Source organism: Juglans microcarpa x Juglans regia, chromosome 1S, assembly GCF_004785595.1.
Source record: "Juglans microcarpa x Juglans regia isolate MS1-56 chromosome 1S, Jm3101_v1.0, whole genome shotgun sequence".
NCBI lineage: Eukaryota > Viridiplantae > Streptophyta > Magnoliopsida > Fagales > Juglandaceae > Juglans > Juglans microcarpa x Juglans regia.
In genome coordinates this window covers 5,240,241-5,312,329 of record NC_054595.1, presented here as the reverse complement: position 1 = coordinate 5,312,329, position 72,089 = coordinate 5,240,241, and the positions used below count along the sequence as shown (strand labels likewise).

Below are 72,089 nucleotides of genomic sequence, written 5' to 3'. Positions count from 1 at the left end.
AGACCCAAATATTGTGCTGAAGGAAGAGAAAACGATGTCGATATTAAATCTACATAGAAGAGAGTCGATGCATAGAGGTTTGGATAAATGGTGAACGCTTGATCTATTTTCTCCTTCCCCATGTCCATGCCACAACTAGTATTTATTTGTTTTAGTTTTTTATGCTTTTTTATCCCATGCTAGCTTGATCTACTACCTTCTAATGTCTAGAATACTACACGCGCCACCCCCATTTCACTCATCTGTTGTCGATCCTTCAAAAGATCAGAGAAGCGCAACCAAACAATCATAGTCACAAGTTGGACTACTAAAAAATAATAAATGATGGCTTGAATGGGCAGGGATCGTTTGAACGATCTTATATCCTGTTTTTATTTTATTTCTCTTTTGTGGTCAACTTTTGGCTAATGGCTATATGTAATTTGCATGAATTATGATGGGGTATTTGTTGGAGTTCCTCCGCTTATTTCCATATAATCTATGTTTAATACATGAGCAATGATATTTTTCATCTTACACGTATTTATTCTAACATCTACCCACATAACAAACGCTAAACATGTGTCAGATCTACCGCATGATAGTGATGCCGCAAGGAAAAAAACAAGTATCCTCTCTGTTTTCTCTCCCGAGAGAATAGAGGAGGTTTGAGTGTGTCTTATGAGGTTTTTCTAGAGAGTTTAGTGATTCATTCCAAGGAGGGAAGCAGGTAAAAGATTGGAAGGGAAATAAGAACTTTGGGGTCAACTGAGGTTAACAGAGGAAGAAAACATATCGATTGAGTTAGATGGAGGGACCATGGAGGAGGTATAGAGGAAAGGAGAACAATGTTTGGTTGGCAAGGTGGGTACAGAATGTCTGATTAGTAAAGTTGTTATATCATCCAGAATGGCGAAAGTGTGCAGGCTCAATAAACCAGCTACTTTCTAGGAGCTGGGACTAAATGCTTTTATCATTACATCTATAATTCATGCAGATAAACAAAGAGTGGAGAAAGGTAGGCCATGGTTTTTTTTTATCGTCAAGCCATTTGATCGGTTTACACAGCCAAGGAAGATGAGTTTTGATTGTGCCTCAATGTGGATACAACTTCATAATTTTCCACTCGTGTGCATGAATCGAGAGAGTGGGGATCAAATATCAATCGGCAAAGTGGAAGAGGTGGATGTGAAATAAGATGGTGTGGTGTTCCGAGTAAAAGTTGTGATTGATCTCACAAAGCCAATTACGAGAGGGTGAACAATCGATGTTAATGGACCAGAATCTGAGTACCGTTGAAATATAAAAAATTACCCAAATTATGTTTCAGATGTGGTTGAGTTTTACACGATGCATAGGCTTGTCCGCTAAGGGACAATCAGAGAGCAATGGTGGCAAAGCATGCAAATCAATTTGGCTCATGTTTTTGAGCAAAGCTTGTAGGGAGATGAAGTAATTCTGCTTACTTTACAAATCTAGCCACTAAAGAACTAAGAGGAGACGCAAATGACGATCATTGGAAGGCTTGGAAAAGTGGTGGCTGCTATAGTGCAAGGTTGAGTCCAACGACGGAGATGGGCAGTGAACCATAATTCTATTTTGGAAAGAACAAGGAACCAAGAGAAAATTTCAATAGTGAGGTGAATAGGAAGGAAACAACGATGATGGAGGAGGAACTGGAGGGAGGATTTCAAGATGAAAATTTGGCTGATTCAATGGAGGATTTGCTAAAGGATATAAGGGAGGGGATTAATGGCGAATTTGTAATAGGTGATGAAAGGTGTTTTGCAGTTAATCCAATTGGTAGAAGTGGGGTCTAGTACTATTAAGGTGACAGGAGATGAGGGTTGAGATTAATTAATTATTCTCAAATACATATTAACTCTTGGGTGTCTGTTTAGGATGAAGAATTAGCATGGTTGCTTACTAGGCTCTATGGATATCCAGAAGCCAGTAAAAGGAAGGAAGCATGGGATCTGCTGGTCTATCTTAGGCTAACTGAAAATAAAGGATGGTGTGTGACAGAAGACTTTAATGAGATCTTAACCCTAAAAGAGAAACAAGGAGGAGTTTGAGAAGTGAAGTATTGATGGAGAACTTTTGGGTGGCATTGGAAAGAGGCAATTTATTTTATCTGGGGTGGAGTGGAGACATGTTCACATGGTATAACAATCATAGTGATGAAACTTTCACTAAGGAAATGTTGGATAGGGTTGTGGCTAACACTATGTGAACTGAGATGTACAAAGAGTTTTGGGTGGAAGGACTAGCTGCCAGAAGTTCTGACCATACTCTACTCATTTTATATTTTAGTAAGGAGGAAACAAGAGGGGTATTTCAAAAGAAGCCATTCAAGTATGACATTAGTTGGGCTTTAGAGAGTGTGGAAAGGTCGTAGATGAACAATGGAAGAAGACTATTCTATGCAACGATTCATTGATAAGAGTACATGACATATTAAGGTACTGTAGTGATGCACTAAGCAAATGGAGCAAAATGGTGTTTAGAATGTGAGATAAGGAAATTCAAGAGAAAATTGAACTGTTGAAGCATCTGCAAACAATCGAGGGGATTGACAATATATAAGAAGTGGAGAGTGTTAAAAATGAATTATGCATAAAGTTAGAACAAGAAGGTATGAAGTGGAGGCAAAGAGACATTGGTATCATCATGGAGATAGAAATACAAAGTATTTTCATGCATGTGTCAATCAGATAAGGAAGAAAAACATTATCAAGCAAATCAGGGATTCTCAAAACAACTTACTAACGAAGAGGACAGAGATTGATAGGGCTTTCAAAAAATACTTTAAGGAGATTTTCGCTTCATCTAATCCTTCTATAGAAAATATGTCAACTTGCCTGAATGCAATAGAGGTCATAGTTACAAGTTAAATGAATGCAAATCATTTACAAGAGTTCACCAGAGAGAAAATAGAGGCAACTCTCCACAACAAATGTCTCCAATAAAATCTCCTAGACTTGATGGCTTTGGTGCAGGTTTTTATCAAAATCATTGGAGCATAGTGGGGGAAGAGGTTTGCATTGTTGTTCTTGATTTTTTCAATAACGAGAGTATGCCCCAACCTCTGAATTGAACATACATTGCTTTGATTCCTAAAGTTAAGAAAAACTCTGTCGGTTAATGACTTTATACCAATAAGTCTATGCAATGTACTGTATAAGATAATTTCAAAGTTACTGGCTAACATAATTAAGAAGGTGCTTCCAACAATCATATCCAGCACTAAGGATGTATAAAAACCGTTAAAATTGACCATAACCGCCTCCGACCGGCCGCCGGAGCACAGAATCGGCAGAAACCGGTGTAGGACCGGTCAACTGGCAGTAAAATTATGTCAAAACCGTCATTGGCAGATTGGGTCCCGATTTGAAGCTGACTGGACCATTGAAAATACCGATTATATAAATTATATTATATATATTTAGATAAAATGATGTCGTTTCACTTAAGTGAAACACGCCTTTTTACACATATTGGCTAGAAAAAAAAAATTAGAATGAAACGACGTCATTTGGTTTAATATACCAAACGTCGTCGTTTCAATTTAGGTTTAGTCCCCCCCCCCCTCTTCTCTTCTTCTTCTTCTTCTTCTTCTCTCTCTCTCTCTCTCTCTCATGCAGCGGCATATCTCTCTCTCTCCACCTTTTGTTGCGCATCGTTCTCTCTCTATCTCTCTCATCATACGGTCGCAATTCGCACAATGAGCCATCGCTCTCTCATTGCGATTTGCAACTCTGATTCTTCATTTCTGAGTTTCGTACCATTCACGACGCCGAAGGGACATCGATGATTAACTAGGATCACGTCGAAACCAACGTCGCCGGTTTCCTCCCCCTTGAAGACCGATTTTGACCCATTCTATCTATGTGTAGTGGTTATCGATTTAGTTTTGATTTTGGACCGAAACCATCAATTTTCACCCCTATGGACCAGCACTCAAAGTGCTTTTAATCTTACACGATGTACAATTGACAACATAATATTTGCTTATGAAGTTTTACACATCATCAAGATCAAACAAAGTATAAAGGGAGCTAGTATGGCTTTGAGATTTGACATATCAAAAGCATATGATAGAATCAAGTGACTTTATCTATAGACAATCATGAAGAAGATGGGATTTGAGAAGAGATGGATTTCTTTGACAATGAGGTGTGTTAGTACAATTAGCTGCTAAGTGTTGGTGAATAGGAAACCGAGAGAGACTTTCTATCCAACTAGAGTTTTAAGGCAAGGAGATCATCTTCCTTCATATTTGTTCACATTATGTGCAGAAGGATTTAGCTCTTTGATCAACCAATCAGAAAGGAAGAAGGAAAAAAATGGGTGGTTGGTTCTAGAGGGGGACCTAGAATAAATCATCTACTTTTGCAGACGATTGTTTGATCTTCAATAGAGCAAGAAAATTAGAGTGAAGCCAATTGAGCCCATCCTGTCTATGCATGAGAAAGCCTTTGGCCAAGTTCTTTATTATTTTATTTTTTTTTTAAAGAGGAAGGCACCTCCAACACTTGATTAAAGAAATTCCTCACTTATGGCGGAGGAATATCATGGCAAAACAAACAAACCAACCAAAAAACCCAGCAAAATAAAACTGCCAAAATAAACGGCGAAAAGAAAATAACATATCCTTCCCCACGTGATAATGAATAGCAAGCAAACCCAACATCTCCAAATGCAAAATACCCTTCAACTCTCTAGAGAGCAAATCAACAGAATCAAACAAAACACTACAACCATCCTCACCAAGTCATGACAAAAAATTGGCTACAATATTTCTTTCCCTAAATTGATGAGAAATAGAGAAAGAAATCTCATTAGCAACCTCAAGAAACTCCTCTCAAAAATCTCACAAATACCAGACTGTGTATCTTCTCGCTCTAACCCAATCAACCACAATTTTGGACTCGCTCTCAATCTCAACTTGCATAAAATCCAAAGCTTTACACAATTTAACCCCTTCCAACAAGGCCCTAAGCTCGGCTTCATTATTGGTACCATGACCATAGAATTTTGCAACAACAAACCGAAACCTGCCATGACTATCGCGGATGACTCCTCCTCCACCCATACTCCTCGGGTTACCCCTACAACTGCCGTCAATGTTAAGCTTAACCTTTTCGGCACAAGGTTTAGTCCAAGAAACTAATTGAGGCCTGCGAATAACTCTTACTAGAATGTGAACGTCCAGTGCCTGCATAATTTCCTCATCAAGCAAAGAGACAGAGCCACCCTTCTTCAATCTGTCCGAGCTCATTCTAAGCCACACCTTCACCGATGTCCAAACACATTCAACTGAATCCCTTCGGCCCTCCATTCACGCCTTACAACACTGGACCCATAAACTCCAGAATATCACAACTGGTAGTAGGCCAACTAGTATTCCTCGTCTGGAAGTCCTTTTTGCAAAAGTGAACTAGTGAACGACCTTGGTCCACCAAGAAATATGTTGGAAACTCATAATACCCAGTGCCAATTCTGCAAGACCCCAAACACGCTCTGCAATCTCACTAGAACTCAAAACATGATCTTTTGTTTCACTATGTCCTTCAGTACTACAATCACATTTTGATGCAAGGGGAATGCCAACTGATCTAATATTCTCATCCATCAGCAAGCAATTCAATTTTGTTGTCCAAACACAGACTGACATCTTTTTTTGGAAGTTGCCCATGCCAAAACCAGTCCATTCCCAGTACTCTAGGGAACCCTTATTAAATTCCAGGCACTCGCAAATAAAAAACTACCGCCTCTGCTCAGCATCCACACAAGAATATCATCACCCAATCGACCTGTAGCAATATTATGGCAAATCTCAACTACCTTCTCAGTCCCTACGAGCTCCATCAAACGGTCTGTATCCCAAGAATTGTCGACCCACAAATCCTTAATACACAGCTGGTGATCAATATCAGAGCATGCGTGCATACTCAGTGGACCACTAGACAGCCATTGGTCATGCCAAAAAGAACCACTTCCTGCTTTTACCCTCAATCTAACATCATCCAAAACCTCAAGCATAACACTCAAGATGGATTTCTAGAAATAGGAACTTGATGAGTTTGAAAAGCTCATCACCACATGCCTCTTCTTAAAATATTTTGCACAAAAGAAATTAGTCCATAGATTCTCAATGGACAATAACCTCCAAGAAAATTTCATGTGGAGTGCATGTTGTACCTCTAAGGAATCTCTCAAGCTCAAACCTCCTTCCTCCGTCGGTTTACACAGATTCCCCCAAGAACGCCACTTCCTCTTCTATTTCCCATTCACACCACCTCAAAAGAAAAAAACTATGAAAGAATTGATCTTGCGATGCACGATGTTAGGAATGTTGAGGATGGCAAACAGGTGCATGGACATACTAGACAAAACATGTCTAAGAAGAATAAGTCAAACACCTTGAGAGAGCAAAGTATTTTTCCATCCTGCCACCTTACTCCTGATTTTAGCCACTAACGGTTCCAAGTCTCGAAACATTAATCTTCCCACCACAATAGGAACACCAAGATAAATTACTGAAAAACTCCCCTCCTCAAAACCCGACAATCTTTTCAAACTAGCTCGATGACTCAAGGATATGTGATTGGAAAAGAAAAGCCCAAACTTTTCCTTACTAATCAGTTGTCCCGATCAACTCTCATAAATCCCCAAAACCTCAATAAGACACCTCAAAGACCTCTTCTCCCCATTAATAAAAACCAGGAGGTCATCAGCATAAAGAAGATGAGAAACCAAAGGAGCCCCTGATGGATGAGAAAAAAACTTAATCCAACCGTCCTAAAAACTTCTCCTTAGGAGTCGAGATAAAACTTCCTCCATAATAATAGATAAGTAAGAAGACAACGGGTCCCCTTGCCTAAGCCCTCAAGTGACTTGAAAAAACCCTTGGAAGAACCATTCATCATGATAGAGAACCATTGATCCCTCACACAATTTGCCACCAGTAAACGAAGGTGAGAAGAAAACCCAAAACACTCAAGAACTTGTAGAAGAAAATTCCAATCAACTCTGTTGTAGGCTTTGGACATATCAATCTTCATCAACATGTTTCCACCAGTAGATTTCTTATTCAATGAATGAACCATTTTCTGGGCCAACATAAAATTTTCAAAAATACTACGTCTAAGAATGAAAGCGCCCTGCTCCTGAGAAACCAGCAATGGCAGTAAAGAAGTCAACCTGCAAACCAAAATCTTAGAAAAGATTTTATAAGGAACCAAGCACAAGCTAATAGGCCGGAACTTGTCGAAACTTTTTGGCTCCTGCACTTACAGAATAAGCACAATGAAAGTGGATGTATAAAACAAAGGAAGAGGATTTCCCGAAAAAAAAATCCTTTGCCGCTTCAACCAAGTCATCCTTAACCATCTCCCAGCAACTCACGAAAAAAACTCGATCCAAAGCTATCAGGACCATGACTACTATACTTCAGAATAGATATTAAAGTTTCTTTCACTTCGAAAACTATCGGCCCCTTACAAAGATTAAAATTTTCCACATCTGAAATCCCAAAATATATCAAAGGTGATAAATCTTCATCCACGCAATCACGTTCACCTAAAAGAAAATCAAGAAAAAAATTCACAGCACCTTGGTGAACTTACTCCGGAGAGCTCAAAACCATGCCATCCGAAAGGGACATAGAAGAAATAAAATTATGTTTCCTTTTTTGATTGACAAAAGCATGGAAAATTTTGGAGTTTTGGTCTCCATCATCCAACCATGCTTTTTTTGCAACTTGGGCTAAATGTAAATTTTCCCCAAGCTTCCAACTCCAACTTAGCAGCCATATAATTAGCCACCTGCTGAAAAATTCTCCTGCAATTGCCTTTCAAGCCATCCACCCTACCTTCCAACTCCTTAATGTGTAAACCCACGCAACCTAACATGTTCTTGTTCCACGAGAGCAAAACAATCTTTAGTTTCCTCAGTTTAGCTGCAAGCTTCTGAAGACCCACCTCCTGCACTTGCTCACGCCAAACTACTTCCACAGAAGCACCAAAAGACTCATGGTCAGTCCACATATTTTGAAAATGAAAAGGAGATGGGCTATACCAAACAAACTCCTTACAATACCAAAAATCCATCAGGCAATGATCCAACATCTTTCTTGGCACGTATTCATACCAAGCTTCCGAAAAAAGACTCAAGAACAAAGAATTGCACAAAAATCTGTCCAGACAAGCCCAACTACGAGATGTGCCAGAATGATCATTGCACCATGAACACGACCTCCAGAAACTGGTATATCCAACAAACCACAACTATCCTAGCAAGCATTAAACTCATCCATGGCCGAAATGGCCCTTGGATGACCTCCAATTCTTTCCCCATCCTCCTTAATGATGTTGAAATCCCCCGCAACTAGCCATGGATAGTTACCCAATTTGATCCCCTCCAAAGAATGTTACAAATCACGACTCTCCACTTGACTACACTTAGCATAAATAAATGTAGCCAAGATCTTCGAACCAGCTAATGAAAACCATCCAATGATCATTTGCTTCGACATAGTAACAACCTCAAATGCTGAATCTTCCATCCAAAACAGCCACAATTTACTGCCCACCTCCATATTCGAACAAAACAAGGGTAGACGTAAATAACTAACTAAACACGGCATACCATCAAAATTCACAAAGGGCTCCAAAATAGCCAACAAACAAGAATTATAACGACGGACCAAACCTTTTAATCTCCTCCTAGACCATCCCAACCCCCTTACATTTCACACTAGTATAGTGTCAATCATAAATTCAATTTGGAGGTACGGGTAAAAACCCGTTGGGAGTACCTTGAACCAAGTTTCGATTTTTCCTTCATAGTAGAAGAGCCAGCAAGAACCTCATTATGCAAGTCATAAAGCTTGTTACGAGTAAGAGGCTACAAAGGTCCCTCACACGCCTTATCCAAGGAATAATCTAGAATTTTCCTGGGTAACAATTCAGCAAGCCTCACTTGCACCACGTACTCCATCGCTAGAGTTTCATCCACAACGTCTAAATTTTCCTACCATACCATACGCTGTATTTCATCAATCCTACTATGATTCATCAAATCAACACCCATGTCCACACAAACCACCTTTGACTGTTTTTCACATTCGTTACCAACACAAACCAATTCATATTTATCTAGTTTTTCATTCTGTAAATCACCATACATGTTCATATGCACACTAATCTCCCCTTCTTCCAACATTAAAGAACCTTGGGGATCGACCTCAACCACCACCTGTACATTTTCCTCCATCCATACCTCTTTTAATTTTCCTTGTGGCACTCTAGATTCCGCATTTTTATTTTCTTTTGCAAGTTGTAAACTCAGAATAGCCTTGTCTGATCTCTTTTCTTTCCAGACTTTATTCCCAGCAATTCTCTTCTGATCAAAATCATGAACCATCTTATTCTCCCCAACTTGACAAACAACCTCTGTATGCCCCTGATGATAGCACTTCCAATAGAAAAGACCCATTTTCTCATACCTTGCCTCCTACCAAATCATCGTGCTATTTGAAATTACTATAGGGAAACCTTGAACCAGTTCCTCCTTCAAATCCACCACAACACAAATCCGAGCACTCGAACCCTCGTACGATTTAATGTGGCATTATCAGTCCCAAAAAACCTACCAAATCTGGTGGCAAGAATTTGAAGACAATCCATACGGTACATATGCAGTGATAAACTGGGGAGAAAAATCCATTGAGAAGCGAGGGAAGACTCCTTATTCACATTAAAATCTTTGGTCCACAAAAAAATACAAAAAGCATAACCATCGATCGATCTACCCTCTCGAGCCTAGCCATGCACAAAGTCCCACTCAGTCTTCATATGAACCAATACATGTCGATCATCAATAAAACTAATCATTGGGATGTCCTGCAAATCCCAAGATTTTATCATAGTCATACGGATAACATCAATGGAAGGCCGCGAGCAAGAGAACCTCAGCACCAAAGCAAAACAGAAGTCATCCGTTGCCTTCGATAATTCAGACTCTGAAAACACAAAACCTTGTTCACCATCAATTTTCACAAGGTATCTCATCTTAAACCTAAACGACTAGGAGGCCACACGAGATACCACTTGAACGAAAGTCTTCTTACTCGCATCACCAGAATCGGACGAACCCGCCACTGCAAGAGGCACCAGAGGGTCGATGGGCACCGCCAATGGCAAACCCTAGCCCTTAAAAAAGCCAAAATTCTGAAAAAAGAAATCCTAGAATATACTGAGCCCAACTTGACTAATTGCTTCAAGCATTGTAATGGAGTGGCCAAGTTCTTAATAGACAGAAAACTTCTATATTTTTCAGTTCTAATACTAATGCTAGCACTAGAGTGTTGATTATTAAGGAGGCAGGGGTTGTTGCGTGTGGAAGTTATGAAAAGTATTTAGGTCTACCAGCTTGGGTGGGTAGATCAAAATACAACACCTTTAGGTGCATAAAGGATAGAGTATGGAACAAGATCAATAGCTAGAAGAACAACTTCCTTTCAAAGGCTAGGAAAGAGGTCCTTATTAAAATAGTACTTCAGGCTATCCCTACCTACACCATGTCCAAACTTTCAAAGAGATTGTGCAATGACATCTCTTCAATGCTAGCTAGATTTTGGTGGGGTGATAACCAGAAGGGGCATAGTATTCAGTGGAAGAGGTGGAGTAAGATGGGTGACTCCAAAGATAAGGGAGGATTATGTTTTCAAGGTATAGAAAGCTTCAACTTGGCAATGTTGACAAAAAAAAAAGCTGGAGGTTTTTACAAGAACCTCAATCTCTAGCAGCTAGAGTCTACAAAGGGAAGTATTTTAAAAGTAGGCATGTTCTGGCAGTTAAACTTGGGAATTCACCATTTTTTATTTGGAAGAGTGTGTGGTCTGCTATCAAATTGCTGAGAGTAGGGCTTCTATGGATAGTTGGTGATGGAAAAAGATAAATATTTGGATAAATAAATGACTACCTAATCCAACATCATATTGTGTCCAAGGAGTGTATGCTTGTGAATTACATTCATTTTTCTGGGAATTGCCTCTGTGTGGTTTCTTTACGTCTCTACATCTAAGGTTGCTGCATGGCAGCGGCTGCCTCCCCTCTGGTATCTCAAATGCTAGCGGGGAATCCAGAAAAGTCCCTTTCATATGCCCATGTTTCGAGAGCATCTCCTTCATCGTCGTTCAAGCTTCATATGCGTTATCCAGTTGATGTCAATGGCCAACCGAGTTTTGTTTTTTCAGAGGCAGAGATGTCCAAGGCTGCAGAAGATTTTAGATTTGCTTTGGTGTTGAAGTTTCTTCATTCCCGTCCTTCCATCGATGTAATTAGACTCTCAGTGGTCGATCGTGGGGTTTGCAAGATATCCCTACCATCAGTTTTATGGATGCTCATCATGTCTTCATTAATCTGCAAACTGAGAGGAATTTCGTGCATGTTTGGGCGAGAGAAGGGTGGGTCATTGATGGGTGCACATTTCATTTATTTAGGTGGACGAAAGATTTTGACCTTAAGAAAAAGCCATCAACAGCGGCTCAATGGATTTTTTTACCAGGTTTACTGATGCATATGTATAAAGTTGATTGTCTGCAGATATTGTCAACAAGGTTTGGCAGATTCCTGGGGATTGATAATGCAACTTTGAATAAGACTAAGGCGTCGGGTGCTTGAATTTGTGTGGAGATTGATCTCTTAAAGGAGCATGTTCAAAGTTTTCTCATTGTTGTCTCGGCTCATCAGAAAATTTGGTAAGAAGTGAGATATGAGAAACAAGGCTCTTATTGTAGAAATTGTTGTTGTTAGGGTCATACGGACGTTGTTTGTAGGGTTGGATTGAAGGAGTTTAAAGTGGAAAATCGAGTGTCACAAAAGTTTGACAAGAAAGGAAAAAAAACTGAAGTGTGGAAGGTTAGAGATTTGAGTGAAACTAAAGAGAAGGAAGTGCGCAATGATCTAGTTATTGGTGAGAAGGAAGATCTAGATGTGGATCAGAATATTATTGTTGAAGAGCCACAGAACATGCAACATGAAGGCCCAGAGGGCTGCGCCCAAGAAATGCCAGAGAGAAATGAATTGGTTGTTGGTGAGTCAAATATAGTCATTATATCAGAGGATGTAAATGGGGTTGATACAGGGAAGAAGGTGGTAGATATGGAGCCAACGGGTAGCAAAGAGGAGAAGGATGTATCTCATGAAGATGGCCTAGTGAGTCATAATGTTGTGGCAGAGGAGTCTGGGGATCAGGTTTTAAAGGTTCAGAGTGTTGAAAATGATATGGCAGTGCAAGAGTTTTTTGCTTATGAAAGGCTAACTGATGAAAGTAGGCAACAGGATGTTATGTTCAAAATTTTAGAAAATGAGAATAGGAGCAGTCTGGCCATAGAGGATGAGGTGTTTCATTCGGATCAGGAAGAACATGGTAATTCACATAAGATGGCAAGTGATAAGGGGTACGGATCAGACTCAGAATTGTTGTCTGATCAGACTTAGAATTGTTGTCTCCGGCATCATGTGTGTAGAAAGCTACAACTTATAATCTAAGACATAGGATTAAAGAGCTTGGTAAGGAAGTATAAACCTCTTGTTCTGGTAATTTTTGAACCTTTTACGGAAGAGGTGTGTATGGTTTATTGGGCTGATTATCTTGGGTTTTCTTCTTATTGAGATAAGGAAGCCATGGGCCGAAAACTTTGGATTTTTTGGAAGACAAAATTGAATTTTGATGCACGTGATATGTCTAATCAACTAATATCAAGTTGTTTCACAGTGAATAATTTTAAAATCTTTATGACTTTTGTTTATGCAAAGTGTACTCAAAGGGAAAGAAGAGAATTATGGCATGACATAATGGGTGCATTTCAAAGACCCTCGCTTATGGAGGAGGAAAACCGTGGAAACATCTTTACACTAGGTGTATATAAGAATAAAAAATAAAATCCCCAAACCCAAGTGTCCAGACAGAGTTATTTTGACCAAACATATGAACAAATAAATCTCAAAACTAATTACAAGTGTAAAAACCGGCCCAACCATACTTCTTAATGACATCTTAAAGATGGAATTCCACTTCTATCTAGCCTGATCATCCCTCTCACAACCTGAGGAAGCCTATCCATCTGACCATACATCTTTTAACCCCAGCTTCTCCATCTCTAGCAAGCAAATCAGCTACTATATTTCCCTCACGGAAAATATGTGAAATTTTGAAGTTCATTCCTTCCAAGCTCTCTAATAATGTCTCCCAGAAGTCCCATAAGTACCAAACATTGCATGTTTTCAAAGATAACCAATGAACGACTAATGCCGAGTCACACTCAATTTCCACATTATAAAACCCAAATTCTTTACACACAGCAACACCCCGACATAAGGCCCTTAACTTAGCTTTATTATTGGTTCTGAAATCCAGAAATTCTGAGAAAGCAGCCATAACATTGCCGACATGATCTCTAATCACACCACCCCCTCCACATGTTCCTGGATTTCCCCTACAACTTCCATCTATATTTAATTTTACCCATCCCTTCATAAGCTTAGCCCATGATACTGCAGATAACTTTTGGCCATTAACTTGTTTTATAGGCAAATCCATGGCTAAAAGAATATTTATATCACTTGACGAGATCTTACGGCACTTGTTTATCTGGGTAGAAATCTGGCCTAACCAAAACTTCACATCCCTCCAAATAGCTTCAATCGATTCATCCACTGATTCCATTCTAGCCTTACATCTTCTCGCCCATAATTTCCAAGTGATCAAACCTGGAATTAAACCCACCAGAATGCCTCTTTGAGAAGATCTTTTCGCACACCTAAACCATGTTGAAACTCGACCATGCCAAGTTGAGCTCTCCATGCAACGAACACCCAATTCCAACGATGCTCTACCCCACACGGCTTTAGCAATATCTCCATTACATAAAATGTGATCCATTGTCTCAACATTCCCTTTTCCGCAGCAATTACATCTAGATGCAAGCGATATACCAGTGGACATAACACGGGCATCAATTGGCAAACATCGGAACCAAGCTTTCCACATACAAACTACTACTCTTTTTGGAAGGTATTTATGCCAAATCCATTCCTTCCAAGGAAGATCATCTCTCCGAACTCTTATCAAATCTCATGCTGAAGCCACTGAAAGAACACCATCCCAAGACGGCTCCCATACAAAAACATCAGACCCTACTTTACTTGCCATAACAGATTGCATCACTTCAATTGCCTTGTTTTCTCCAATCAAACCCACTAGAGCAACTTCATCCTACTCATTTCCCACCCATAAATCCCTCACTTTTAGTGTAGGATTTTCAATGTTCTGAACCTGCACACTAAGTGGACCTGAAGACAACCACTTATCATGCAAAAACGAGGTGCTGCCTTCCCTTACCCGTACTTTTGTATACTCATACACCTCTAGAAAACCCTGCATAAGGGACTTCCAGAACCTCGATCTCTTGTTACTCGAGACAACCATACCAAAATTCCTATCCTTCACATACTTTGCTCGAAAATATGACCAGAGATTATCAACAGATAACAACCTCCACACAAAATTCATTGCATTGATTTATGCACTTCATACAAGTTGCGAATCCCAAGCCCTCCTTCACTTGTCGGTTTACAGATATGCGACCATGATATCCATTTTCTCTTGACCTTTCCATGAAACTCTTCCCAAAAGAAAGTAGAGAGGAAGGTGTTTATCTTGGATAAAATTACTTTTGGAACATTCAAAACCGCCAGTTGATGTGTGGCCATGGAAGATAATACATGTTTTATAAGCTTGAGACGCCTACCCTAAGATAGAGATTTTAACTTCCATTCCACCATTTTATTTTGAATTTTGTTCACTAAAGGCTCCGAATCTCTAGCTCTTAATCGACCCGTCACCAAAGGAACTCCCAAGTACATATTAGGAAATGACCCCTCTGCAAAACCTGTAAGTCTAAGAAGTCCACACTTCCTAGCATAGCTCATCCTCTTGGACATAAAAAGAGCCGACTTCTCCTTATTAATTAATTGGCCAGACCAAAGAGCATATTTTTCCAAGGTCCTCAAAAGCATCTTAATAGATCTCCTCTCCCCATTTACAAAAATAAGGAGGTCATCCGCATAAAGAAGATGTGACACCAATGGAGTTCCTCTAGGTAGGGCTGCTACTCGCATGGTGCGGGGCGGGGGGTGCCCTTCCCCGCACCCCGCCCCGCACCATGCGGGGTTGGGGATTTCCCCACCGCCCCCCGCCCCCGGGAGGCGGGGGCGGGGTCCCCCGCCCCGGTGCCGGGGGGCGGGGGAAAAACCCCCACCCGCCCCGCCCCCCGCCATATGTTAAAAAAAAATTTTTTTTGATCTAAAAATATTTTTTTAGACCAAAATTATAATATATTTTAAATAATAAATTAAAATTTATAAATATAAAAAAATATAAACTCATTAGAGTTAGATTTTGGATTGATTTGGCCTCCTAGGCCAATCTTTATATAGGAGGCCAAGGCAATACAATAGTCATCCTTAAGCAATGTGGGACTTACTACTAAGTCCCACATTGCTTAAGGATGACTATTGTATTGCCTTGGCCTCCTATATAAAGATTGGCCTAGGAGGCCAAAACAATCCAATGACTTGAATATAATTTTAAGTCTTTTATAAATTGTGTATATCTATATACAATATATTTATTTAATATATATAAATAAAATTTTTTTTTTAATGTGGGGCGGGGGCGGGGGCGGGACGGGGCCCCGCTGGGGTCATCCCGCCCCCCGCCCCCGCTATACCCTCTCTATGCGGGGCGGGGGACCCCGCCCCCTCATGGGCGGAGCGGGTTAGCCCGCCCGCCCATGCGGGGGCGGGGCGGAAGCCGGGCGGGGCAGCGGGGGCGGGGCCCCGCTGCCCACCCCTACCTCTAGGATGAAAAAAGGCACCAATTCTTCTATTAGCAAAATTTTTCCGCAATAGCCGAGTAAGAATTTCCTGCATGATAATAAACAAATATGGAGAAAGGGGATCTCCTTGCCGCAAGCCCCGTGTAGGCTTGAAAAAACCCTTTATAGGTTCCATTCATCAAGATCGAGAACCAAGGGGATTCCACACATGCCTGTACCAAACTACAGAACCGGTCTGACAAACCAAAACTCTTCAACATCAAGCATAAAAAAGACTAGTCCACTCTATCATAAGCCTTTGCCATGTCGATTTTTAACATAACATTTCCTCCAGTAGATTTATGACTGATAGAATGGACCATCGCTTGGGCTAGCGTGATATTTTCAAAAATACTTCTATCTGGAACAAAAGCACATTGCTCCCAAGAGATCATACGAGGCATCAACCTAGCCATTCAGTTCACAATAATCTTTGAAAAGATTTTATATGCAACATTGCACAAGTTTATAGGTCTAAACTTATCAAAAATTTTAGGATCCTGCACTTTAGCTATTAGAACTATATATGAAGCAGAATAAGATCTCAGCAAAGGAGTACCTTTGAAAAAATCACACGCAGCTTCTACAATGTCCTTTTTAACCGTCTCCTAACAATGCATATAGAATGCAAAACCAAATCCATCCGACCCAGGACTACTATTCTTAGGAATGGACGATAAAGCATTCCAGACCTCCTCTTCAAATGGCTCTTTAGTAAGAACCAAATTCTCTTCATCACTAACCACTAAGGATACTAAGTCACACAATTCTGGAATAACATTCGGCCCCTCTTCTGTAAGGAAGTTCTGAAAATAATTAAGTGCTTCCATGTGAACCATTTACGGAGTTTCCATGACCACCCCATTCGGTAACACTATTCTATTAACGGTCGAAGATTTCCTACGTTGATTCACAAAATCATGAAAAAATCTGGTATTCCGGTCACCTTCTTTGAGCCATTTCCTCTTCGCCTGGTGTGCCAACCAAATTTCTTCTCTATGTTCCCATAACTCCAATTCAGCTTTAGAACGTAAATACTCACATTCCACATTCGAGACATGTCTATCCTGTAGTTGACATTCAAGAAATTCCATGCGTTCTTCTAAGACCTTGATCTCATTGTCCACCCGACCAAATACTTCTTTGTTCCAAACTCTAAGAGTCGATTTAAGCCTCTTAAGTTTGGCTGCTAACCGAATTAGACCCGTCCCAGGGACCCCACCCCCCCCCCCCCACTCCACAGATCTTCCACACATTTATTAAAGTTTTCATGTATGCACCACATACATTGAAACCAGAACAAATAAGGGCATATCCAGTCATATCTCTGACAAAATTTATCAACATTGGACAATGATCAAAGGATTTTCGTTTGAGGTACTCCATATGAACCTGTGCCTTGACTTTTCAATCAAAAAAAAAATATTATGTTCAATCTCCCATTTCAACTTTGGGTCTTGAAGCAAAAGTTAGTAAGCTAATAATGAAGAGGCTAGAAGCTGGAATGAAGACTTGATAAAAGCACACTTTGAAAAGGAAGAAGCAAATTTGACCTGTATTCCTATTAGTAAGATAGGAGTGAAGGATAATATGATCTGGGCTTTTAGCAAAACTGGTAGATTCTTAGTGCGAAGTGCATACCATGTCCCTTAAACCAGGCGACAAGGATTGGAAGTTGAATCCTCTAGAGGTCATGACATGAATGAGAGATGGAAAAAGATGTGGCTTTTAAATGCACCAGGGGCAACAAAGCATTTTTTATGGAGGGTTGGAAGTAATAATCTACCAAGTAGATCAAATTTGTTTAGAAGGAAGGTCTCAGATACACTCATCTTTGTCCTATCTGTCAGTGTGAAAAAGAAACTACCATTCATGTACTATGGAGCTACATAACCTTATCTGATGTTTGAGCAGGAACATGAAGCTCAGTTAAGAAATGGTCCAATACATGTGAAGATTTCCTGCAGTTATGGGAGAGAATGTGTAAGAAGTTAAACAAGGAACAGTTGGAAAAGTCTACACTGATTATGAAAGGCATTTGGCATAGAAGGAATGCTCATTTTTTTTATATAATAAATTCAAAAGCCCTTCAAAGGTTGTGCAACAAGCTTTAGAAGGATTACAAGATTTTCATCAAGCTCAGTTGAATAAGGGAGGACAATAGAATAGGAAAGGGACAAGAAGATTAATCCACCCTTGGAAGAGACAAGAGGGGGATTTTGTTAAGTTTAACTTTGATGCAGCCATTGATTGTAAAAATCTAAAAACGGGTTTCAGAGTCATCACTCGAGGTAGTGAGGCTGCTCTGTGTGAGCAAATGGGGGTGGAGGTCCAACTAGTTATTGCAGAATGCATAGTTTCTGGAAGGCTTTAAAATTGTGTCGAGTTGAATTTCAGCAAAGTGGTGTTTGAAGTTGATGTGCAGGTGGTTGTCAAGGCTGTTCAATGTGAAAAGAAAACTTGGGCTTGGCATGGACAAATCATTGAGTACTTGAAAAGGGTGCTGAAGAACAAAAAGTCTAGATACAGTCGCCTGGGATAAGTGTCGAGTAAGCGTCATTGACATGGCAAAAAAATTGAAACACACCGTTTTATCCCCAACACAAACTCTCCCTCCCTTAGTTTCCATCTCCCTCTCTGCATTTCCATTCGTCTCTTATTCTTCTCCATTGTGCCGTCCTTCTCTCTCTCTGTTTCTCCTTTTCTCTCTCTTTCCATTACCAAACTAGCCCACATCTCTCATTGCGTTGCCGTCTCCATTTCTTCCTCTCTTTCTCAACATGGTCTCTTTCTCTCCCTGCCCCGATTTCTCCATCTCCTCTATCAGTTTTTCTATCTCCTTTTCTTCTTCTCTTCCCCTCGGCTCGATACCTTCACTGTGCCCCTTCTCTAAGTGCAGCAAACACCAACAATAACAACAAGGGTAAACAAAGATAAGGAGTTTTTCGCCTAAACGAAGACGATGGTTGTGTGGAAATATTTTTTTTATTTCTGTTTATTTTTTATTTCCTGGATGTAAATCTTTTTCTCAATTTGTGTTCATCGGAAACGATTTTTTGTTGCTGGGTTTCTTAGCTGGATGTGAAATTTGTAGACCTCATCGAAAAGTGTTGGATGTAGATGTGGATGTTCGAGTTGTCTTGTTCTTCGATTTGGTGAAAATATGTGATTTCTATTGTTAGAGCTATTAATGTAAACATAATTTGAAGAAGATTGTAATATCTTTAGTCCCCTATTTGGGGTTTTTTTCCTCATGCAAGGAAGACGACAGTTGTGTAGGGAGAATTTTTTTTTTTTCACTTGTTTGTTCAATTTTTGTTCGTTGGAGTAGATTTATTTATTTTTTTTTTTTTTGGGTTTCTCATTGGGAGGCCTCACGAGAGGGAGGCGCTTCGAGTGGACTTTGGCTTTGAGGGAGGGAGGAATGGAAATGCAGAGAGGGAGATGGAAATTGAGGGAGGGAGGGAGAAGAAGAAGAAATGGGAAGACGAAGCACAGAGGTGATGTATTCTTGTTGGCAGCTACAAAGGGCAGATGAGCCAACCAATTCTTCTGTATTCTGGTTTCGGCCTTGATTTTGATCTTCTTGGAGATATCAACCACCTGGAATGACGAGGAAATGAAGACACCCACCAACGAAGAAGACGACCTCTCTCTGCGTTTCTTTTCTATTTTTATTTTGATCTTTTTTCTTATATTTATTATTATTATTTTTTAAAGTCGTTTGCACACCGCTTGCATAGGGCGACTGTATGTAGCAATTTTGGCTGAAGAATATATCACATTGGTAGCTCATAAGTTGGCAAAGTTGGCTTTGTCTTCATTAGGGAAACACTGCTAGATTGATGACGATCCTCCATTGATCCATAGTTTTGTTTAAAAACTTTGTACAGATTGATTTTATCTTGTTTGGTAATAAAAATCTGTCTGGATCTTTAAAAAAAACTTAACTAAAAACATCATATTTAAAAAATGAGTAATGCTACATGTACTTATATTTTTACTTACAATATTGTGACGCCCCGACTCCCACGTATAGGGACGCTAGAATCGTGACATCGGGATGATGACAACATGGATCACGCATCCCAACGAAATGTGCCCAAGTGTGTGCAACATGCAAAAGTGCACAACAAAAATCGTAGTGGATAATATAATAAGTCAACTAAGTACCAGAAATTTAAACACAAGTATCCAAAATAATTTATCTTTAAACAAATTATACAGCCATCCCAAATATATTACAAAAGGTAAATACATAAAAGACTAGGATAATAAATATCGATGCACGAGAGCAATCCCAGATCGCTCTCCCAATGGAGCCAAAGCCTAAGATTCATCATCCTCATCTGCATCAAAATCTGCGATACCATAAAAGGGTACCGTAGGTAAGTAATCATCCAAACAACCCTCGAGATAAAAACGCATTAAAGCAACTAACTAACAAATCCCAAAACCTCATTTTTTTCCTGAAAACAAGTACTTTTCCAACACACGCTAAAAATCTTATTTTTAGCCAAAACATATAATCCAACATTTTTTTCCAAAAAATGATTTACACAAAACTCAACAATTTATTGGACACTATAGGCGGGAATCACAGGCGGGACTATACCACCATCTCTGCTTACCACCATCCCTACCGCGTGCACCGTAGGCGGGAATCACAGGCGGGACACAACCACCATCCCTGCTTACCACCATCCCTAACGCATGTACCGTAGGTGAGAATCACAGGCGGGACTCTACCACCGTCCCTACTTACCACCGTCCCTACAGTCTCTTTTCTTTTTTCTCAAACCAGTCAATCCAGTCGTTTCAAACACACCCATAAATTATTTCTCACATGAAAACCCAGTTTTCAAATAAGCACATGAACATGTATACAATCATGCGAAAACCCAGTTTTCAGTTACAAACATGAACATGCGTGCAAATGCAGGGAACAAGACACGACACCAATATCCAACAAATGTCAACACAATCCAATCACAAACCAAACATACAATCAATTCCGTCCGCAATCCATCCGACCTCCGAACTCCTCGGACTCAGTCCGGCATAACCAACCAGTTCACAGTTAAAATAAGTTAGTGCAAAAATACATTTAAATCATGAAAGTTCTTTGAGAAAATACTTACAGCGCTATAAAGCAATTTCTGAAGGATCACGAAGCTGCAAGAAGTGACGTCTGAGCAACGCAACAGTGTAAAATACACTGTGGCCGTGGGTCACAAATACCCACTTTCAAACGGAGGCAAACGAAGACCCAAGATTGATAGGTTAGGGCCTAGGGAGGTCGGAGAAGCTAGTGGTGGTGGTGGTGGTTTGCCGTGGGTGACGGCGCAAATGGTGGTTTTAGGCCGAAAATGTCGAAATCGGAGATGGGCTTGGTTGTGCTTCACCAGTGACGGATCGGAGGTGGGGTTGGGTCCAATGGGTTGCCAAGAGGTCGAGGATGAAGTGGTGTGAAGATGGTGGCCAGAGGTGGCGCGATGGCGGCGCTGGAGCGAAAGTGGCGCCGCGGCTTTAAAGAGCTGGTGGTGGTTAACGGCAGCGCGGATGGAGGTGAGGTTGGTGGGGTGGGGTCGTCGGCCGGTGGGGAGCACGATGGGGTGGGCGGTGTCGTGCACGGCGGCGCGACGGCGGCGAGCTGGGTGAGGAACGATTGCACGGCGAGAGAGAGAGAGAGAGAGAGAGAGAGAGAGAGAGAGAGAGAGAGATGTCGCGTGGGAGATGGCCGAAGGAGAAATAAGGGGGAAAAGAAAAGAAAGGGAAAAGAAAAGGAGGAAAGAAAAATAGAAGGAAAAGAAATGAGGTCCAATCCTCATAACTTGGGTCACAAAAATGATCCAACGGAGACGATTTTAAAACCATAAGTTCAATAAAATAATTCAAACGCAATGGTAAAGTCAAATTGAAATAATTAAATCACACAGTAATTAATTTAAATATTAAAAGTAATTTAAATGCATAACAATAAATAAATATTAGAAAAGTACATAAAAACAATTTTCGCCAAATTAAAATCATAGAAATAAACTTACTAAAAAAAATCCAACCAATTTTAAAATAAGAGGATAAATTTTTGAACAATCAAAAATAATCCTTCAGTAAAAATACACTAAAATACAGGGTGTTACAAATATTCATTCTATTAGTTTTCTTTTGAATTTCAAAATTTGAATTTTAAATTTCATGATTTTCAACTTATTAATAATTGAATGTGAAGAAATAAATTTTTTATAAATTTTTTTTAAATACATTTAACATTTTTCTTAAAAGAGTAATATTTGATACAAATTTTAAGTAGACAAAATTGATAAAGTCTTACTAATAAAAAAATATTTTTTTAGGTGAAATTAAATTTTTTATAAAAATTATTATCTATTTAAAACTTATACAAGTATTTTTCTATCTAAACTGAATAACGTCATCGGTGTTTAAGGTCCAGTTTGTATTCGTAAGTTATCTTAACTCATCTTAATTCATCTCAATTTATCTCATTACTATTTATTATTATTTATCAATTTTAACTCATAAATTTTATTACTATTTATAATTTATCTTATTATTATTCACAACTTATCTCAATTTATTTTCAAATCTTAAAACTTTCGTTTGAGGAAGAAAAAATAAATTGCCGTGTACTGCCGTATCCAGGAGTTGAGTTCAGTCAGGAGCGCGTGGGATAACATCGGCTCACAAAACGAAATGGAAAGCTTCTTGTCTTTTACTGAAGTTAGAATTGGCATAGGCGGCGCCCCCAAAAAGCCTGCCTCCTCAAGCATTCAAGGACGTTGCTGCACCGAATTCTTCTACCGAACACTGCAATTATATTTTTTTTTAAAAATATAATTATAAATAATTTTACACACTAATATATATATTTATTTAATATAATTAGTTAAAAAATAAATTTTATTAAAAATAATATTAATTTAAATTTATAATATAAAGATAATAACATTAGTTCGTAAACTTATATATATAATAAAATTATTTTTTTTATATATATATAATAAAATTATTTTTTTAAAATTTTTATCTTTTCTTTTACTATTTTTTTAAATTATATAAATATTTTTTTAAAAAAATCATATATTCATTAAAAAATATTTAGTTAATAGTAAAAAAAATTTTAAAAATTAAAAAAAGTTTCGTTTTTCAGTAGACATAGACATAGTATTTTCCAACATTCAAAAGGTCAAAGCCATTACATTTCTATTAAATATTTTATAATAATATTATAAAATAAAGATATTTTTATAAAATAATATTATTTTTATAAAATTATTTTTTATTTAAATTTCGATTATTTATTCAACTCATCTCAACTCATCATTACAACTTTTTCAAATTCTAATATAAAATATAATAAATAATTTAACTTTTTTCAATTCTAAAATAATAATAATATTAAAAAATAATATTTTAACAATATTTTATTATCTCAATTCAACTCAACTTAATTCAATTTAACATCTAAACGCAACAATCTAAAATATGTTACGAAAAATAGGGTGCATAAATCATTTTCCATCCCTCTTTCTCCCGCGTGCACAAACATCATCTTCCTTCCGCTTCTCCATCTAACAGAACAAGCATGGCTGTCTTCTTCTCCGCCCTCTCTAGAACTAAGTCCGCCCTGAGATCCCATTCCGTTTTCCTCCGCTGCATGAGCAATATCCCGAGAACACCGTCTATGGTGGTCCAAAGCCCCAGAATCCCAATCAAAGAGTCACTCTGACCCACTTAAGGCAAAAGCACCGCAAGGGCCAACCCATAACGGTCGTCACAGCCTACGATTACCCGTCCGCGGTGCACCTTGACACCGCCGGCATCGACGTGTGTCTCGTCGGCGATTCCGCCGCCATGGTCGTCCACGGTCACGACACCACCCTCCCTATCTCGCTCGACGAGATGCTTGTCCATTGCCGCGCCGTGGCTCGTGGCGCTAAACGGCCCCTCCTCGTCGGGGACTTGCCGTTTGGGACCTACGAATCCAGCACCAGTCAGGTAATGGTGAATCAATCTATTTAATCAGATCATTTTAAGGATTTTTGTTTTTCAAGTTGTTATTCCTTCGGTTTTGGTTGCTGAGAGTAAGGAATACGTAAGGGTATAAGGACATGTTTAGTTCTCTTCGTTTTCTTTAGAATGTTCTACCATAGTGATAGTGCCGTTGATGTTTTGTTCCTTATTGTCGAGACATAAATAGTTATCAAAAGTTAAAGCCGAAATGAAACGATGAGGGGAATCGCTTAACGATTTTGATTGGCGGTTTTCCTTTTAATTGTGCAATGATTGGTGATTGTTGTCGCAGTTTCAATTATGAACAGGCAGTTGATACGGCGGTGAGGGTTTTAAAGGAAGGAGGAATGGATGCGATAAAATTGGAAGGAGGGTCACCCTCGAGAATCACCGCGGCAAAAGGTATTGTTGAAGCTGGAATTGCAGTGATGGGGCATGTGGGACTCACCCCTCAGGCCATTAGCGTTCTTGGGGGATTCAGGCCTCAGGGAAAGAGTGTTGCCTCTGCTGTCAAGGTCTCTCTCTATCTCTCTCTCTCTCTCTCTCTCTCTCTCTCTGTAACTTATTTGTATGTGGACGCTTGAGTGCGCTCTTTTGTGCATTTTGTTGTGATGTTGAGAGATTGTTCTGTACAGGTTGTGGAGACTGCTCTGGCTTTGCAGGAATCAGGGTGTTTTTCTGTTGTTTTGGAATGCGTGCCTCCACCAGTGGCTGCTGCAGCTACGTCAGCTCTTCGGATTCCTACAATTGGTATTGGCGCTGGACCTTTTTGCAGCGGACAGGTTAGACCATCTATGGAGCTCTATAACTGATTAACTCTTTGCTGGTATATGTATGCTGGATATGTCTCTGTATGGGATTCATTTTGTTGTTGGATGGATGATAGGCTAATTGAGTAAGTTTGTTTTACAAGATTTAGTCTAAATATAGTCTTTTAGTATAGATATTGATATGCGTGTGTGTGTTTCTAGCTTGAATTTTCTGATTATTGCTGTTTAGAGTGCAAAGCACTTGTGAGAAAGATATCAAATATGGTTTGGCTTGGCTTGAATAATGAAGAATAGAGAAGACTTCTGTCCATCAATGTTTGTCGTCTGAGTTCTTGAGATAGCTCTAATTATCTCTACCTTATTTTTTCTTTTATATTTGCAATCATAGCTCATCGACTCAATATCTATTCCACCAATTCACCCAAACACCATCCCATACACATTCCTTGACCCAGGCTTGTACCACACACCTTTCAGCGTCCTTTCTATAGCTTTCATGGCATGAGCATGCAAATCGCATAGCATAATTAAAGCTTTTGTAGACTTTACAAGTGGCTTACACGAAAGGACGGTAACATAGTATATAACTTGAAAATCATTTTGAGAAAAGCATAAAATCTAAACATCAAGGGTATGATCATCTAACCTTGTTTCCCTAACCTCACTACTGAACACTTCTTAGTAACCTAAAACAAACATCAGTCATTGCTCTATTCTTGGGCATTTTTCTAATGTTTGGGTCCTATACATGCTTCTAAAGATAGTGTCAAATCTGATTTCCTATGTTAGACTTGTTTCTTTATTTTTTTATAATAAAAAAAAAATTATTCTCTCACGATCACATTGAAATAATATGTCGACAATGCTACTCATACACTATGTGCTGTAATTCCAGCCTTGTGTTAACGGAGTTTATTTTGTTGCAAGTCCTAAGAGTGTATAACACTTGGATAATTTGAGTCATTGGAAGGATGATCGTGTGTTTGGAACTATGGTCTTAAAGTCCTAAACAAGGGTTCCTTGAGAAGGTCCAAACAGCAGCATCTTCGGATGGCTGCTGTGCTGCAAACTTTTCTGCAGTGGCCAAAACTTGGGCATTCGATTGTTACATGCTCCAATTGGTTCCCTTCTCGTCTTAATTCAGACTCTGATGATTTGCTTAGGTTGTTTCTTTTGATATTATGGTCTCTAGTTCACTGTATTGTGAAATTACCAAGCTTGGGGTAGAAGCAACCTAGCCTCCTGTTTTGATAGTGCACATCATGTTGGGCATTGCATAATTTCCCAAATCTAAGTTATTTTTGGAAATAATATTGTTGTAACTCTTCTACTTTGTTTTCATTAAAATGACTTAATTGTGGATGCAGGTTCTTGTTTACCATGATTTGCTTGGAATGCTTCAGCACCCCCATCATGCCAAGGTTGGCTACAGAACTACAACTTTAACTAAATTCTTCCTCCTGTCTATTTGATTCTCACGTTCCAGTCATGAGCAACTTCTCCTTTTGCAGGTTACTCCAAAGTTCTGTAAGCAGTATGCAGGTGTTGGAGATGTCATCAACAAAGCACTATTGGAGTACAAGGAAGAAGTGACCAATCGTTCTTTTCCCGGTCCTGCCCACAGCCCCTACAAAATAAGTCCCAGTGATGTTAATGGTTTTTTGAATGAGTTGCAGAAGTTAGGTTTGGACAATGCAGCATCTGCAGCAGCTGAAGCGGCTGAGAAGATTGGTAGGGCTGAGTCCTCTGGTGATGGAAGCACAGCAAGCGATTGATTTAGTATACTATTTAGTCAAGCACCTAAGGCGGAAACTGGAGGGTTTTTTTGTTCAATTATCTTAAAAGGAGGGGAATTTTTTTAATAAGAATAGATAAAAGGTTGAGAAACTGAAAAGTTTATATCACAGGACTGTTTTTTCCAGCAAGAGGGAAAAAAGGTAAAGAAACCAAAAGGTTTCTGATACAAAAGAATTGAGTAAGTAATAAAATTTATGAAAATGATTGATGACGTGATGCATTCTTTTGTGAAGACATTGCTTCAGCTTTTATATACGTAATAGATTCAATTTTCATAGGCATCTCTTTTTTTTTTTTTTCCTTTCTTTTAAATGGTTGAGAATGAAGAGTTGATTAATGTCATTTATATGGCACTTAAAGGCAGCTGGTAGTTTGTACCCTTATTTTTTTTTTGTGGGATTCGCATTACTTTTTAAGACTAGCATTTCATCTGTTTCTCTTTTTGTTTGTCATGTTGGTGACTCGAAGAACATATCAGCTTTCATTCTCAGTAAAAAGGATTTATTTTGACATATCAGTTTTATATATTCAAGTCTTTGCTTATTTTGGGCCATGGCTCCGTTTAGGTACATGTTCTGGGGAAAGAGGACTTGGGGTTTGGTTGGGAGTCGGTCTGTTTTAAGGTATTTTCAGATATTTCTTTCTAAACATCACTCAAATATAAAATATTTTTTAATTTCAAATTTTTTATTTAATAATTACTTAATCATTATAATTTTTTCAAATTTTTAAATAAAAATAATATTAAAAATATAATTTTTTAACTCTTTAAAATTTTTATTTAATTTTTTCTTTCATTTCTTAAAATCAAATAAAATATTTTAATTTAAATTATTTTATTAGTATTCATAGATATTCTGAAGAATCCAACGTATCCTAAAATTCCATAGATGAGTTGGGTGCCTTATTTGTTTCTTCATGATTTTTTTTTTTTTTAAAGTAACATTACTTCTCATCTTAGATCTTATAGTTTTCAGAATGTTTGACATGACATGTTTTAAATAGTTTCGTATATGGATAATAATACCCTTACTACTATACTAATCAGCGCCCACGTGGTTTTTTTCTTTTTTCTTTTTTTTTTTTTTTTTTTTTTTACTTTGCCTTTTGCACTCTTGAAGAACATGTCCCGTCTCTGAGCTCCCCCCTCTTGCCCAAAAGCCACCGACGGAGCCTCTCTCTCTGGGAAGGAGGTGAAGAAGAAGCCTCCTCAATGCCCCCCACCTCTTTACACATTCCATTCAATCAATGCCTTTCGCAACCCTCACTTAACCCATTCTTCTTATTCCTCAAAACAATCAAGAAAAAGAAATATCGCAAACGCCCAGATTCAAACCGGATCCTGATTCCATCATGTGCCTAGTCTCATGAATTACCCAAATTTGGTTCAGAAATACGTCATTTAGGACCAAACTCATTTCATCAGTTTTTCTAAATCCTCGATATAAGAAATCAACCACTTTGGACCAAACCCATTTTGCTTAGTTGGTTGATTTTGCACGAAATCATACTGACCCAGATTCAAAAAACAATTTCAATGTTCGGACCTTTGCTCTTTGGTAGGCAAGGCTCCTAGATTCAGAGCTGAAGAAGAGGAATTTAGTCATTTGGGATTGGACCCAGATGGAACAAGGCTCTGAAATTCCTAATCCAAGTCCCAATTAAGAAAAATTCTTTTTTTTTTTTTTCCGTAGTTTTTATTCTTGTTGTTGTTCCATGGAACAACCATTGCCAGCCTTGGTGCTCCAAATCTTTGGCTTTGTCGTTTCATCGTTCGTCGGCGATAGTGACCCATCTCGTTTCATCGCTGTTGATGGTGGCTTTTGGGTGCGGAGGGGAGAGCGTCGGCTTGGGTGGGTGCGAAGGGAAAATGGGTCTACTTGTGATTTTGAATCGCAGCTGATATTGAAATGCAAGAAGTCAGAAGAAACAAATAAAATAGATCCACATGAGCTGAGTAGTAAAAGAAATAAAATGTAAGGTATCATTACCATGCCTTTAGTGTTACTGTCATTCTTACCAAGTGCTACTCACTGTTTCACTAAGGATTCTCTCTATTTCCATTGGGAGGGATATTCCACCCAGCCCCAGCTAGTTGGGCTTGGGCAAAACAATGAGATCCATGTCAACCCAGGCCTTACCTTCCAGCAGCCCCGGAATCGCCTAAAGGGCCCAACCTCCGGTTGCATCAGGTGAAGAATGGTGCATCGCGCAGGAAACCAAATGATGGGGGATAAATAGGACACGTCGACTTTGACATCTCCTATAATACTAAGCATTAAAGGACTTACGTTGGCAAGTGAACGGAGGATGCAGACAGCCCTCCATTCTCTAAAGAAGGGGACCACAATGATCGTGTCGCTCACCCACTACCAAGATGCTCTTTAGAAGCCACGCCGCATTAAAAAATTCACTTAATTTTGAGTTAGTTAATTATTTTCTTAATGAGTAAGTTACATAACATTAAAAAGCTCACTTAAGTTTGATTTTACTAATTTAATTTATTTTTTGCATTAATTTCTCTACCAAAAAAAGAAAAGAGGAAAACATGTTCCTAGCTCATATGGACCAAATTAGACCAAATTGGACTGATTGGACCGGCCAGACCGATAGTTAACGGTCTGGTATGGTCCTTAGGGGTAATTGGTCTGGTCCGGTCCCCAAAAATGGTAGACCTAAATTTTCGATCCGTGACCCTGGACTGGACCGGACTGATATGTACATCCCTTTGATCTCAGATGATCTAAATTGATCTATGAATAGTAATGTTTTGTTGGTCCTATTAATATGTGTTTGAATGTATGAAATAGGTTGAGAAGTGTTTAACTCTTTTGTGGGAATTTGAAAAAATAGTAAATCTCATCAGTGATTAATTTGAGATGAATTGAGTTGATTTCAACAACCAAACACATCTTTCAACGGACGAAGTTGAGAGTATAATGATAAAAATAAATAAATAATCAATTTTAAAAGTGAGTGAGTAATGTGCAGTCTAAAGGCCAAATCACATACCATTTTAGTATTTATACTCAAGTCTCTACTAATTAAACCTTTGCGTAGACGCTGGGTATCCTACTGCTAAGGCCACTGCCTCATACTCTTCGTATGCCTGGAAGAAAAGTGCAGCCAAAACTAGTTATGTAGGGATGGCCGGCGGGAGAGAATTTCAAAGCTTAAGTTTAAAAGCTTCAATAATGTTGCTTAGGAAGGACTTGTTTGGGAAGATAAGTATTCTCAAATATTATCAATATTTCATTCTTAAATATCATTCAAATACAACACATTTTTTAATTTTAAACTTTTTACTTTTTTATCTAATCATTATCTTATCATTACAATTTTGTCAAATTCTTAAATAAAACATATAAACAATATAACTTTTTCAGATTCTAAAACAAAAATTATATTAAGAAATTATATTCAAATAATTTTTTAACTTTATAATATTTTTATTCAACTTTCTCTCTCTCAGTTTTCAAAACTCAGTACAACATCTTAATTTAAATTATTTTACTACTATCCAAAAATCATTTCGCTATTATTCACAGATATTCTAAAATATTTTAAGTGTGCAAACTAGCCTAAGAAGAAGTGCCTTTGAATCCTCTACTTCTTTCCCCTTTAGGTTATACCAAGATTGCATATATGCTTCAAGAAACATCCCTTGTTGTGACGTTCTCAAGTGGAAACATTTAAAGATGATTTGTAAATACCAGTGAGATATTTGAATTGAGATGAAATGATATGAATTAGAAATGGTTTGAGTTAAAGGGATGTTTGGACAATAAGTTGATATGAGATGAGATGAAAGTTGAATAAAATATTGTTAGAATATTATTTTTTAATATTATTTTGTTTTAAAATTTGTAAAAGTTAAATTGTTTATTATATTTTGTTTAAGAGTTTAGAAAAATTATAATAATTAGATGAGATAAGTTGAGAGATTTCTTGTATCCAAACAAATGCAAATCACATCGTCGATTGCATTAAATGTTGGGCTGCACAATCAATCCTTTGCTATTAGGTGATAGTGGTTCAGCATCACGCAGTAACTAATGTGTCACATTATGTTAAGGGTGCTACCCGCACCATACGGTGCGGGGTAGCCCCCTACCCCCGCCCTGCATGGGCCGAGGTTGGGGTTTTCATCACCACCCCCCACCCCTGTATCTCGAGGGCAGGGCGAACTCTCAATCTGCCCCCATCCACTTCAATAATGGACTACAATCCACTATGTCCAAAAATTATTCATGTGTTTAAAAGTGATCAAAACCATATTTTTGGACTTAAATTGTAAATTTAAATTTATAAATATGACTATAATTTAAAAACTATGTAATTTTTAAATTTGCCAGTATATATTTTGTGTAAATTGTAGTGTAGTAGAGTGACTCTTTTATAGATTGCATTCATAATACAAATCTCACACTTAAGCAATGTCGGACTCTTGTATTGCCTTGATAATCTATAAAAGAGTCATCCTACTACATTATAACTTACACAAAATATTAAATAAAAGTTCTACTTAATATATATTATTATATTAATATATAGTACAAATAATAAATATTTATAAATATATTTATTTATATAATAAAATCTATAAGTGCGGGACAGGATTGGACCCTCTCCTCCCCCCGACCCCGATAAGGGGGCCAAATGCGGGGCAGGGCAAATGGGTGCAGGCCCAATTGCCCACCCCAACATTATGTGCACACTACCTCCTCCTTTACTTTCAATATTATTCCTCTAAAACATATTTTCAGATTTAATACATTTTCCTTCATTTATTCGACTTTGCACCTCAAGTTTATCACTGAATCTCACCTTCTTTGTTGGTTGCCATATGCTTAGTCTCCTTGCCCCTTTGCTCGCTAGGTGCGTGGTCCATGCAATTATATATTCATCTTGCCTGTTCCTTGCGCTCACATTCAAAGTGAACTTGGCCCAATTCCCAACAAGAGTTTTTATTTCTTTTTTCGTTTTGACATATGTAAAGGGCACATTTCATCATTCAATTCAAATAAGATGTTTGGTAATATTTTATTCTTGGAGTAAAAGAATTTCTTACCCATTTCCAATAATGGTTGACATTTGTAATCATTAGCAAATGGTGTTGACAGTTCACTGAAAAAAAGACAAGTAGATTTTATTTTGTTTTCTGTGATAAAGGCAGGAGATAAGTCAACCCGTGGATCCCAGTGTAGATTTTCTGAAACGGGTGTGTCATTTCATTTCATCCACCAAAATGATTGATTCCATGTCCATCACATGATGAGAGAGTGGTTGCGGAGCCAACCATTCTATTATAATTCTTATTCCTTTTGCATAGCAAGAGCATCATGACAAGAAGAAGGATTCAAAGAATGTGTTAGAAAGAGATAAATCTGATCTTGTGAAGAAATTAGGTTGGGGATAGCTATCCAAAATCATCACGATTGGCGATAATTTTCTTCTTATAGGCATAATTTATGAAGTATATCAGTAGATCGAATTCTTTATCACGAATAGTTATTATATAGTTTTATATATGTAAGTACAAATACGTAATATTTTCATCTTATCATTTTTTCTATACTCTCAAACTATCTAATAATATTTCTTTTTTTTTTTAATTAATATTTCGTTTTATTTTCTTCTCATCTTATCTTCTGATCATCTCAATTCACTATCCAAATTTATTTTCCAATCGGATTACATGCCCGGCATTTGAGCTCGGCTCTAATAATATTTCTTGATAACTTCTACATGTGTAAAAAAAAAGGATGTTAAAAATGAAGATGCATAAATAAAATAACTCCACCGACAACCAAATGATCATAATCCTCACAAAATAGCAATTGTTTGGGGGTGTAAAGTATAATTTGAGTGTATTTGTGGTACTGATGTTACGAAATAGTGATGTTTTGAAGGAATAAAATGTAATTTTTTTAAGGGGGAAAAAGAGGATAAAGGAATCCTCACCCAAAACAAAAGAGAATGCTTATATTGCCTAAGGCAAGAGTGGGCAGATTTGGAAAGTTCCATGCGCTTGACAATGTTACTTAGGCTAATGTTATCATAGGCAATACTTGTAATTAGATAGTTACATGTCTGAGTATGAGGAAGGATAGGTTTCCAAGGAGATCTTTCAGTCTAATAGGATACCTTGGATTAAATCTCCAATGATCCTAATTCTTGCTCTCCAAATATTAAGGAAAACAAACAAACAAAAACTAACAAACAAACAAAAAACAGATGGTGCATGCAAACTATACTCTTGAGGTACGTCTTCTATGGCATTATTTTTTTTTTTTTTTATACGAACATTCCTTTCAAAGAAGAAAAGAAAAACCACAATACTTGGTAAATCCAACAAAATCATGGTCAAACACTCATTTAATTTATGGGTTTTACATTTTATGGTCAAAATTAGAAATTCGTGTGACGCCAGCTGTAATAGAATTGCAAAATGAGTAATGCTAGATATAGTTATAGGACGTACAAGTCTCTCATACTTCATTTAAAAAAAAAAAATTTGGAACCTACTATTAAAAAGTGAGCTTTTTCATTTAGATCATAAATTTATCCACTTTTCTCAAAGAAAGTGTATGAGACTTGCATAAGAATGGGAGCCCGTTTCTTGACCCACCTTGCCCATGATATAAACCTAAATCCCTACATATATAAACATATTTTCTAAAATCTATACCCTAATTCGGCGCCCCACTTTTTCTATTTCTCTTCTTTCAAACAACGTGCACACTTCCCCTTTTTTTTTCTCATGTTTTATTTTTTTTCCTTTTTTCTTCTTTTAGTCATCCCGCTCATGGCATTGATGCTTGCCGCTTCCACCATCACTCTTCGCTCTTCTTCTTGCGGAAATCTTGATCCTACTGTTTTTTATCCTTACTCCAACAAGGTGCGTTGATGTTTTATGGCATGGTTATTCAGGTTTTAGAGCTCATTGTAAGTCACAATCTTTCTTTGTTCGCTTGAAACTTCTTTCTTTTCTTTCTCTCTTCTTTTTTTTTTTCTCTTATTACAGAAACCAAATATCCTTGTTCTATCTTCTTCCCTTTTATAGAAATATATTTGTTTCAAGCAAAGATCCCGAGTTTCTAGGCGTAGATTTTTTTTTTTAAATTAAGATTTTTATCATTTGTTGGATTTTGATTTTGATTTTGGATGAATATGCGTACCTATAGTCCTACATGAGAGTGGATTCGAGGCAACCTTGCATTGGGATGGGCCATTGCCTTCACCTTATTAAGGGTGCCTCAAGTTCTCAACTGTGTGGCGTGAATCTTGGCCACACCTGCATTGGGTAAACCCCCTTAAAAAAAAAGAGAAATAATATTTGTAGTTTTAATGTGTGCAAGTCTCGCACATTCCTTTTAAAAAAAAATAGGTAAATCTGTGACCTACATAAAAAAAAAAAATCATTTTTTTAATGATGGGCTCCACTTTTTTTTTTTTCAAATGAAGTGTGCAGACTTTATACACATAAGATTGTATCTAACATTACTCTTAACAATAATATTGATTTTACATAACTACCCTTAATGAAAAACCCGAATAAACATAAACATATATGGAATTTTGAAACATACACATTTGTATATATATGGAAATTTTAAAAAGTGACATATTTCAAAAAGTTTAAAAGAATTTCATCAGGAATTGGAAATCAATTCTACTAAAATTATATATAAAAAAGCTGGAAATTACAAGTGCAAAGGCCGTTAACACATATGGATTAGACTTAATTCTTTTATAATTTATAGTTTTTTCAAAATAAGATATGAAACCACTTCATGAAAGGCCAAATTAAGAACGAATTAGAAGGCTTTAACATACATCCTTGGACTTTGAAGGATTGGGTAAGCTCCTGTTACCAAACATAACCGGTAGATGCATGCATGCTTATGCTAGTGTGCTAAGAGTTTAGTGGAAACCTTAAAGTACAACATCATGTTCACAATTTGTTTACAATAACGGTTGAGGCACTTCAAACAAAACGAATTATTCCTTCTCTCTTTCATTCCCACTTTGATGTAACGTTAGAATCCATCATTCTCAATATTCCCTAAATTTCACTTTTTTTCTTTTTGTTTTCCATTATGCTGAAAATGAACCGACAACAGAAAGACTCAAATAAAAATGAAGTACACCTTTCTTTCGGGCTAAATACTTCAATAAATAGTTCAATTGGCCTCTTTTTTTTACAGATGAGATGAATTGAGATTAAAGTTAAAAGTTGAATAAAATATTATTAGAATATATATTTTTAATATTATTTTTGTTTTAGGATTTGAAAAAGTAAAATTTTTTATTTTATTTTGTGTTGAAATTTGAAAAAATTGTAATAATTAGATGAGATGAGTTAAGAGGAGTTGTGAAAACAAACGAGGCCAACAAGATCTCATTTAATAAAAAATGTCCAAGCAGATCTACAAGAACAAACCCCATTATATATAGAAGATGCAATGTAGAAAAACTTCGAATTAATGCGGGTTTAGGAGAGGTTTAGATAGTGAGTTGAGTTGAGTTGAGATGAGAGTTGAAAGTTGAATAAAATATTATTGGAATATAATTTTTTAATAGTATTTTTATTTTAGAATTTGAAAAAATTGAATTGTTTATTATATCTTGTTTAAAAGTTTGAAAAAATTATAATGATGAAATAAGATGAATTAAGATCAACTCTTTATCTAATCAAGGCCTAAGGCAATAAAATAATCTACATACGAGAAAGTACATATACTAAAATCAATGTTTCATATATAGTTATCATAGGAACATCCAATTAATTGTCAAACTTGGGGGCAAAGATTAATACTAGTGAATGGCAATAAAATCTACTTTCAAATCTGGATGAAGGACATGCAATGCAAAACGAAAAATACTACTCTTCATTTTGCATTTTATCATGCATCAATGTGATGGAAGATAGTAAAATTAAGAAAAATTATTCTCATCAGTTATAGGTGTAGAGTGTGAGAGTGAATAGTAGCTGATGCATAGCATTCCTCTAAAATTAATTATGCAAAACACCGTATCTCTCCTACTCTAAGAACTTCTCATGATAAAATCACTCAAGATGGCAATATGGCTGCATGGGAATCAAATTTAGTAATATTCTAACTCAGCTGCAAATTGCTAAAGAATCAAGAACTATTCATGAATACTCAATGATCAACCACACAAGAAAGGTGAACAGAGAGAATCAATTAATGATGAAAATTACTTTGGCCTCACCAAAACAAAAGACAAGCAGTGATTTCTCTACCTCACTACTTTTCTTCATTCCAGTCTCTCATGATCAGTGACACAGAAATGACTCCTTTTTTCCCTAACTATACTGAACTGATCACTAAAATTTTAAGATTCCACTAAGACTTTTAACAAAATAGAACTCTATATCTAGAAAAAAGTGTTCATAAAGAGAAGACAAAAACAAAAAAGCATAATCCATGTCACATTTTGACATTCCCCAAAGTCAACCTGCATTGTTGGTCACCCAGTTGGGAAGCACAAAGGTCGCCGGCAAGTTATCGGAGAAGTAGTCTCCGGCTTCCGGACCGACTATCCCCTCCAAACCCACGAAGAAATCATCGCTGAGAGCCACATCCGAGATCCCAAACTCGTCGTCTTCTTCCTCCTCCTCCAGTAGATCTTCTCTCTCTTCCCTGCTATCCTCCTTGCTGTCGGTGGTTGTACTCTGGGGCAAAGCAAGCTCGTCCTCCATGGAGTTTGCCGGCGAATAGGGCTTGGCTGAGTTGGGTCTTTTGGACTCCCCGGCTGTGACAGTTTGGGTCGTCAAGGGCTTCTGGCGAGTGGATCCGGCGAGTGAGTTTCGGTGCGTAGGGGCAGGGTGGTTGTGCTCAGCTGTGTACGTTACTATGAACATTCCTGGGTCGGATCTGTTCCTCTCCACTTGTTTCCGGGCCAAGCATCCCTTCGAGCTGCTACATCTGTAATAGCCCCTATTATTCAAAGGAAAAGAGTAACAAATTAAGTCAGACTTATCATAATTAAAATTTCTAACGACGAACTTTGTGAAAAATATGAGGGAGATTTGAGACACCAACCTCGGATATGGGGAACCTTTGATGGGTTTTTGACCATATTTACGCCAAGCCCAGATGTCTGAAGAAAGACCCTCTGCCGGTACTTGGCAAACTTTCTTAAGTAGGTTCTTCCTGAAATATATAGGGAAAAGATCTAGGGATTATCAACCAGATAGCATATTTTACAAAATGGGAGTTCATAGATTAGTGCCAATCAGAAAGCAGCAGGTATTGAATTGAAAAATGAGATTTTTGTCACAAATCTCTGTTCATTTTTTTTTCCTGATTAATATCAAAATAGGGCTAAATTACCTTCTTTTGGACCTCGGATTGGTCCCAGAACATGCTTGAGACTGCTTAGGCTGTTGTTGTTGTTGTTGTTGTTGCTGCTGCTGCTGCTGCTGCTGTGTTTTGGCCTTGGATGATGCAGAGAAAGAGGAAAGGGAAGAGATCAAGGGTGAGATGGGTGAGGTTTGTGGAGAGAGAGGCTGGGATTTGGGGAAGAAAGGCTTGTAAAGTTCATGCAATTCCTCAGAAACATGCGTTGCTTCAAAAGGGTCTGGGAATGAGAAAAGCCTGCCTACATCTTCACCACCAAAAGAAGAAATCCAAGAATCAGAATGAAAACTTCCCAAAAAAGAAGCAGCAGTGGTGGTGGAGGAGGATGAGGAGGAGGAGGAGGAGGTAGCGCTGGTGGAGGCACAGCCTCTGACAACAGCTTGCAGATCCCAATCTTCTTCCATAGCCTAGACAAATTCTGGTGAATCTGTACCTTTGTCTCTGCTACCACTGTTTAAGGGAAGAGAGAGAAAACAAGGCGCTGACTTTTGGTAGGGGAGAGACAAGGAAAGAAAGAAAAGACGACAAGAGGGAAATGTGGGGGGAAGAATTACACAGAGACATGTATATATAGAGAGAGAGTGAAGAAAAAGTGAGCGTTGATTGTCACAAGGGCTAGAGAGAGAGAGAGAGAGAGAGAGAGAGAAGAGGCAATTTGGCATCTCTATGCATGCTAGCTTATCTTTAAAATGCTTTCTTCTTTCTTTCTTTCTTTCTTAAACATTTAAAAAAACCGGCTTAGGGGTTGACTTATGAAAATGTCAAAAGGGACGGGTGGGTGTTTGGGGGCTCTTCTGGACTTTTACGAGGAAAATTTGTCCCGCACGCTCTTTCAACCTCCTGTCTGCTGTCTCGTGATTTTTACCGACAGAGAGAGAAGAAGATGATAGAGTGGAAGAGGCCACTGAATTTGAGGGTGCCCTCATCAAAATCATAAGATTCTTGACTTTGTGGGTGGTAAGTAGAAGACTACGTGCCCTCACGAGAGGCTTCCAACGTGCTCGAATCATTTTTTTTTTTTTTTAATTTCCTTTTCTTTTCAAATGATGTTGTAATTAGGTACTAATGTTGAGTTTTTCACACGAAATGATTGGTTCGATTATGGGTTCACAAAAAAAAAATAATAAATAATGATAATAATAATTGAATACTATTATGGAATAATTAAATATCTCATTTTGAATCAATTTTGGAGCCAATCAGTTACATTCCATTTCCGTTTAAGTTTCTATATGTGTTTAATGTATTTCTTTTATGATAATTTTAAAATGTGTTTATTTCGAGTATACATAGAATATAAAAAATTTTGATCCCATAAATATGGTATAGATTGAAGTTTCTTGCATAAATTTGTATCCACTATTTTTTTAATTTCAAGTTGTATCCATATAAAAATGATAATATTTAGGGCTCGTTTGAATAGTGAGGATGAGACGAGATGATTTTAGATAAATTGAATAAAATATTGTTAAAATATTTTTTTTTAATATTATTTTGGTTCTAAGATTTGAAAAATTAAATTGTTTATTATATTTTATGTGAAAATTTGAGAAAGTTGTAGTGATGAGATAAGATAAGGTGAGATGGTTTCCGTATCCAAATGAGCCCTCAAACTCATTGTTTATATTTTATCCCTATTTTTACTATTAATTAATATTATTAAAAAAAAGATATTTGCAACTGTGAATTGTGCAACCCGCATAATCGCTTTGAAAAAAATGAATAAAATATAGAACCCACATGAAAAAAATTAATTTTTTAATAATGGACTCTACTCTTTTTCAAAACGATTACGTGGCTTTTATGCACTTCACGGTTGTATGTAGAATTACTCTATTTTAAATTTTAAATTTTGACATGTCCAATGACATCAATTGATATGTCTAATTTAAATATTTTTTTTATTTAATTAGTTAATATAATAAGAATAATTCTACTTTGACACTTTATTTTGACCTCATTTTGACACCTAATGTATTTTAATTTTTATTTTAATTTTTTTCTTTAGTTAATAGTTAAGGAAATGGTATTGATATTTTTTTTTTATATTTTTTAAAAATATTTTAAAATGAAAAAAAATATATGAAAAAAAAAAACTTAAAAAAAAAATGAAAAGGTAAATTTGGCCTAACGGTAACTTGTAGCGGGCAGATGTGAGCGGCGAAGTAGCACCGCTCATATAATAAACTATTTAAACTATAATACATCAGTAGTTATGCTTATGAATGAGAAAATGTTACCAATTTTATTGTATTATTATAAAGGAAAAAAATATTTGGTTAATCCCTACTAAAAATTTCCTTATTGTCAAGAATTCAAGAAATAACGTTATATAAAGATTCTAGCCACAGTCAATTACTCAAAATAGTTGTAATCAAGTTGAAATTAACCATTCGATTAGGAAAAGAGAATTATCTCCTAGCAACTTGCATTTGCCAAAAGATTTTATTGGCAACAAATTATTCAAAGAATCAAAATCTATATCAATCAAATATATTTATAAGGTTTTGAAGTAACCCTAACCTAACATGGGAATCCCTCAATTAATTCCATTAATACCTCACTAAAATCAAACCCATTTGGGAAAGAAATCAATCCCTCTTCATTTAACCGATTTATAAATAAATAAATAAATATATATATATTGGAATATATTTATATATATGGCCGTTACTTTTTAATTTTTTTGAGAGAAAATTGTTATATCTTTTAAGGATAAAGACACTTTACACCTCTAATTATTGGAATTATATGCTTATATTGTATCCAATCAAAATTAACATATTAATCTTCATACTATAAAAATTGAGCACTTTATACATTTCACTAAAATTTGGCTATTAATAATATTGTGTCTGTGTCATCTATTTTATTTATTTATTTTAAAAACGAGAATATGAAATATTAACATTTTTATAACAAAAGAAGAAGAAATATATATATATATATATATATGAAAAATGCTAAATGTACTTACAAAAAACTTATAAAAAAATTTACTTCTTTAAATGTCAATTATTGATACGTTGAAAATCATAAAATTCAAATTTTAAAATTTAAATTTTAAAAGAAAACTAACAAAATGAATGTTGTAAGTAACACTACTCATGCATATATATATATATATATATATATATATATATATATATATATATATATTTATATGAGTGCGCAAGTGACTACAAAATAGTTCTCGAGTTACCAGCATCGCCTCACGTGGCTTGCGACTTTAGATTATTCACATTACTCTTTCCTCCGTGTATGAATCCTATTGTTTCATTCAAAATAATCCAATATTCCACCATGGCCTATGATTTTGCATAAATACCAAAAAAGTAAGTTACATGACTTCATGTATGTATATATATATATATATATATATATACACTAGCAGTGGGATTACGTGTGAGACACGTTTGCCCTGTATTATTATAAAATAAATTACTCTAAAATATAAACATCCAGTGTCGAAGAAGAAAATTTAATGATAAAGCTTACGAGAATAATATAGCTCATTCCAGTTAAAAATTACTAATTCAAACAACAATAAGTTTAACCAATTTATGACTCAGAACCTTCGATCTCATCTAGTATTGATTGAGCTGAATCATTGGACAATATTTCTTCACATGCATAACACATCTTTGATATTCTATTCTTCTTTTTTATTTTTATTTTAGGCCAATAAATGCACAACATTAGCAGATTAAAACTGGAAAAGCAACGTCTTTACAAACAAATTAATGAAGGACCCCTTCAATCCCATCGTGCATGTTTTACCCATTCGGCATTTCTAGATGCCTGCCAATAAAATATTCTACAATGTATTTCAAGAGAGGGTCAAATAGATGAAGCACATGAGTTACAAAATATAAAAATAAAATGAAGAGTGGGCTGGCAAAAAAAAAAAAAAAAGCAGAGTTTTTGCGCAGGGGCATTGATGGAAAACAAAAGTGTCAAACATAAAATACTGTTTACTACTATTCATATATCTATAGCCTCTTTTTAAGTATGAGATTCATATATAAGCCAATAATACATATATCCGGATTTATTGATATAACATGTTTATGAGTTGAAGAATCGTTATTGGTCGATCAATGGATCATTTACAAGTCCGTTTTAACATACCAAACACATTATTGATGTTGTAATCTAATTGGCTTATTTTAAATTTAAAAATATTTGCATTTAAAAGTTTATTACATCTGCTTTACATTTATAACAACTGGTGTTAACAAGTCGACTTGCAAATAACATATATAGTAAGTGATATTTATAACTACATAAAGCCTAATAAATCAACCCAACCTATTATTTTTCTTGTAAATATCAAGCGAGATGTAAGATTATTTTGGTATTAAAAAGAGAGAATGCTACATATATAAGAGATTTCATAAAAATAAACTCACAAACTAATAAGAGATTTCATAAAAGTAAACCCACGAACTAACATAATTTCATATGGTATATTAGATCTTTGTTACAATAAAAATAACTTTATAATCTAATATATCATATTTATAAATCACATCCGTTTATAAATTTATTTTCATATAATTTCTTTCTAACTAAATACTTCCTCTTAAAAGAGAGTAAGCGTAGAGCAAGTACCCATACGCTTGAATACACGTGGGTGGGCGGCACGAGGCTTTGAAAAAGTAGAAGCGTGTGGGGACACCGAGTCACTGACATTACATGGGTGCAAGTCTGCAGTTTGGTTTGGGTTGACAACCCCATCCGTACCTTTGATGTTGAGCTCTCCTCCTTTTATACAGCAATTTGCTCCATCGGCCTGCCCAATTTATATGTATTTCTTCGTAAATATTAGTGATATATACCTCCAATTATTTTATATTTTTTTATATAATTATATTTTAATTTAAACGTATGTCAGTAAAATAATATTATTTTTATAAGTTATTTTATAAAAATACTCATAATTTAAAACATAATTATATAAAAATATATATATAAATAATTGTATACGTATCATTTTCGTTTCTTTTACTTAAATCCACTCAAATTATTATTATTTTTTTATAAGCATACGTTGATATAAAACTTAGATTCGATTCATGTAATGCTGTTATAACAAGAAGAGTTGCAAGCACTTCTAGTCAAATTATTATTAAAAGGGATTAATTCATGAGTTTCAACATAAAATTTCATTAAAAATATAACAACAGATAAGAAAACTTGAAGTTTATTACCTTGTATGTTGTAGATGATTAAACTTTTGGAACAAGTAATAATTTTATATGGTAACAAAATAGAGATACTGAGTTCGAACCATAATTCTACACTTTATCTCATTTAATTAAATATTTCACGTATTGAGTCATCCATTAAGGGAAAGTCTGGTTCACATATGAGGAAAAGTGTTACGATATAAAATAAATAATAAAATTTATATATTCCCATCGGTTTAAACTTTTAAGACAAATAATAATTTTAGAATAGATTATACTACAAAATTGGTCACTAAACTTCCTTTCTATAAAAGAGTATGGCAACTCCAATTTTTAATAAGAATAATTCTTCTCTTCGGCTATTATTCACTTTACTATCTTATACCCCACGTTCTATGAAAAAAAAAAATATATGTGTAAAGATGAATAGTGTATTTCATTAAAAGCATGAAGACAAACAGATGAGGACAAAATGAAAGTTTTCAGGGCATAGACTTTTGATTGCCTATGGAAGTGAGGTGCTGTGGATTGAAGAATTGGTATTCCCTCCATCAAGTTGTAGTTTATTGTGATTAGAATAAAATATCTTGAAAATAATGGTCTTGGATGGAGGCAGAAGTTGCTGTCAAATGTAGCAGTTGAAAATATTCTTAAAATAATAACTAATGTCAAATGAAGGCATGCTCAATGCATGCTATACAGTACCCCCAAAAAAAAAAAAAGAAAAAAAAAATTAAGAGTTGTTAATCACATACTTGAAGATTACAACAAACACATATAAGGTTGCCCTAATTTCCACAACAAATTCAAATGATTAAACAAGAAATATGTTTCATAATGGACATTATAAGTAGTGCTTATTCTGCATGTTATGAGCTTTATAATTATTATTCATCTCATTATGAGATTCCAAACATATTGATTGCAATTTTTTGGAATTTCTTTCTTTTCTTTTCTTTTTCTTTTTTGTTTTTTAAAAAAAAGGGTTCTTGAAGATGTGGAATAAGTTCTAATGATACCAATCTTAACTACCTGTTGGAAATCAAATAGTGAAAATAAAAAGAATTAGCGAAAAAATAAAGAGGAGAGAGGCTAAAGCTTTTAACTGTGATGATTCCAAATAATAGTCATCTGGTTTGATTTTGACTCAATCCAATGAAAAACGAGTCAATTCCCGGCGGGGGGAAGTTCCATCATTGGAGGCAAAAGACCAAATAAACTTATCGTGTGCATTCTCAACAAGGATTCGATCTATTATTTTTCATTTTTTGAATATATATGCCTCTAATTGTGTTTATGTTTTATGTGTTACGACATAAATGCAAATGGTAAAATCTAACTCTTGCTATCAGTTTAAACTTTGTGGATAATTTGTCAAATTGTATCAGAGCAGAGTTCTAGAATTCGAATCCCGACTCCACATTTAAACAAAAGATGAGATTTAACTAAAAGAAATATCCTACCAAACTACAAAACTTCGGTTATCTTCGATTATTACTCATGGAGTCCTCCATGCAGCCAAATGATAACACATGGCACGGTAATAGCTCTCAAAGGAAGCTCCCTGTTTACAAAAAGAATATAAAACATATCAATGTATACTGTCTCTAATATGCTTATATTTTTTTTTTTCCCTTGAATTCAAAAGGGAAGGGAAGCATCCGACCGTTGTTAGGCGTGTCCATAGATAGATATACAAAGAAAAATTGTTCAAGATAAAATGAAACGTACTTCCCTGTTGTTTTTGTGTACACGTGTTTGCGAATTAATTGATTGAATTGAATGCAAAACCAGTCCTAAATATCCTTCTTAGTACCGATGATGCATCTAAAAATGTCGTTGAAGAAATGAGTATTTCCAAAATCCACAGCCTATGGAACAAACCGCCATATTCGAACGCTTTTTCTATTCATTTTCTCTGCACTTTGTAACGTATTGTGATTTATGGTTGATAGAGAGTTGTCAGGCACTTTTGGTATTGGATTGGGTTTTGATTTGTTGGTCGGTTGGTTGGTGGAGATCTTTTGATTCTTTTACATGTGATAGCCCCATCGTAGATGAACCAATTGTCTTAGAGATTTAGTTCAGTTTCCAACTGGTTGAGTCAAACATTTACACAAACAGCACAGCTGCACAACCCCTTTCCGAAAACTATTTCTAGTTAAGGGATTTGGGATGGAACAAAACAAGCCTGTTATTGCCTCTAGGCTTGTTTGTGGGTCGATTGAGATGTGTGAAAAAGATGTGGGATGCTGAACCCCACGAAATATATAGTGGTATTTGTAGGGTCTTCAACGTCTGGGCACTCGTGTATGATCAGCTTGCTATTCATAAAAAAATTTATGCAGAGAGAGAGATGTAGTGGCCTCTTCTTGGAGAGAAATAATGGTGGGTTTGGCACAACACGAGGACATGCAAGTGATTAGGATACCTTAGCTATCAGAAAAGATAGCAATCTACAAGCAACCCACCACCCACTATATTTCATCAATCAATCTCTCTCCTTAAATCCAATCTCATTGAGAGAGAGGATGGAGAGAGAGAGAGCACTTTCTAGTGGGAGAAAGAAAGATGCCACACTAGCTAAAAACAGGACGCCACCCACCACAATTACAGGCATAATACATGCGTCCATGTCAAATGGCTAAACTTCTGAGTGTTTCGTCGTCCCTCCCTCACTTGTGATTCATGAACTAGATAGGAGTTGAGGACATATATGTGCATTTTGGACCTTCTTTTGTGCGTCCTCCATCATTGAAGAGTAGAGACTTTCGTTGCCTTTTTGTATACTCCACAATAATTCAATTTTTATGTTCTGTAAAAAGGTGAATATCTACAGCGAAATTGAATTGCAGCCGATCATGTAACTTCAATTTCGTCAAGAAGAATTCCGCGGGCTTGTAGAGGTAGAATCTCACATTTTCTGCAGTCAAACAAGTATGGAATATCTTTTTCTATATAAATTAAAAAAAAAAAAAAAAAAAACAGTATGGAAGATAAAGAAATGAGAAATACCATTTATCTATCATCTGAAGCCATGTTTGGAGATGATAAAAGGATAATGATTAAAAAGCTTACGAATCTAATTTTTCTATGAAAAAAAAAATTAAAGCACAAACAAGCCGTGTCAAAAGAAAAGCAGGAAACAAAAATAACATTGTAACAAATTGTATTGGAGCCACATATGGTACTTTTTTAGGTATATATGGGCGACACTACTTGGGGTTTTTTTCATTATTCATACCCGAAAGATCATTTACAAGGGGCACACATATGACATGAAATTTCCTGTTTCTGAACTGTCACATGCAAGCAATTGAAGCTAGTCTGTAACCTGAAGCCTTAAAGAATACAAAGCTAATGGTCTCCTATTCATACCTTCAAAAATATACAATCCAAAGAAAGGGGGCAAAGCAAGAATTCTATTGTACCCAATTTTTCTGTCAAAAAGGATGAGGTCACCAGCCATGTCAATAATGTAATCTTCAACTGGTTTTCAAACTCGGTCTTGCTGCCACCAAAATCAATACAAGCTGAGAAGTCAGTTCCCTCAGCTTAGTGACAGCTCGATGTGAAGTATTCAAGGAAATGTGTTTTGGAGGCCATATATAAGTTGGCATGCCACATCCGTATCAACTAGAGCTTGGCCACAAGGAACTAAGTCTGGCTGCAAGTTTTGCACTCTTGTAGTCTTCTCTAAGTTGGATGAACCTAATATGGCAGATAAATCAAAATTTAAACACAGGAACCTCTGATGTAAAGAACATCACAAAGTTAAAACCACAAATAAATTTGAATGTGTAAAACTTGTTCTTGTTAAATGTGTGGACGTGAATGCATTTCCTTCCTGGATGTGCTTGGAAGAGAAGGGGAAAAAAAAAAAAACTCTACTTTTTCACCATTAGTAAACCATCCTTGGTATTTCATGAAGAGAAATTCAATATTCTTATAGAAATATATAATATTATTCTTAAATGCATTTCGGTGGATATATGTCATACAAAAATGTGATCCAACATGTTCTCACTAATTACCTTTGTGCATCTTTCCGTATACCGGGGCTACCCTCAAACAGAGTTGAGAGGCTTTCAGGAGCAACAATGAAGACATTGGCCATGCTGAATCCAAAATTTCATCAATAAGTTGAGACACAAAATAAAATAAAATTGAAAATCTAGCAAAACTTAGTAGCTTACATGCCCAACAATTCAAATTTTTCATCAACAGAAGGAGCATTGAAACTGCGGACAAATTCTCCATACTCAGTTATATCACGCTTCAGTCGCAGTCCTCCACTGCAATAAGTTAAAAAAAATAACACAAGTAAGGACAAGATATCTCAAATTATTCCATTGAGTTCCAATGAGAACAAGAAACGACAAGTTTATATAGAAAGAATGCAACAAAAACCACAAGAAATTGCATAGCTCACTAAACAAAATAGTCCACAAAGGAAAACATTAACAACATCAAATTCTTGGGAGATTAGAAGAAGACAGACTAGAAAGCAACCCACATGATAAGATATCAAAAATAAAATCGCATATCTGAGTCACTACAACTTCCAGGGAACTATCATATAACTGACAAGAGAACGGTTAAAAAATACCGAGAGAGAGAGAGAGAGTTGTTACTTGTTATAATTTGTTTTAAGAGGTAATACTTTACCATTTCGATTATTTTTTTTCTCCGATTTCGTTGTTGAAAAAGGTTTTCATCCTTTTTAGATAATCAAGTATTTCAAGTATGACTACATACAGGACTAAACTTCTTCCAACATCCGCATACATACAATAAACTAAAAGAAGTAATTTACCTCCTGAAAGGAAGCCACAGTTTATACTTACAAAAAAGAAAGAGAAAAAAAAAAGTAAGGAAGCTGCAGTTTATAATCAGAACGCAAACAACAATTTGCCATGTCATACACAACTCTCTCCCTCATAAAAGGAAGCTGCAGTTTATAATCCGAATGCAAACTAAAACTTGCCATGTCATGGACATCTTTCAAATACAACAGCATATAAAAACATCAGGGCCAGGCCAGTTACCTGGGATTAAAAGTGAATTTCTGCCAATGATTAAGCAGCCCTTTATGCAAGCGGATTCCCTAAGACAAATAAATAAATAAAGCATCCAATTCAAATATGAATGAAAAAAATACTCCATCATATTACCACTTCAAATTTTGCTATCTATCACCCCCCCACCCCCCCAAAAAAAAAAAAAAAGAAGAAAATGAATATAATAAATCCCAAAATAAAGACTACTGAAAATTGACCAACAAGATGGATACTTTGCCTTAAATCTGCATTGGTACATGCTGTGAAGAAATGTAAAGCTAAAAGCAGTCATTCTTTTCCGTATCAAAGGCAACATAACTTTTATATCTAAACTCAGTATATTTATTCATCATGGAACAACAATATTATCGCAAAATTACTTATAAAAAAAATTATCACAAAATTATCTGATTTTACATCTGTCACAACTTCTCCACATACTTTTTTTTATGACTAACTCTTCACATACCACCATGCAAATCACACATATTTACTTCACCAGATGCATGCTTGAACTCAATTTGAATATAATTACCCCAGACCAGCATAAATTGAAAAGAGAATCAGGGGACTGAAGTCATGGATTCATATAAATCAAGGGCAATCTCATGAAAAATTTTACCAATTCACTTAGGAACGCTTGTCTGTTGAGACCATCAAGTGCAGTGAATGCAGACTCAAGCACACGGGAAAGATATGCCACCACTCTAGCCACAAGAAAAGGAAAAATTAGCCAATTCCAGAACATCATGGCAATCAAATGTATTTATTTAATTTCTGTAAGAGATGGAAGCCCAGAGTTGCATAAAATGGAGTCATCACCGAATGACAAGCATAATAAGGGAAAAAGTAAAAACAAGCTCACTTCTGGGCGAGGTGCCCTGTTCACCCCCCCCCCCCCCCCCCCCCCAACAAAAAAAACACTGTTGCCGCCACAACTGTATATCTGCCCAACATTTCTCTACTGATCATGGCATCAATTCAACTGACATTGAACAAGGCTCAGTTCAGCCCTAACCAGAAGGTTTTCTCCTTCCCAATTCAACTTTTCCCAAAAGCAAATCTCCCACTCAAAACCCTGATTCTACTCTCTCCCACACATAGAAAATGAACTTCACTGTATCCTTAGCCTCTGCATAAACAACGCCACATAATCCCATTTAACCTCTGGGAGCCAAAACCCTCACCGATGCAGGACAAAAGCACCAAGTCCCACATTGTAATATCCCAGTCTGACATGGAAAAAAGGAATAACTCTCATAGAGTGGGTAAGTTATAAAGGTACTCATAGGGCTAGGTCCCACATTAGATACTTTGGTAAGTTATAAAGGTAGTGGCAGGTGCTAAGTCCCACATTGGCTACTTACTAGGTGAAACTGGACTTTATAAGTGATTCCAAGAAGCTTCAAATTGACCAGATTTTTTTTTGGGGTTATAGAATAGATGCAGCTTTTCTATGGGTTGTTACTTACGGTATCAACGGTACCTAGTAAGACCGGCCATGTGAAACTGGAGCACTAGACATGACAATATCAGAGATTTAACCGGGAATTTGCACCACGTGAGTCCCACATTAAGAAAAAGGATAACTCACGTGGAGTGGGTAATTATACAGGTAGTATTGATCATCTGTTACTTCATCGCAAGATTGCAAGTACAAAATGGAGTGACTATTTTAACCAGGTTGGATTGGCAGGTCATGCCCAGAAGAATTGTAGATCTTTTTTCCTAGAGTGGGTTAGGTGGCAGCCTGCAAATCAAAGCAGTGTGAAAGATGGTTCCTACTTGCCTCACTTGGCTTGTACCTTTTGCACTTTTCAATAAAGATTCCTTACAAAAATAGTTATAAAGGTATCAAGTTTTTTATGAAAGTTCTACTTATTATTTGATAGAAAAAAAGTTAGAAAGGTAGTCATAGGGGCTAAGTCTCTTATTGACAACTTCCTGGGTGAAACTGGGCTATATAAGTGGTTCTCACGAAGCTACAAAATTGGTTAATCTTTTTGGAATTATATATAGATGTGACTAGCACTTTCCCTAGATCATTTACAAGTCCTGCCAATCTCTAGTGTTCCAAACCACATTATCAAGAGGGAGGAAAGTTCAGTGGCTTGGTAGAGAAAATAAGACAAGGACAAAGAAAACCTCAATGCCATGGACAATGAGGTTGCACTACAAACTCCTTTCCTGCAACTATTGGCAATTAACTTGAGAGAGAGCGAAAAAAGAGAAGGGGGTGAAAATGAAAAGGAAGCCCTAACCAACGTGGGCATATTTTTTAAGTATTAGCAACTCTATAAAAATGTACAATCTAAAAAGGGAGAGATATAAATCCGTCCCCTCCCCAAAACCGCATCGACAAGGAAGACCCATTCTATTTGGGGCACAAGAAGCCAAATTTCCATCCTAAAAAAATAAATGAAAATATCCACTATTTGAATAATATAGAAAAAATTACTCCCATCCATGCAATTTCCAGAAACCTTAATTTAGAATACAAGTTCCATGTTTTTCAGAAGGATATACCTTGTGCATGCATTTGTAGGTCGATGATCAGGAGCGATTCCATCATCAGGTGACCGGTAATCCGTTGACTTTTGTTCAGATGAAAGCAGTCGCTCTACCTGCAAAGTAGGAGGATCCCATCATCAAGTGATCCATTCATCAAGGACTTCTGCCTAGTTACTTGCTACTTTGCAATTGAATCTATATAAATGATTTTACATAGTCAGTAAATGACCTCAGCCATCACAGTTTCGATGCATTGTTGAAGCCCTTTATAAGCAGCAGTCTCTGCACTGGACATAGCAGTTGCCATTTCTTCACATGAAGCAGCATGTGCACCATCTACGGGCAGCAATAGGCGAGAAATAGAATTCGCAAAATACTGCGGGTAATGTTCAAATCATTAGTTTTCAATTATATCACTCCCTTAACAGCAATTAAATAACATAACCCAACATACTTGCTGAACTATAGCCACACTACTACCGCAACGTTGTACAGCAACCATGAAAGATCTGAAACTGCTTTCACCAGCAGCAGCAGCAGCTTCTGCCTACACATCCACCAACCACTCTTATGCTGGGTTAACTATATTCCACTTTAGACAGAATAATTTCCAAATATAGCTCACAATGCACACAGTTTGGAATGCACAAATAGGTAGTGTGATCAGGGAATTACAGCAGATGCAGCTGCAGCAGCCACCCTTCTACTAACACTTGTGCCCAGCACAAACCTTTCCCTCAAATTAGCAGCTTCAGTCAGGCTTTCTCTTGCCCGCTCAAGCCCTTCCGTGATGTATTGACTAACCTGCAGAAGGGAAATTCTGAATACCCATGACATAAATCCAGTGAATACCTCACGTCATTTAACAACTTACATGGTCAAGTAGGCAAGTGAAAACCGCTTTTACATTGGTTGCAAGAGTAGCAGGCTGTAACATGTTAAAATCTAATTAGAAAACTGGAGAAATATATGAAACTTTAAATCCAAAAAAGTTTGTAGTTTTTTACTTTTGTTTGTTTTAAAGCATTCAACTCAATTTTTATGGGAATCAAACCCTGGAGAACATTTTTTATATAAGTAAAATATCAAACCCTAGAGAACATTTAATTCCCAAGCATTCTGTTTCATGACGCATGGCACGTCATTGTCCGTTCGATTTATTTTTATTGTTATTATTATTGTTATTACTATTATTAGAATACCAAATAATAATGGTAGTTATAATATTTTTTTATAATTAAGTAAAAATTATTGGAACTATTATTATTCAGCATCCTAATCTGATCTTAGCCTAAAGACATCTATAATCAGCTCAGACGCTAACTCTAGGGGTGATAAACGGTCCGGTCGGACCGACCGGACCGGACCGAGACTTAGACCGGTCCGGTCCGGTCCACATTTTAGAGGACAAAAAAGTTTCGGTCCGGTCCGAATGAAAAAAAAATATATATATTTTATATAATAATTGTACAATTAACAATATAAAATTTTAAATATATTATTAATACTTGTTAATATTCTATAAATTAACAATATTTTATATATATCTTCATCTAACCTATCACTATTAATAATATAAAATTTTAAATATGTTATTAACACTTGTTAATATTCTATGAATTAACTAATATATAATATCAATTAGTTAATTATACAGTAATTATATAAATTAATAATATAATTTTCATCTAATTTATTATCATTGACCATATAAAATATTTTTTTAATGAGTTTGTTACATAATCCACATTAATAAGTCACTTAATTTAATTTAGTATTTTAAGTAAATTTTTTTTTATTAATTATTTAAAAAAATAAAAAAATTAGGCCGGACCGGACCGATAGCAATCGGTCCGGTCCGGTCCGGTCCGGGAAAATGATGGACCAAAAATATTTAGTCCATCGCTGGATCGGACCGGACCAGACCATTTGCAGCCCTAGCTAACTCGCCTAGCCTTGCAGTATGGAGATGTGAATTAACACCAATCACAAGTAGAAAAAAGTCTCGCAAATTTGATCTAGCTTAAATTGCATCTCCTCCTCCCCATTATGAATGGGATGGAGGGTGAAGTTGCAGGTTTAGACCCATTCCGGATGTGTGGAAATTACCAATATAAAAATAAATTAGTAGAGAAGATCCCATCCACTTGCTGAGACAAACAACTGGTAAAGGTTGCAAAGAGAACCACTAATTTGTTGGCTGCTTTCAAACCACTATTCCTATTACCTTAGCTTCAATTATTCTATCTTTCCACCCATCCACTATTTCTACTTCCTTTTTGGTTCATAACGGTCTTTTGATTTCATTCTCTTGATTGGACACTTGGAAAAATCATTGAATTATCCAAAATTTCAGTTAAATCAACGGAACTTGGAAAATGCATAATGTAATAACCTAGATTGGATAGAGTATAGGAAGGTGGTAAATGGGGGATCCCACATTGCTTGGGATACAGAAGTTTTGGCCCTTAATAATGATTTCAAGGGGCTCCAGTTAGGTCATTTTGGAGTATGGACCCATATGGCTTGGGCCTTCCTTAGATGATTACAAATGGTATCAGAGCCAAATCCAACCAGAAGTGTAGGACTTCAGTTGTGCTACCTATATGATGGAATGGATTGTGTATAGGAAGGTGATGAATGAAATCCCACATTACTCGAAAAGGAGTTCTTGTCCATTATAATGAATTTCAAGGAACTCCAATTGTAACATTGACTCGTCCTTTTGGAGTATAGGTCAGATGTGGGTTGGGCTTTCCTTGGGTTATTACACCTAGCCTCATTTCACAAATAGAAAATAAAACTGTGAAAAAAGGGAAAGAATAATAGTATTCAATGGACTGTTGACTTCATGAGAAATGTAAATGATTGGGAAGTTAATGTTATTTCAGATTTTCTCAGCAGATTATATGAGTTGAAGATTGTCCAAGGAAGTGTAGACAGATTGTTGTGGATTCATGAAAGAAATTTCAGATTCTTAGTACACTACTATTATAATGCTTTAACCTGCCAAGGTGTATGTGATTACCACTGGAAAAGTATTTGGAAAGTTAAAGTGCCGAGTAAGGTAGCTTTCTTCTTTTGGCTGGTGTCTCATGATAAAATTCTGACTACAGAAAATCTAAGAAAGCGTGGTCTTTGTTATTGTTGATTGGTGTTTTATGTGCAAGAAAGATGGCGAATCAGTTAATCACTTGTTTCTCCATTGTGAGGTGGCTAATAGTTTGTGGAATGTCATTTTTGGAATGATGGGTATTTCTTGGGTGATGCCAAAGCATGTGGTGAATTTACTAGCTTGTTGGAGGTATGCTGGGCGGAGTCTACCCATTGCAGCCATTTGGAAAATGATTCCTTCGTGCTTGATGTGGTGTTTATGGCTAGAAAGGAATGGGAGATGTTTTGAAGACAAGAACGATCGATGGAAGAAATTAGGGAATTTTTCTTTAAAACTTTATGTCTATGGGCTAAGGTCTATGGGCTAAGGCTAATGTAATGAATGGTGATGATGTTTTAGTTAATCTAGTTTTTCTATCTTTTTAGTCGATGTGTGTAGGTATCTCCTCTTGTATACTTCCTGTGTACTCGGGCTATGCCTATTCATGGTAATAAAATTCTTATTAATTACCACAAAAAAAAGGGGGGGGGGGGGGGGGGGGGGGGGGGGAAAGAACCTTCTCAAGGAGGGCATAGGGTATTAAAGGGTGGGACTATAGTGGAGAACTTTCAAAGCAACTGGAGACATTTGTATGATTTATTATTTCTCTTCAAAGATTTTAGAAGCTACCAAGCTAAGTATTTTATCCTGAATCCTTTGTACAAATGAGTCACCATATGGAATTCATTAATACATGTGATATTAATTGCAGGGTCATATATCACCTGAGATGAAAATAAAGTGCATCTGGAAATTGCTTCTTCATTCCAGCGCATGAACTCTGTGACAACAGTGACAGATATTTGCTGGTGAGAAGATGCTAACGAAGCTCCTTTTGAGCGCCCAATTGTCCCAGTTGAATCAGATATCTGCTGACTTTCAGCACGCAATTCTTCCATCTGCATAGCATACATGTTGCAGGTTTTACTTATCGAGAAAATAATCATGTTACAGGGTTGTTTCCACTAAATCAAGATGAGACTTGGAAACTTTGATCAGTAATACAAATTAAATAAAACCTTTGCTTGATATAGTTGTCGAAGAGAGGCCTGCTCATGTTCAGGATATTCATCCTTGTGAGCAGAAAACAGAGACTCCGTGAGTCCTGAAGCAAAACAGAGAGAGTGGCTATTAGGACATCAAAGTGAGACTTGTACATGAATCAAATAACTAAATTTTTGTGTAAAAATAAGTTCATTTGAAAGTAAATTTTTTATTAAAAATAAGTTCATTTGAAAGTACTTGCACTGTCATACAACTAATAACTAGTAATTCAAGATTATGTTACATTACACAATGAAGCACTTTCTGGAAACGTGCATTAAAAAAATAAAATAGATCCAAGGAACTTGTTTAAATATGACCGAAAATAAACTGTACCCCATCATTTTTCACCATTATAACCCTAGGTGAAAGCCCTCACTGGATGAATCAATTAACTGAGAAAGCCAAAACTGAATACTCTGCATGGTATATTTTAGAAGGTAATGCATGTTACAGGTATCCACCAAACTGGAAGGTTTGCATACCAAACTCAGAACACCTGCAAATTTCCCCACAATTACTGCAACATAACTCACCACAAAAAGCTATCGAAGTTTCTTAATTCCATAGCAGGACTCCTGAGTTATGATAAGATATCAAATATTTATTAAAAAGTGCAAAGACGTAGCCCAAGTACACAGGAAGTATATCTTTAACATTCGATATCAAAACCACCATTTCTATAGAGACGGGAACTTGTGATAAGAAAGAAGTAATTTAAAATGCACAACAGCAGGAGAAATTCAAAAATAATTCATTACCCTCAACATCTAAGTCACCACATCCCAAAGCTCGCAGGTCTCTAGCAAGTTCTTGTGTCTTCTCATATGCCACTGCTAGCATTCTAAGATACTGAAGACACCAGTTTAAGTACAAATTAGATAAAGACGAGTTCAACCTAGCAATGGCATTAGAAGAAAAAATAAAACCCTAGTAGTTCTACTTACTAATAGGAGTCCACCCTCTTCCATAGGAGGTAGATTCACAAGAGATGGCTTCACTAATAATTTGTCCAGTAGAGCAGTCACTCGCTGCTCCAAAACTCGCTGCATATGACAAAAAAATTACTCAATTTATGAAGTTACCAATCACTACAGTCTTTGTACATAAAAAAAATGTTCTTGAAACTAGGGGGAAAGTTCTGCCTGGATACCTGAACTAAGATTGACATAACTTCATTAGGAGAAGGGAATACAGCTGTAATTGTTGCTGCTTCTTTGCGCACGGTATCTACAAGAAGAACAATAAAGCGATAACCAATCTGTTGAATGACTCACTCATTTGCATTAAGATCAGTAGCAATCCTTCAAACCTGTAATTTCTTTGTACAATGAAGAAAGCCCACGGGCAACATTGCTAGGACTAGCTTGTGCACCCTGGTCCCCAAGAACCAACCTTGTGTCTGCATTCATCACTTCCACATCAATAAACATGGGACGTGTTGCCACATAATGTTGCATGGCACTTGTACCCCTATTAAACTGCATTGCAAAAGTAAACTACTCAGATATGAGGGAAAAGGAAGAAAATAAACCTTTTTTTATCGGTGAAGGAAGAAAATAAACCTTAAACTGACTTCAATAAAATATCCAGATTCAGTTAAGCTAGCATATTCATTGTAATCCAAGTTCTCTACTGAAAAATGAGAGTGCATCAAACCGAAATCCCAGAATATGAACCAACCAAACCATACATAAAATTATTTAACATAGTGAAAACAGGCAATCAACAATATATACAGCATACCACAAATAATGTATTGAAAATACAAAACAAAACCTATCATAACAAATCCAAGCTGAAAACCATAAATACTAACGTAGATGTAGAAGTTTCTCACTTCATGGAGAAGACTACTCTATATTAACACTACTTCACTACTAACATTAGATAACAACCTTCAAAGTACAAACTATATTAACTGACCTATAATCAATCTCTCTACATCTTTGAATATAACAAAATGATAAAAATGAGAGACGTGAAGAAAAAGCGGGATGAGAGAAGGCAGAGCTAGTTAATGAAGCCTTTGCGTAGAATTGGCATGTGAGAAAGGATAGACCAATAATCTGCATAGTGCAACCTTATGGAAGATGGTTCTATCATGTTTGAGGCGGTGCATTAGGAGGAAAATTAATGATTGGAGCATCGAGGATTGAGAGAGGACATAGGATGATCTTCGGGCTTTTTTTCTTAATTCTCTTTATCTTTGGATGAAGGCTCACGTATCTTCTGTTTCTAGTTTTCAGGACTTCCTAACTCTTTTTCTTTTGATGTTTAGATGTATCTCATGTATACTCCCCCTGTACTGGGGTACCACCCTTATAGCTTTCCATTAATAAAATTATTAACTTAACAAAACGATCTGACAAATATATTTACCTTAGATAAAATTTTAGCACATTCTGCCATTGTAGACAATTCTCTTTTCTGTGATGCTGCATCAAACCGAGCCAGCAATCTGTTCTCCAGTTCTACACAAGAATAAACTTATCACTGGAAAGATGATAAAAACAATTACTCCAACATGTAAGGACTCACTGGGAATGCTTTGTTTCCCAATCCTTGAGTTATATAATTATGCATTTTCCCAGAATATATTATTAAAATGGGTCCAATCTTCCCCAACTTTGAATTGGAGGGAAAAGAATTTCCATGTCCCTGCGACTACTCCACATACATCTCTACGAGTTTACCAGAGAATATATCACTCTCTCCCTTGAACTTTTTTATGTCATTAGAAGAATGAAATTTGAGACACGAAAACTCAACAAAGGAAGTGTGATCCTCTCAATAATACAAAAACTCAGAATACACGATGATTGGAAGTGACAGAAGCTTAAATACACAAGGCTCAAAAGTCTGTCAACACTCGCTTGAACTAGAAACAATTCACCTTCATATATTTTTTTGATCGGTAAACAAGATTTTATTGATCATAAGAATAGGCAAGAGCCCAAGTATACGGATCACCTTCATATATTAAAACAGTGCAGTATTATAATGAAATATTCATCCTTGTTGGAATTCTTTTCTCTAGTTATTATTATACCATACCATCTACAGATCTTATGCATGTGAAAACAAACCCAAAAGTAGATAGATATATTTTCTACGCAAAAACATACTCGTTTCCCCATGTCCAGATTTCTGGAAGTAGATTAACCCAACCCCTATTGTTTGGGTCAAAACATGATACTGATGTCTGTCCGCAAATCAAGGATTACATATCCAAAGAAGTAATCTACGGTTCCAAAACAATTCAAAACCACCCTTTACTAAATAATATTTCATGGCGTTTAGGCTAACAACTGGTAACATGATATGAGAAGATACATTTAGATGAGGAATCCCAGAGACCGTGCAAACACAGGTCTTTACCCGCTTAAACTTCAGACCCATGTAGCGTGCCCACATCACATGGATCAGCATGATATGAACAGAAGCATTACACACACACACACAGACATAAGTGAAACCAATGAGATTAACTTCCAGCTAAGATTTCAACAAAGGCTTTGTATCAAACAGCAATCAAAACATATTTAGTTTTCATTTTAAAGATAAGGAACTTCTTAAAACTCTTATGCAGTACACAGTAATATCATGTTAATTTTATTGATATATGAATACATCCATACTGTATAAAAGTTACCCTACCATTACAATAATCCTGCAGGTTAGCAACCGCAACTTCCAATCCTCTGCTAGCAGCTGCATTTCCCATAACTGAATGTACACCTATCCCTTGTCTTCCAATATCTTCCTCAGCAAATGACCCTAAAACCAAGAGAAGTGGAACGTTGTTTACACTGCAGTGAAAAGCACAAAAAGGTTTTGCAGCAAAACATTACACCTTATTGAAAGAAAAGTAAAACCATTTTGAGAAAGGAAGGGAGGAGAAGCACAACTTCCTCTTGAAAAATGAGGTGGAGATACGCTTCGACATTGACAATCCACATACTAATAAGACATAATATCAATGCATGGTTTGGATAGTGAGTTGAGATTAGATAAGTTGAAATGGGGCTGAGATAAGATGAGATGAGTTAGAAATGATTTGAGTTAAATGTTTTATGGAGTTTCGGAAAATGAAAGAGAAAAAGTTGAATAAAAATATTATAAGTTAAAATATTGTTATAATATTATTTTTTAATATTATTTTTGTTTTGAAATTTGAAAAAGTTGAATTATTTTGTTTTTTTTTTAAGTTTGAGAAAGTTGTAATAATTAGGTAGTGATTAGATGAAAAATTTGAAAATTTGAAATTGAAAAGTGTTTGTATTTGTGGTGTTTGGATATTGAGATTAGATGGGATGAGATAAAAGCATCTCTCTATCCAAACCAGGCGTAAGGGTCTTGGTCTTGGTGGTTTGATCAAAATAGAGTCTTGGTCTTGGTGGTATGCTCCAACCAGGTCTAAGGTCTTGGGCGCAAACAACTTCTAGAGACCATCGGACTGCGGGAATTTCCCCTTGAATTATCTGAGGTAGATTTACATAAAACTCCATGCTGAGGGCCTGTGCATCCTCAGGATTAGTCGAAATTTTGTTACGGACACCCAGTACCAATAAAAAAAAAAAAAAAAAAACACCCTGCGAAGTTGTCATGTGACAATTATATCTCATTTCGTTTGCCAAAACAGAAATTCAGATTCATGATTATTACTCCCAAACTCATAATTACATCCACTGAGACTATGCAAAAATGTCTTTTACCCGGTTAAACCCCAGACCCGTATAACAACTCCCCATCACACAAATCAAGTAAAACATCAGCTTTTCAACAATGGGACATGGCCCTGTCCCCAATTATTCCCAACAAAGGAAGACTTTCGATCATCTATTTCAGTTTATTCATAAAATCTTCTGCCTGAACCTTCATTTTTCCTTAAAAGTTCATGTAAAAACTCTATAATTCGTCAAAAAGACCTTCCCCTCAAAAAGCACAAAAGTATCATGAGGTTTTGATAAAGATGCAAATAAAAATACTCAGTATTTTAGCTTTAGTTGAAATGGGCCCACCCACTAATTTGGTAGCAGGAGTTTGGAGAAAACATCATCATGCTTACACAAATCAAAAAGCTGGCCCATGAAAATGAATGAATTATAATTTAATGTGAAATTAAGGCCATCTTACGCAATTTTTGTGCAATTGAAGCGGCCTCAGCAACACGGCTGTCATCAGAAAATAGAGGGGAAAGTTCCATCAGGTCTCCTGGGCTGCCATTAAACTCCATCAAGTACTGCACAGATTAAATTAATAACAAGGAGTTAGCACATTCTAAACAAAGGATGCCATAAAGTAAGTGAACACTTGGCAGTACCTTTATGAGTTCTATTGTTTGACTAGCAGTTTCTCGCTGAGCATCTGCACTCTGACAAGAAAATTCATATAAATGAAAACATAAAACAGGAAAGTTGCAATGTATATGGCAAAAAATTGTATTTACCAGGAGTATCATATGACAATGAAGCATGGGAAAAGTTTACCTGCAAATGATCTCCTATCTTTGCAGCAGTCTGTCCAACGCTTGAAATACGTGAATCCAACCGAGCAAAGCTATCAAACAAGCCATCTACACCTTTTTCCAGCTGAAAAGAAAAAAGATATATCTATAGTATGCAACTCGATTTTCAAATTCAAACTCGATAAATCTATTATCACTGAAGATAATGCACGCTCTTCTGTTAGCTAACCTCAGCAAGTGTCTTACGGTGCTTAGAATCTTGGACAGAAACCTCCTTCTTGAGATTGAAGAGTCTTCCATCAATCTTCAACCAGGATGAAAAGAGGAAAAAATGAAAACCTTAACGGAGCAATAAATTAGTAGAATCCATGTTCCATAACCAAAGGTTCCAAAGCATACTTGTTTCCGAAGATCAACCAACTCCTTATAAGAATCCTTGAATAGACCCAAGAGCTTATCCACTTCTGGAAACAAAGGGGCAGCCAACTTGGTTGCATCTCCACGAAAATTTCCATTTGATAAGGCATCATTTCCACTGATGCTGCCATTATGCCCTTCTAATAAGTCGGTTTCTTCATCTTGGAATGACGGGAGAAGCCCATTCACCAAGTTTCCAAACAAAGCGTCAAATGAAAAATCCCCCTACCAGTTTGAAGCAAATATATGCATATCAGTTTCATTACGCAAATTAAAATATTAATTACCCAAACAAAAAAATGTAATACGAGCAAAACCTAGATAAAAAAAAAAAAAAAAAAAAAAAAATTAATAGCCAGAAAACACTACCGCAACTATATAGAAAGCATTTCGAGGATTACCTTAAAGTCATCTACGTCGAGAATGAGTGGGAGAGAGTTAGCAGGTGAAGATTTTGAAACTTTATCGTTCTTAATTCCATCTCTGCTATCCTTCATCTAGAACAAGTAAATTAGCCGATAAAACGCATAAAAAATAAGGTCAGAAATACCCATAAAAATACGGTTGGAAATAACCATTTGAAGGTCATTAATAATGCAATTAAAGCCAAGTTAAACTTCAATTACTTGCAACAAATATGACGAATTCATGAGAAAAATCAAAGATATATCTCAATAAAGATAAAACAAAGCAAATAAACGTTTCTTTTGGTCCGATCTCGCTGAAGAAGAAAAAGAAAACAAAAATTAGAGGAAATCGTACCTCCGGTAGGCCCGAATGAGCGACAGAGGCACTGACAGAGGCGGCGTCTGAGAGTTTGATTCTTCCTTCTGCGCTCTTGCGCTGGGTTAGATCGAGAGATTAAAGGCAGAACGCGAGCGAGGAGAGAGACAACACGACAGACTGTTCACCAACTAAGACTAGATAGCCAGGAAGACGATTTTAGGCCTCATATGGTCAAGGTATTATGAATGAATGAGGAGGGTAAAATTGGTATTAGAATGCCCAGACAAGGCGAGCTGGACTTCTCTTGTTAATTTCCTTTCATAGTTATTATTTTTTCTTGTGTGCGTGGTGTTTTTTTCTTTTAAGAAGGTAGTGTTTATCGATGATTCCAAATATGGCCATGGATGATTAATTTACTTATCTAGATAGTTTAATGAAGAACTCTCTTATCCATGTTCAGGCCATCAATGTAGCATTAGAGGGAAAATTGATTTGAGTCTAATTTGGAGTCTTGGACATGTTTCAAATTGATCATAATTGTCACAATTTCAATTCAAAATCTTATAAGCTTAAGCGTTCGTTTGGATAGTGAGATTATGGGTGTAACCGGTCCGGTCTGGTTTTGGACAAAATCTAGGACCGAACCGGTATGTACCGATTTTTCATTTTTCAAAACCGATTATATCCAGGTTACTCTCCTAAATCGGTACATCCGGTTTTACCGGTTTCCAGTCCGGTCCAGTCTAATTTTCCTTTTTTTAAAAATGTAAAAAATATATAATAAAGTGTTACTTCTTATAATAAAATGTTATTAATAATTTAATATATATATTATGTTTAAAGCATATGATCAATTAAATTTTCATCTTTAAGATTAAACTTTTATTTTATAAATTATAATAAAATTATCTTATATATAATTATATTAATAACATATAATAAAAAAAATTACAAATATTCATAGTTAAGATTAACATTTTATATTATAATTTATAAATTATAATATGAAATTATTTCATATATGATATATAATTATATATTATATATAAAAATTTAATATGTAATTATATATTATATATCAAACTTATATATATATAAATATTTTGTATAATATATAAAATTAATTTTTATATATATATTTTTTCTAACCAGTTAGGTTCGGTTCCGTCCGGTTCCGAAAACTACGGAACCGAAACTGGATCGATTCCGGCCGGTTTTCATAATATAGGAATCGGTTTCGGACTGGACCGATTCAAAACCGGACCAACCGGTCCAGTCCGGTCCGATTTTCCTGTTTAAATTTACACCCCTAAGTGAGATGAGATAAAATGAGATGGTTTTAGATGAAGTGAATAAAATATTGTTAGAATATTATTGTTAATATTATTATTATTATTTTGAAATTTGAAAAAGTTGAATTGTTTATAATATTTTGTATGATAATTTGAAAAAATTATAATGATGAGTTGAGTTGAGAGTGTTTCTATATCCAAACAGGGCCTAAATACAATTATTTCTTCTTCATAAAGAGGCCAATGTGCAACAACAACATCCAATGTTGAGTAATGTTAAATACAGTTTTTATGTTTAAATTCCGTGCACTCTTTTTGAAAAAATTGGACTCTATTTTGAATAATTAATTTTTTTACATGGTTCATAGGTTTTCACTAATTTTTTTTAAGGCAGTGCGGGAGACTTACATACTCTAGATCTGTATAAATTATTTACCTTATGAAACCGAGTAGTAGAGGTAATCTTACGACTGCAACCTACTACTATAACCCGATTTTCTCGAAAAATTAGAGTAGAAGTTTCTAGAGAAATTAATTGTGTAATCAAATGAATGAATACATACAGAATATATATACACACACAAACGGAGGGAATTGAATAACTATTAACCTAACAGTATGTTCAAGTAAAAGCCAATCTATCTAACTGAATGCCCACCCATATTGTTTAATAAGGAATGAAAAAGAGTAAAATCAAGAGGTTTTGTAAATAACTAAGCAAGTTGATGCTTAGAGGTAACATGAAGGGTTCGGACTATGTCAGCTTGAATATTATCCCATATTAAGTGACAAGTTAATTTTTATGTGTTTGCTATGCTTATGGAAACCAAGATGTGCAGCTTTGTGAAGTGTTATCTGGTAGGGCTGAGCAAAAATTTGAAAATCCGACTCCGACTCCACACCGGCTTTGCTCCGACTCCACCAAGTTGGAGTCAGAGTTTTTTTTTTCCAAAATTGTCTAAGTCAGAGTTTTTTTTCTCCAAAAAAGTCAGAGTCAAAGGTGGCGATGTACCCAAAGTTTTGAAAATCGTTTCGTTCTGGCCAGAATTTGCCTTTTCGAAATAGTAACTGGAACAATATGGCTAACTATTTTATATCGGATTCAATTACAATCGTTTCGGTGTGTTTCGGGTCATTCTGGCTGGAATGACCATTTCGATCCGAAAATTAACACGGTCACGGGAACAAAATTCAAAACTTTAGATGTACCAACTCTGACTCCGACTCTGACTCCGATATTGTACATATTTTATAAAAATATATATATTTTTTATATATTAATCATATATATATTATATAACTATAACTTATATAGTTAGTTAAATTCAATAATATACTAATATGAGCAAATTATTATAAAATAATATACTTATATTATAATATAAATTAACTAATAATAGTTTAGTATATGTAAACATCATACTATTTATTCTGGTTATTTTATTTATTGCTTTATTTGTTTAGATTATTGTATAGGTTGGTTATTTTTTATTAAGTTGTTTTTTACGCTTGGGATGGTTTTTTATTGAATATGTGTAAGTCTCAAGTATCATGCTTGTTACCATAGTATTCCTCAGCCATAAGCGAGGGCAATCAATAAAATTAAAGTAATGTCCTCTTCTCTAAAAAAAAAAAACGTACTATTTAATATTAAGTTACTAATGTATTATAATATGTAATACTAATATATAATAACTAATGTATAATAACATTTAATACTAATGTATCATGGATAAACACTAATGTATAAATTTATAATAACATGTAATACTAATGTATAATAACTAAAGTATAATAACATCTAATACCAATGTATAATAATTAAAGTATAATAACATATAATAGTAATGTATAGTAATTAATCTATAATAACATGTAATACTAATGTAGAAGCACTAATGTATAGAATGTAGAAGCACTAATGTATAGAAGCACTAATGTATAATTACATTTAATATTAAGTCTAGTATATAATTAAATTAGAAATAAGTTAAAAACTAATAAAATAACAAGTAATGAAAAATATAGTATAAGTTTATAATATTAATAGGAAATTAGGAATAAGTTAAATATTAGTATAAAATATTATAATGTGTTAATATTTAATAATATATAATACTATAGTATAATAACATGTAATTAGACATTAGTTAAATAACAATTATTACTGACCAGTACTAAAAATTAAATTTAGTGGTAAAAAGATTATAAAAATCATAAATAAAGAAATTTATGACTAAAATAAAAATTAAAATCTGTTTAAGGTTTAGTTTAGGATTTATGGGAAAAAGAATGGGCCCAAAATAGGATTTAGGTCCTTAAGAGCCCAAATACAATGCAGTGGTGCAGCCCAGCCTGTCCAAAAGGGCCAAAACAGAGTCAAAACGGCGACGCCACATGCCCACATTAAACGTAAAATAGCGTCAATTTCATAGGTTAAAACTATGCCATTTTACGTGGTTTTGGCCCTTTTGCTTACCTGCTGACATTTAGACTTCATTTCGTCACTTGTAGTCTTCGTTTTCCCTCTCTAAGTTCTAACCCTAGCCAGTAGTCGCACGATCTCAGATTCTCAACGTCACCCTCATTGCATCAGCCCGTGGTCGACGTTGACCCAGCCTGTGGTTGGTGTCGCCTCTCTTCGACCTCTTCTCCCATTGCGTCTCTTCGACCTCTTCTCCCATTGCGTCTCTCTCTCTTTTGGAGACCAAGTATGGACATCTCTCTTCTCCCTCTTCTCCCATCGTTTCTCATCTCTCTTTGTCTCTTTTGTTTTGATGTTTTATTTTCTCTGAAAATTTTATAAGGTTTCGAAGCTGCAAGGGTCTCTTGGAATCTTGGATTTTGTCTTCGTCGCCTCTCTCTGTCTCTCTCTCAATATGCAAGGAAGAGTGAGTTTTTTTTTTTTACTGATCTATTGGTTGTGATTCTATGAAACTGATCTATTGTTTGTGATTCTGTGAAAGTGATTTATTGGTTGTAATTCTAGCGAAACTGATCGATTGTTTCGTTTGTGTTGGGCTATGTTTATGTTGGCTGTGTTTATTTGACTATGAATATGTTGGGTTGTGTTTATTTGGCTATGTTTATGTCAGTTTACAACTGATAAAATTGTGAAAAATTAAAATGATCTGGAAAATCAATGGATTATCAGTGGACACCCATTGTTATTTTAGTATTTTAGTATGATTCCAGTGAAAATATGGGGCTATTTTAGTGAAAATATGGGATTGTTTTAGTAAAAATCATACTAAGTATGATTCCAATGAAAATGGGAGGCTGCTTTAAACTTTAGTGATTTATAACTATAATCATGTATGAGTGTAATTATGACAAATATATATATATATATAATAATGTGTACCAATATTGCTCGAGTTGAAGAGTAACTAATATTGGTACCAAATGTTACCCATTTTTATTGATTTCTAGTCATTAACCGGTGATGAGCCTACAATCAAGAAAACTTTCCTATGATTCATTTACGTGGGAGACTTCAACTGTATTCTTAGCACAGGCTAGTTTCTGTACTCATGATGTACCAATTGCTAGTAGAAAGTAATTTGTGTTTGGTTTTTTATTCATATTCAATGTGATAGCTTCTATGATTTGTTCATCATGATCCATTTTAATTTTCTCATTCAGTAACTACAATCTCATATAACATAAATTAATATGGAAAGTGCAAAAACTAATGTACATTGCTCATGTTGATGGCAAACATGATGTTGTGACCATAATAGCTAGGCTTTGATTCATGTGAACTTTGCCTATGCTTAATTCTTTGGGGTACTGCATACATACATACATACATACATATATATTTATATGGGGGTGCTGCTAGGGTGTCGCCTAGCAATGACAGTTGGGAGTGCCCCTAGGCAAAATTTTCTTTTTTAATTTTTTTATTCATATTGTTAAACATTTTTAAAAAATATAAAAATATATCAATACATTAATAGTCACTTTCTTAATCAGTAAGTAAAAGAAAAAAAGTATAAAAAAATTAAATGCATGAGTAGTTAAAATCAGGGGGCAAAATGGGGCGGCATATTAGTATTATTCATATATATATATATATATATATATATAGGAAATATGGAGAGGTTTGAAAATGAGGTGAAGGGTAATATTAAAGTATGGAATTTTATAACAAATTTTATGGTATATGCACATTTTATTTAAATGATCTTTCTCTTTTCTCTTGAAGTTGATATTAGCTCATAACGCAATTTGGAAGTTAGAATGGCACTTGGAACATTTAATTTATTTTGGTTCATTTGTTGGGAACATTTGTTGTTGCTATTGTTGTTGGGAATATTTAATTTGGTTGGCACATTGTTTTGTTGTTGTTAGGTTTCTTTTGTTGTCGGAATGAGAATTTAAAAAATATTTATTGTAGTAGTTGGAATGAAATATTATTATGATGGATAATGGAGGTGGATGATGGGTGTGGATGATTTTGGATGTGGATGATTTTGGGCATTAATGTTTTGTAGTAGTATGGATGATTTGGATGTGGATGATTTTGGGGTGTGGATGATGGATATTATTTATTTTTAGATTGTAATTTTTTTACAGCTAGCATGCATGCACTATATATTATGAATTACTAATTACTGAATTATTTACTTTTAGATTGTAATTTTGAAAAAATTAAAAATTGAAAGCCCACACAAAAATTCTTTTTTAAAAAATGGGTCAAATATGAAGTTAAAAAAAACCCAAAAAAATTCAAAATCAGATTTCACTCCGACAAGTCGGAGTCAAAGTCGGAGCGGAGGATGCACATCTTGGAATCAGAGTCGGAGTCAGAGATAGGCCATACAGACTCCAACTTGGCCAATGCTCAGCCCTGCTGCCTGGCTTGGTTTGGACAACAAGAGTCTTTCATCTTATCGTATCTCATCTCATCTCATCTCAATATCCAAATTTCTAAACAAAACACAAAAATAATTCAACTTTTTCAAATTCCAAAACAAAAATTATATTAAAAAATTATATTCTAATAATATTTTAACTTTATAATATTTTTATTCAATTTTTCTCTCTACTTTCTCAAAACTCCATAAAATATCTTAATTCAAATTATTTCACTACTATTCACAAATCATTTCACTATTATTCACAAATCATCTCATATTATTTCACAATCCAAACGAGGTCTAATTATCACAAAACAGAAGGGCAACTGTTGAATGAGGAATTTGCAAGTCATGTAATAAAGCAAGAGGCCAAATTAACTCACAATAGATAGTAGTCATTGACCTGCATTCTACCTCTGGAAAGTTATGAGAAATCGTGCGTTGTTTTTTTATTTCCATGATCTAAGAGAATTCCTTGAAAAAATGCAGAAACCAGAGTTACAAAGCGACTACTATCTTGGCATCCCATATGGTTGTCTGGGGTAGTTTATAGACTGACTCAAAATCTAGATTGGAAGAGCAATATTGAGTCTTGTGATGGTAAGATATAACACACGACTAACAAATTTGCGATAAGAGAAAGGATCTTTAGAAAACATTTTAAAGGACTAAGATTCTTTAACTCGCATTAAACACTACAAGATTTGAAATGATTTGCAAATCATTGTTGGCTTAGACTATGCCGCCAACATAAACCATCAAAGTTAGGAAATTAGATAAGTATATGACGGTTTTGCAGAGAATAGAAACTCATATAGCGACTTACTAGAGAGATGAAGGCTTGGAATTTGATTAATATTGTATGTTGCAATTAATCTATAATCTGCTCAAAAAGACAAAGGTAGATTTTCTTGGAGTCTTAATGCTCTAACAACATTCAATGCTGGTGTTTATGCTTGGGCAATGGCATTTGGTTGAGGTGTTTGAATACATGATTTTTGGTGTATAATTCCTTTTGAAATGAGATCCACCATAGTGAAGTCGGTAGCATTTACCGACCATAAGCATTAGACTTTTGTTTTGAACTACGTTTCAACTTGAGATGATAATGGTTTTTGCAGCAAATTATATAAGCCTTCTCATTTACTACCCACTTCAATCGTTATACAATTGAACAGGTCTTGAGTGAAACAAAACGAGTTAAGAAATGTTAGACATCATGGAACAAGTTGAACAAGTTTTTACCATTTGAAATTAGATTGAATGAAAAAGAAGGAATGTATAGAACATATGTGAGTTTAAGATCAAGACTAATCTAAACAACACCAATGCAATAAACATATATTAATTGCCCGCTAGTAATTTGACACATTTACAAGTAGCAGCTGTAATGGAAGTTAAACATGAAATGAAGATGGCAATATGGTCAGTTGCTCCATGTCGATGATCCTGGAATTAGAACCAAACCAAGATTTTGGAAGTGTTTTATGAAAATACAAAATGAGGAAATTCTGTAGGAGATGGCAAAAAATGACATTCCAAATTACTTGACATATGAGCAAAATGATGATCTTGTGAAACACTACCTACTTGGTTAACGAACGGATGAATGTTAGATTTTCTTGAGATTTGAGTAGTGAAAGCAATTGCTTCCATTGCTTGTGTGCAATTGGCAAATGAGGTATTTCAATAAGATACTCATTCTCTTGAACTATGGACACTTGGTTATAGAATAATTGAGCTTTCCTTTGGTAAATTGAAATCCGAGAAAGCATAAAGTTTGTAGCATTGCAACGGTATTCCTAAGAACATCGCAATGGCTACAAACAAGACTTTTTTCTGCAAGGTGGAATGACTTTCCGGATTGAGTTCAAATCTTAAAGCTAGATCTTGCAATTAATGCCGCAAATGTAGAATCAACATTCAAACTTCCAACAATAATTTCTTTGACTTTCTTCGTGAAATATAAGGGAAACACTTTTTTTATCGGAGGTAAGGGATAAAAAATCATTATCTAGCCCCTAATGTGAGCAAACATCTCATATAGTCCCATCAAGAATTGAAAAAAATATACTATTGTTGCATATAATCGATGAGTGTTTTCAAGGCTCCACAAGAACAATAGGGTATTGGACGATAATTGAGTAGTTCATCCCATAGCCCTTCATTTTGTAAAATATGCACTTACATAGTCTTGATCTTTAGCTAGTGATTTGATGGCCTTTTTGCAATTGGAAATCTCAAGGTCCATTGTTGTTGAATGGAGGAAATATCTTTCATTGATTGTAAAATAATGTACACAAGTATTTAAAGGGAAAATAGACGCACCAGTTGTGCCTATTATTCTGCTATGTATAAGGAAAGTAAAGTTGTACAATTGACCAATAAACTATGAAAAGCAAGTTGACCTAATATTGATGGTGTAATACTCCCCTTCAAGTTGGTGCATGAAGGTTCGTAATGCCCAACTTGCAAACAAAATGATGAAATAACTCATGACCAAATGCTTCAATGAAGATGTCCACGAGTTGGTTAGTACCTGAAACATGGATTGGGGAAATGAGGCGATCAAAAAACTTTTTACGAACTAAGCGGCAATCAATCTCAATATATATTTGTATATTCATGGAAAACATGATTGTGAGTTATATGAAAAGTAGCTTGATTATCGGGCTGAGGATGAAGAACAACCAAGTCATGAAGTAAGAGCTTTAACCAGACTAACTCAACAATGGTGTTGGCCATAGCATGATGTTCAGCCCCAGCAGAAGAACAAAAGACAGCGGATTATATCTTAGTATGCCAGGATATAGGACTCTCGTCAAGTTTGATAAAGAACCCCGTAGTCGAGTGGTGGGACAACTAGTCCAATCAGAATCTGAATAGGCATATATCTAAAATTTGCAGGTGGAAGGGAAAAAAATACCATATCCTAGAGGCCTCCAAGTATTGAAGAACATGAAGGGCGGCTTAATAATAAGGTTGTTGAGGTTGTTGCATGAATTGACTGAGAATATTAATGGAGAAGACAATATCAGGCTGAGTGATGGTGAGGTATATAAGACGAACAACAAGGCGACGGTAGATATACTAGGATCCGATAGAAGTTCACCATCATTTGAAGTCAGTTTCAAATTAGGCTCCATCAGAAAAGAAGCAGGGCGAGATCCCAAAGTGCCAGTGTCAAAGAGGATGTCCAGAGTGTACTTTATCTAATTAAAAAAATCATATAGAGAGCAGACAACTTCTAAGCTAAGAAAATATTTAAGAGTGCCGAAGTCTCTGATCTTGAAACGGTTGGCTAAGAAAACTTTGATATCATTACGAGTAGTGAGATCATTGCCTGTCAACAAAATGTCGTCAAAATAGACAAGAATAGCAGTAAAAGATTGGTCTTGAGAGTAAACCAGGAGTGATTCACTTGTGATTGGGTGAAACATACAGAAATGAGAACAGAGGAAAGCCTAGAGTACCAGTTTCGTGAAGCTTGTTTCAACCCATAAGTAGACTTATGAAGACGTCAGACTCGAGTCTCTTCTTTACAACAATAGCCAGGTGGAGGGATCATGTACACCTCCTCATTAAGTTCACCATGAAGAAAAACATTGTTCATGTCTAATTGGTGAAGATGGCAATGGTGAGCTGCAACAATAGCTAGAACACAATGAACAGTCACAAGTTTGGCAATAGGGGCAAATGTATCATGATAGTCAAGGCGTTCAACTTGAGAGTAGCTCTTGGCTACTAGATGAGCTTTATGCGTTTCAATTGATCCATCTGCACAAAATTTGGTTTTGAGAACTCATTTACAATAGGGTTGTTACCAAAGGGGAGGGATTGAAGATTTATGTGTCGTTTGGATAGTAAGTTGAATTATGATGAAAGTTGAATAAAATATTGTTAGAATATTATTTTTTAATATTATTATTATTTTAAAATTTGAAAAAGTTAAGTTGTTTATTATATTTTATGTGGAAACTTGTGAAAGTTGTAATGATGAGATGAGATGAGATGAAACACTTTCACTATCCAAACGAGTCCTTAATGTGTGGTTGGCTTCTAAAGCCTCAATTTCAGAAGCCATGGCATCACACCAATGAGAATGTTAAATAGCTTGAGAGTAGCTAAATGAATCAGAATGACCAGTTAAAGAAGAAATAAAAGCAAAATGTTGAGGAGAGAATTTATGATAAGAAGTCAAATTAATAAATTGATAGGTTGTACCTAGTGAATGATGAGAGGAGAAATATTATGGAAATGGAACACATGTTCAACAAAAGTTACATACGGAAAATGAATATTTTTTTTTTGTCTCTAAATTGAACATGCGACATGCTTTGTGACCAAGAGGATAGCCAAGAAAGATACAAGAAGTGGCTTGAACTTGAAACTTATCCCCATGAGAACGTAAAGTTAAAGCGTAACACAAACACCCAAATATATTTAAATGATCATATTGAGGGACCTTGTTAAAAAGACATTCATAGGGAGTAATGTGAGCAAGATTGGGCAAAAAGGTGCGATTAATTAAGTAGGTTGAAGTAAGAATGCACTCACCACAAAAAGTGATGGGTAGATTGGCTTGAAAATGTAAGCATTGGAAAATATTAAGAAGATGTCAATGTTTACGTTCAGCTACATCATTTGTTGAGGAGTTTCAACACAAGTCTTTTTATGTAATACACCTTGGTCATGAAAACATTTATGAGTGAGCTGGGATAGAAACTCTTGGCCATTATTAGTACGAATATGATGAATTTTGCTTTGAAATTGGGTTGGAACCATGACAAAGAATTTTTTGAGACATTGTAAGGTTTCAGATTTAAAGCGCAATAAATAAACCCAAGTAACTCTAAAAAAATTATCAACAATTGTTAGAAAATAATGAGCTCCCATTGTCGATGGTGTTTGATAACCACCTCACAATAAATATGATAAAAGGCAAACGTGCTTTTATTTGAAATCAAAGTAAAAGGTGGCCGAGTATGTTTTCATCGAGTACAAACATCAAAATGTAGCATATCTTTAGAATTAGATAAAATAAAAAACTATGTAAACAAGAAGGAGATGGATGAACAAGTCGTTGGTTCAAAGAATTGGATTGAAGGGATCAACTCACATGAAGGGTCATGGGAGAGACAGGCTTGTAGTAATAAAGTCTGTAACGCTTCTCACCCACTCCAATCAACATCCTTGTGGTTAGGTCCTCGAAAATACAAAAGGTGGAGGAAAAAAAATAACAACACAATTCAAAGCTAATTTGGTAATTTTGTTGATAGACAAGAGATTAAATTTAAATTCACGAATAAGAAAGACATTTTGAATTGTAATGAACTGAGATAGACTAATGTTGCCAAAATGAGTGACAGGAACGATATCACCTGTTGGCAAATGAACTGGACTGAGTTGACTAATAGCATGTGAGTTAATAATAGATG

The 72,089-nt window shown here is 35.8% G+C and overlaps 3 protein-coding genes across 3 annotated transcripts; 1 reads left to right on the top strand and 2 right to left on the bottom strand.

Moving 5' to 3' along the window:
• Positions 1-23,453: 23,453 nt before the first annotated feature.
• LOC121247228 (3-methyl-2-oxobutanoate hydroxymethyltransferase 1, mitochondrial) lies at positions 23,454-26,804 on the top strand. The gene is given in 6 exon segments (XM_041145602.1): positions 23,454-23,613; positions 23,616-23,947; positions 24,271-24,477; positions 24,598-24,744; positions 26,100-26,153; positions 26,244-26,804. Coding segments are annotated over 6 exon segments (1,083 nt in total). The 5' UTR covers positions 23,454-23,534; the 3' UTR covers positions 26,508-26,804.
• Positions 26,805-35,719: 8,915 nt separating this feature from the next.
• On the bottom strand, positions 35,720-37,516 carry LOC121246161 (WRKY transcription factor 22-like). The gene is made up of 3 exons (XM_041144187.1): positions 36,894-37,516; positions 36,603-36,713; positions 35,720-36,497 (listed from the first exon to the last, which is right to left on the bottom strand). Exons 1-3 carry the CDS (start codon positions 37,322-37,324, stop codon positions 36,011-36,013), a joined length of 1,029 nt encoding a protein of 342 aa, XP_041000121.1. The 5' UTR covers positions 37,325-37,516; the 3' UTR covers positions 35,720-36,010.
• Positions 37,517-45,318: 7,802 nt separating this feature from the next.
• Positions 45,319-60,694, bottom strand: LOC121246160 (exocyst complex component SEC10b-like). Its single transcript, XM_041144186.1, has 25 exons — positions 60,531-60,694; positions 60,170-60,265; positions 59,751-59,993; positions 59,581-59,655; positions 59,374-59,475; positions 59,208-59,258; positions 59,021-59,126; positions 57,542-57,661; positions 56,264-56,355; positions 55,194-55,362; positions 55,035-55,111; positions 54,829-54,927; positions 54,643-54,733; positions 53,857-53,942; positions 53,563-53,736; positions 50,558-50,611; positions 50,359-50,487; positions 50,138-50,230; positions 49,913-50,059; positions 49,699-49,796; positions 47,795-47,879; positions 47,161-47,219; positions 46,309-46,407; positions 46,147-46,230; positions 45,319-45,823 (listed from the first exon to the last, which is right to left on the bottom strand). Exons 2-25 carry the CDS (start codon positions 60,263-60,265, stop codon positions 45,745-45,747), a joined length of 2,508 nt encoding a protein of 835 aa, XP_041000120.1. The 5' UTR covers positions 60,531-60,694; the 3' UTR covers positions 45,319-45,744.
• Between the last annotated feature and the right edge of the window lie 11,395 nt (positions 60,695-72,089).

Excerpts from the sequence above, each read along its gene's own strand:
- LOC121246161 (XM_041144187.1), bottom strand. The coding sequence starts at position 37,324 with ATGGAAGAAGATTGGGATCTGCAAGCTGTTGTCAGAGGCTGTGCCTCC. Across the intron at positions 36,714-36,893 it reads AATCCGAGGTCCAAAAGAAG|GAAGAACCTACTTAAGAAAG; the intron begins GTAATTTAGCCC and ends TATATATTTCAG. Across the intron at positions 36,498-36,602 it reads AAAGGTTCCCCATATCCGAG|GGGCTATTACAGATGTAGCA; the intron begins GTTGGTGTCTCA and ends TTTGAATAATAG.
- LOC121246160 (XM_041144186.1), bottom strand. The coding sequence starts at position 60,265 with ATGAAGGATAGCAGAGATGGAATTAAGAACGATAAAGTTTCAAAATCT. Across the intron at positions 59,994-60,169 it reads TCGACGTAGATGACTTTAAG|GGGGATTTTTCATTTGACGC; the intron begins GTAATCCTCGAA and ends TCAAACTGGTAG. Across the intron at positions 59,127-59,207 it reads AAACAATAGAACTCATAAAG|TACTTGATGGAGTTTAATGG; the intron begins GTACTGCCAAGT and ends TAATCTGTGCAG.